Source organism: Lynx rufus, unplaced genomic scaffold (assembly GCF_022079265.1).
Source record: "Lynx rufus isolate CCGP_SWC_20201006 ecotype Redwood Valley unplaced genomic scaffold, mLynRuf1.p SCAF_18, whole genome shotgun sequence".
Taxonomy (NCBI): domain Eukaryota; kingdom Metazoa; phylum Chordata; class Mammalia; order Carnivora; family Felidae; genus Lynx; species Lynx rufus.
This window is the reverse complement of record NW_025814832.1, coordinates 32,663,489-32,735,577: the sequence shown is the minus strand read 5'-3', so window position 1 is coordinate 32,735,577 and position 72,089 is coordinate 32,663,489.

Genomic DNA, 72,089 nt, shown 5'->3' with positions numbered 1-72,089 from the left:
GGTACAGTGAAATGGATATCATCTCAATTCCAAAAATGAGAAAGCAGGCATCTCTTCTAAGTATCTCTTCCAAGATCAGAAAGCACAAAATATGTGTAAAGTTATAATAAGTACTTTGAACTCAAGGTTGCTTGAATCAAAAATTAGTGCCCTTTTCATTACATTATACCTACTACCCAGATTAATCCCACAGTTTGACCTGATATCTGGTATTATCAGTAACAGGCGCTGCACATCTATGGTTTAGCACTCTCAGCCTGCCTCATTATTCTAACACAATATCCACGATGAGCCTTTGTCTTGGTGACTATTCCTTACTCTAACCCACCACCATCCTAGTAAGTGCTCCTGTGTCCCTGCCTGCAGTCAGAGTCCTCACTTAATCCCCTGCTCCATTTGACTGAAGACCTGCTTGAACATAACACATCTTTCTAAAATAACCAACTTTCCCTCTACACTTGTGGTTCCTGCAAAACACATGTAAACATCCACCATGACTACCTCTCACCTGACTTTTCCATGGGATTGTTGTATTTCATACACTGCCCCCTCCATCTACACCGTCAATTAGGAAGACTATTTTAATTCTAGAAGCAGATGGAACCTAGAGATGATATTCTATCGGAACTTCTACCAGAATGTCAGATAGAAATTTAGTGGCTTAATCTTCAACTATCAAAACACTTGACGTGAAAACTGATAAAAGTAAAAGGAAAAAAAGACAAGTGCACTATTATGGTTAAATATTTCAATATTCATATTGTAATACTTGGTAGAATATATAGATATAAATTTAGTTGGTTGGCCTATCAGCCAATTTAGTTTATATCTACAGAAAATTACATGCTAAAATCCATAGAGTGCAAACTCTTTACAAGTGCGCATGAACTGTCCACGAAGATAAATCGTATGTTTGACTCTAAAGTAAGTTTCCATAATTAACAAGAATTGAAATCAAACATAACATGGTGGGGTGCGTGGCTGCCTCATTTAAGCATCCAGCTCTTGGATTCAGCTCAGGTCATGATCTTACAGCTTCGTGGGCTCGAGCCCCACATTGGGCTCTGCACTGGCAGCACAGACTCGGCTTGAGATTCCTTCTCTCTCCTCTCTCTCTGCCCTCCCTCCCCGCACTGTCTCCGTCTCTCTCAAAATAAATAAATAAACAAATTTAAAAAAAAAACCCATAACATGTTCCCTGACTACAATGGAATTAAATTTGGAAACAAAAGAAAAACAAGAAATATTTCTGTAATATATCCAAATAGTTCAAAATTAGAGAACACATTTCTAAATAATTCATGAATAAAAAAACAAGGTATAGTAAATACTTCTAATTGAATAAATATGAAAACACAACATGCTAAAATATGTAAGATACAACTACAAAAGTGTAGAATGAAATACATAGTTTTTAGTGTATTAGAAAAAAAAGAAGTTTAAATTCAATAATACAAGTTTCTACCTTAAGAACTGAGAAAGGGAGAGAAGAAGAGCAGGAAGTGAAGGAGTGGAGAAGGAAGAGAGCAAATTAAAACTGTAAGGGGTGCCTGTGGCTCAGTCAGTCAAGCATCTGACTCGTGATTTAGGCTCAGGTCATGATCTCATTGTTTGTGGGTTCAGGTCTTACATCAGGCTCTGCAATGACACTGTGGAGGCTGCTTGGGATTCTCTCTCCCTCTCTCTGCCCCTTCCTCCTTTTTCTCTCTTTCAAAATAAGTAAGTAAACTTTAAAAAAGTTAAAAAACTAAATAAATAAATAAAACCAAAAGTAAAAGAAAAGAAATAATGAAGATGACAGATGAAAACAATAAAACAGAAAATGTGGAAATAATTTTTAAAAAAACAATGAAACCAAGCTAGTTTTTTTTAAAGAATAAAATTGATAAACCTCTTCTTAGACTAATCACTAAAAATTACCAAAACCAAGAATAAAGAGGACATCACTATATAGTTTTGAAATTAAAGGATAATAATAAAATATTATGAATAATCATATGAACAAACTTGAAAACTTAGATGTAATAGAAACTACTTTGAAAAACAAATTTGCCAAAACTGACACAAGAAGAAATAGACCATCTAAACTGCCCCCATCAACTAAGTAAACTAAATTTGCAATTAAATATCTTCCCCAAAAGAAATTTCCTCACCCATACGGCTGTACTAATGACTTCTATCAAACATTTAAGAAATAAAATTAATTCCATGGAAATATTTCAGAAATAAAATAAACAGCACCTTCAATGCATTATATAAAGCAGGTATTGCCCTGCTAACAAAACCATAAACTGCAAGATCGATACTCTTCAAAACACAGAAGCAAAAGTTCCAAAGAAAATTTCAACAAGTCAAATTCCATCAGGTGCATCATCATCAAATAGGTTTTATTCTAACAATGTAAATTTGGTTTAACTTTTAAAAATCAATTGATGTAATTCACAATGTTACAATAAAAGAGAAAAAAAATTATGGTCATCTCAGTAGATGCATAAAATAAATTTGGCAAAATTAAACACTCATTCATGATAAACATTTGGAGTATATTAGAAATAAATGAAAACTTCCTCAACTTCTAAAAACTTCTAGATATGTTTATAAACATATCTACCAAAATCTGCATCTAATATCAAGCTTAATAATGAAAGACTGCAAACTTTCTAGCTAAAATGAGAAACAATTCAAAGGTATTAAAACCACTTCTACTCAACACTGTATTGGAATTCCTGGCCAATGCAATAAGACAAGGGAAAATAAAGCACATAGAGTGGAAAGGAAGAAGTAGCACTACCTTCTTTCATGGCATGATCATTTACATAGAACTTCCAAAGAAAAGCTATAGCAAAACTATGAGAACTTGATAAGTGAACTTACCAGGGTCACAATGTATAACGTTAATGTAATGGATTTCTACACACTTTCAGAGATCAACTGAATAATATAAAAAAAAAAACTGGATGTTTTATATAGCAATTTTTCACATATTTCAAATGGTCAAAAAATGAGATATGGAAGAATTTATTTGGGGAAGATTCAAGAGATCTAGATAAATACAGATTAGGAGAGACACACTTTTGCTATTAAGGGCATTTCAGCCTACACCACTTGAAAATCTAACAAAATATACATTATACTCTAACAGAGAAGTTGAAAATGAGATATAATGACAGTCCCATGTTACTACCAATTAGGAAAGGTAATATCATTTTCAGGTTATTGAAATTGAATTCCAGCATGTGAGACATTAACTGCCAATCAGGAGAGAGATGCCATATACATTAAGAAGTTCTGGAGAAAAGAATAATAATATGAGCTTTGAATCAGTTATGCTAAGGGATCTAACATCATTTCAGCACCTGTAATTTGTCATTATTATTAAGCCATGAAATGAAAAGGTGAGCCAAATGGTATGTGCTTTCCAGTGGTAAGTTTATGTTGGAATGAGATACTGGGCCACCAGAGCCGCTAAAATATTTTTTAATGAATTCATAAAGAAAATCCAGACACTTAAAAATAACAAGGTCTACAACAGTGCATTTCAACAGAGTTTGCTAAAGGGGAATCAATATTTTTCCTTGAGACGACTTCCTCTGATTCTCTCTTGTAAATACAGACATTGGAAAGTGAAGAGATTATTAGTTTCATTTCTTAAACATTAATGAGTCAATGGCAGATGTTTCAAATTTAAAGCTTAGGTTTGTGATAGAGCTGCTTCTCAAACAGACTTTACCTCATATGCTCTAGGGAATGTAGCAGCAAGAATTGTTTGTCATATGTTCTCTAGGTAAACAGAAGGACAAACATTTACAGAAACTTTAACACCAAGCTAAAAATTATCACAGCTCTGAAAAAATTAATAAAATCACATAAAATTATTACAACTCCAAATTTTGATTTTCCATTAAACTTCATGTAACAATGGTTAATGATTCTTCTGAGAAATGCTAGGTAACACAACTACTAATATTAATAATAATAATAACAGTTGATATTTAACTTTTATTTAGTATTTACTATTTACCACATGCTATGATGCAATACATCTAATTTCCATAACAACTTCATGAAGAACTCATGAAGAATGTATGATTACTACCCATCTGTGAGGTAAAATAATCAAAGTATAGAATTTAAAATGTTACCAAGTTCATTTAGCTAGTAAATGGTACCACTGAGTTTCATAAACAAGTTTGTCAGGGTTGAGATTTGCGAATATGCTGTCATACTCTGAAGACTAGGCTTTTAAACACTATAATGTTCTGTATCACAGGGGGGAAAGTAAAAATATCTAGAAACACTAAACATTCTGTAGTTCTTCTCCACCTCCAAAGGCTTTCTGAACAAGGTAAAAATAGAAAAAAGGCACTGTGGCAATTTGGAATTAACAAGAAGTAAGCCTCTACTCTTAGAAATTAGCATCTGCTGTACAAAAGCCAAATACTAAGACATACTCAAGTTTACAATTCTATTGGAATAGTCACATAGAAAGTAATTAGAATTGATCAAATCCTATTCAAGTCTATCTGAAAAGGATTTCTAGATATAAAGCTCAGAGGTTCATATTTACACACACACACACACACACACACACACACACACACACACAGAAAGAGACAAAGACAGAGACAGAGACAGAGAGAGATCACCATTTTGTACAATTCCTATGAGTTAGTGTGCCATAACTTCAAATAACCAACACTTTCCAGGGCACCTGGGTGGCTCAGTCAGTTAAACATATGACTTTGGCTCAGGTCATGATTTCACAGTTTGTGAGTTCGAGCCCCGCTTCGGGCCCTGTGCTGACAGCTCAGATTCTGGAGACTGCTTCGGATTCTGTGTCCCCCTGTCTCTGCCCACCCCCGCCCCCCACTCATGCACTCTCTCTCTCTCTCTCTCTCTCTCAAAAATAAATAAATGAAAAAAAAAAAAAGAAAGAAAGAAATAACCAACACTTTCTACATTACAGGATTCCAGACAAGGGAAAAAAGTCCTAAAATAATAGACTTAGAGAAGTGTAAACCAAATAGCTTCTAAATACATTTTGCAGTAGGTAAGGTGACTGTCATAAGGGAAAACAGTACTGGGTGAGTATGTGGAAAGAAAGCTGGTTAATGGCTAACTGCCTTAAAGGCTAATTATTCATGTAGAATTACAGAGACAAAGCTGAAAGGATCCCTAAGGATGTCTGAATCCCTCCCTCCTAGCCCAACAGTACCAGGGAGCCTTAATCCAAACAATTCTAGATAAATGGGTCTCTTCTTTGTTTTAAGGAAATCTCCAGGGTCTCAGATTTCAAAATTGCCCTCACTACACATTCCACGTCTTTTCCCTAACTTTCATAAATCTCTCTTTTTATTAAGTAAATCCAACTTTCCCATATGAGTACTGGGTTTGGAGGAGAAATATTATACAAGCCTTCTCTATTTCCACAAAGTTCCAACATAACCATAGGAAAATACTTGTAATCTTGCTGTATCTAGGGGTTGCTGTGTCAAGGGGTTTCTTGCCCACCATCTTTACCTACACATATCAACTCTCAAACCAAAACACTCACAGACTCACAGACCCACAGACACATACAGAGACCTTCCTTGATGAACTTTCACCCTAAAATATATTCTGGATTCACTTCACTCAAAATCAATCCTACTCTGTTTCCATAGTGTGCTATTTGGAATACAGAGCATGTTTTTCATATTCATGTGTGGGATTTATTAAATATACAGATTCCAAGGTTGCTTTCCAGGCCTATTGAGCCAGAACCTGCCAGACAATATACAGTTGCGTGCAGACATAAGTCTACAGGGCTGTGAAAATCAACAGGCCTATTCTTATATAGTTGGAGTATTGAGACAATTACATCTATGCATAATCTTTTACCGAACTGCAAGGTATTGATCATATTGATTCAGTTTCTGGATACCACTAGAACAATTGCATACAGTCCAAGGAAAGCATTCTAAGGTCATTTTTTGTTTCTTGCTCTGAATGTTCACCTTAATTTATTGTTAGATTTATCTGATTAGCTGAGAGTGATTTAAAAAATTCCAAATCCCCAGCACCCGGGTGGCTGAGTCGGTTAAGTGTCCGACTTCGGCTCAGGTCACGATCTCACGGTTCATGGGTTCGAGCCCCACATCGGGCTCTGTGCTGACAGCTCGGAGCCTGGAGCCTGCTTTGGATTCTATGTCTCCCTCTCCCTTGGCCCCTCCCCCGCTCATGCTCTATCTCTCTCTTTCTCTCAAAAATAAACATAAAAAATAAAAAAAATAAAAAAAATTCCAAAGGCTAGCTGGACTCTCTAGTTCTTCTGCCTTCTTCCACTAAAATATCTTCTAGCTGTGAATCTTCAATTGGTGAACTGGTGCCCTAAATAGAATGGTATTTTCCAGGATATATTTGGCACATTTTTTTCCAGGACACTTAATTACTGAATAATTTGGAGAAAAAAAGTAAAATGATTTAACTAGAAACTACGTGGAAGTATTTCATATATGTGAAAACAATTTTTAGACATTACACAATAAGCACCAGGGCAGTGTACCCTGGGAGAAAGGAGACAAACAGGTGAACTGTTAACTTACTGTGATAATGATTTCACAACATGTGTGCCAGGTCATTCTGCTGTACATCTTACACTTACACAGTGCTGTATGTTATGCATATCTCATAAAACTGGAAAAAATAATAAAATGAGAATAAAACAAAAACAAGATGAAATGTATGACTGCCCAAATGTACTGCCAAGAAAGAGTTTCAAGGCCCAGGGAGAGGAAACCCATATTCTGAGTGGAGGAGACAGAGTTGAAAATTAGATGCAAACACAGGTAGACTTCACAAGGCAGAGTACCAGTAAGAGGTCTGGAGATCTTCAGAGGATTTCAGTTGAGTCTTCAGCAGTATACTGATGGAAAGAAAATACTTTTGAAGAAACTATGTGAGCCATGAAAAGAACTATCAGCAAGGAGCAGGAGGAATTATTCATTATTCTCAGAGTTCACACAAAACAAAACAAAACAAAAAAAAGGAACTCATAGATCCACCAGCCAGGGTGAAGGATCCTCAAAACAGATGGAGCCTCAGGTAGAATAATTCGAAGTACTTCCTCAGCAATAAGGATAACTCAGTCCTATACAAAATGCTGATCTCTGGTCTTTCCTAACCAAAATTGAAACCAAGCCCCCCCTCCAAAATCAAACTGATTCCAAGTAACGTAACTGTGGGCAGAACAAAGTTCAAAAACCTTTACAAGATTACAAAAAGATCTAGCACCCTAAAATGTAAAATTCAGAATCTACATTTTAAAAAAAAATCCAGATGTGCAAAGGAACGGGTGAATATGACCCATTGTGAGACTTGGTAATCCCACAGATGATAAAACTCATAATCAAATAATTTAAAATACCTATTGTAAGCATATTATGCTACTAAAATCAACAATTTAGATGAAGTGGACAAACTCCTCAAAGAACAAACTATTGAAGTTTATTCAGGAAGCTTTAAATGATAAAAGAAACACTCAGAACACTAGAACCAGGAAACTTCCTAAATCTGAGAAAAGGAATACACAAAAATTCTAGAGTTTATATCATACATGATGGTGAAAGATGGAATGATTTCCTCCCATGATTAGTAATAAAGCATTGATGTCTGAGCTTACCATTTGTTTAACATATTACTGGAGGTTCTGGGTAGTGCAATAAAGCAAAGAAATAATAAGCATACGGACTGGAAATATGATGTAAAAAAGTGAATTGAGTTTGCAGAATACAAGGTCAATTGAAAGAAATAAATTATGTTTGTACACTAGTAATGAGCAATCAGAAATTAAAATTGAAAAGAAATACCATTTTATAGTAGCATCACAAAACTGAAATAATTAGGGATAAATCTGACAAAATATTTCTAATACATTGAAAGCTATAAAACATTAGTGAGAAAAAAATTAAATAAGCTAAATAAATGGAGACCATACCAAGTTCATAGGTGGGAAAAATGAGTATTTTTACCCCAATCAAAATCCAAGCAGGGTTTTTGCGTGCATCAAACTTGACAACCTGGTTCTAAAACTTATGTGGAAAAGCAGAAGGCCTTGAAAATAGCCCCTCCATTGAAAAAGAAGAACTAAGTAGGACAATATACACTTCCTGATTTCAAAATTAATAACAAACCAACAGGAATCAAAACTGTCTGGTACTGGCATAAAGATTAACATATACATCAAAATAACAGAACAGAGTCTTTAGAGATAAAGCCATGCATAGGTTGTCAATCAGTTTTCAACAAAGTAACCAGACAATTCGACGGGGGGAAAAGGTCATCTTTTTAATACATTTTGCCAGAACAATTGGACAGCCATAAACAAAACCATGAACCTTGATGCTTCTCTCACACTACAAATAAAACTTAAGTCAAAGCAGATCACAGACTTAAATGAAAGAGGTAAAGTTATAAAACTGTTAGAAGAAATATAGGGGAAAATCTTAATGAGTGGGTTTGGTTTAAATACCTTCAATAGGACAGAAAAAAGCACAAAGTCTAAATATCTTTTGAAAAAGTTAAATTGGACTTCATCAAAATTGAAAATGTTTATACTCTAAAAGATACGATTATAAAAATGGAAGAGCAAGCCACAGACTGATAGAAAACATTTGCAAAATACTTATCTGACAAAGAACTAGTGTCTAGAATGTATAAAGAACTTATAGCGCACTAATAAAAAAACAGACAACCCCCGCACACACACACAAATGTCCAAAGTCTGAACCAACACCTCACTAAAGAAGATATACAGATGGTAAATGAGCATTTGGAAAATGCGATTTAAACACAAATTAAACCAAAATGAGATGCCACCGTATACTGAGAATAGTTAAAATTAAAAAGACTAGTTATGTAAAGTATTCGTTAGAATGTGGAACAAATGGGACTCCTTTATATTGCTTTGCAAATGTAAACTTGCACAACCACTTTGGAAAATGGTTTGACAGTTTCTTAAAAATTTAAAGATATACCTATAATGTGACCAAGCATTTCCACAGCAAAGTATTTGTGCAAGAGAAAAGAAAGCATATGTCCACACATTAATCTGTACATTAATATTCACAAGAGATTTGTAATAGCCAAAAATTGAAAAGAACCCAAATGTCTATGAAGAACTGAATGGATAAACAAATTGTAGTATAACCATACAATGGAATACTACTCTTAAATTTAAAAATAAAGATAACACTCAACAAATTAGATGAAATTCAAAACAGGTATTGTGAGTGAAAGAAGACAAAAAAAAAACAAAAAAAAAAAAAAACAAAACAACCAGCACATACATAAACAGCATTTATATAAACATACGTTTGTGATCAGTTATATAAAACTGTAAAATTTGAATGAACGTACAGTGACAGAAAGCAGATGAGTTGAAGGGGTGAGTGGATAGAGATTGAGTAAAAGGGGCATAAAGTAAACTTGGGGGTTATATTAATTATCATGACCGTGGTAATGGTTTCACAGGTGTACAGATATGTCAAAACTTGCCAAAATGTACAGATTAAATATATGCAGTTTATTTCAGCAATAAAGGTGTTAAAAACAATTTAACTGGAATGTCACATATATTATTTACATACTAAATTAGACAAAGATGGTGTTGGTGACAATTCTGCCTTATTTGTGTATCTTTTCCCCCCACTGGAATCAGAGTGCTTGTTCTTGTGACCAACCATCTTCCCTTATAATAAATGTCAGTATATTCCAAATTATGTAACTCACTATGCAGCAGGAACAAGAAGAAAGTATTCAATAGACACTAAAGGCAAAAAAAAAAAAAAGTCTACAGCATTTTAATCTGACCATGTAGACAGAAAGAGGGACAACACATATATCTGAGCCTGGGTTTCTGCTAGAATGGTGAAGATAAGCATTGAAATAGGGATTTGAGAGGAGCCAAATCTAAAAGAAAGTTGGTACTGCATTTGAAACATGTCAAGTTTTCAGAGTCAGCACAACTTGTCTCAACATAGTTGGAAATGTGACACTGTAGTAAGGCAGCAATCCCATTCCTGACATACAATGGTCATTTTGTTGAGAGTAGTGCTCACCAACAGAACTTTGTGTGATGATAGAAATGTTCTGTATCGACATTGCCCAGTGGAGTCATGACCAGCATGTGTCTGTTGAATACTTGAAATATGGCTGGTTAACATAAAAATTAACTTTATTTAATTCAAATTAGTTTAAATTTAAATAGCCACATGTGGTTACCATATTGGACTTCTCAGGTTTGGAGATTACCATTCAACATCCCAATCAAGAAACTTCAGATAAACCTATCTCCTTCATTTCTTATTTTTCATTCACTTGTTTACTGAAAAAAGTGACTACCTACTCTCTTTTGTCTATTGTACTCTGACCATTTAGCACAAGTAAGTTTCTTGCCTTTGGAAAGTTTATGTTTCAGTGAGTCCCATTAATTACCAAATCCCAGTTAGATTCTCAACTGAAATTTCATTCACCTTGATCCACCTCTTCTCTACTTTCAATACAGCTTCAAGATCATCCAAAAGGGTAAAATAATCCAAACATTTTGTTTTAGTTTCTGTTGTTGCTGTTTGCTTTTGGTACTGTGAAAAGTAAGGAAAAGTTGCTTGGTTACTGGTTTCTCAACTACAAGTTATGAAATGTTCAATGTTTTTATATTTTTCTCTATTGCCAAAGGTCTGCTGACCATAAATACAGGTTGAAATACACAGCAAACTTTGACTGAGGCATCTTATTGTTCATGCTGATGTATGTCTATATACTGTTTAACTATGTCTATATGTGTGTCTATGTATTGCCATAATCTATGGAAATACAAGTATTTTTATCCAGGTTTTTAAAAAAATCACCTTGTAAAAAGAGAAAAACAAATGTGAAGTAGCCCAAATATTTAAATACTCGGTGAAACTGTCCATTACATCTGAAGTTCTAAGCAATAACATGTATATTTTTTCCAGGCAAAACACACAACATAGCTATTGAATTTTTTCAGTAAAAATTTTCTTTAATTTAATAACAAAGCCATGGTAATCAGACTGAAACTTTTAATTAGCAAAGCACAATTTCAAAGTCAGGAGGAAGAAAACAAAAAGAAATTTGTCAAAGATTTTTATCTTAGGATCACAAATCCATTCAGGGCTGTAAATTTGTCAAAGAAACCCACTGAATGATCCTAAGGGAAACCAACTACATTTATGGAGGAAATGCCAACCCCATACAAGTGTCAAAAGGATAGGAAATCAACGTCTATGAAGTCTTTAGACTGTCAAAAAGACACACTTTCGGCTATTTTGGCTCTGACTCTTTGGGACACCCAAAGGAATTGTTAGAGCCTTGGAACAGCAAGCTTCATTACCATAGATGCAATAAAGCTTATTTTCTGCAGACTTCTTGGTTATCACTATTTAAAAGTGGTGAAATGCTGATATCCCCAATACTCTCATGAAAGAGTAACTAAATCTGATTTTTGAGTCTAAAATTGCTAACTTCCTAGCAGAGCCAACAAAAATGACATGAATGACTTTATTTTTATGCTTGTAATGAAAGGTAACTTGTTACATCAGAAAGCTTATTATAGTTTAAAGAAATGAAAAATAAAAGATACTTCTGACCTCACATCATTGCAACAGCATCAAAATAATTTATCCTGATAGGTCACAAATTTTAAGATATCACAATGTTCTGCAGCATGAATTAGCTTCCCATATGGCTACAGATACACTACATTTACCAGCATGTGTCCATGCCTTTGTAACATAAAAAACAAAGTAAGGAAGAGCACCAGGCATATGGAAGAAATATGGGAACTTCAGGAAATACTGAGAAGGAAGGGCTCACGATGCCTATCTGCACACATCAAACCCCAGATTCAGTCTACACAGACAGGGACTAAAGTTACTTTATCATCATCTATCCCAAATCCTGCACACAAAAAGAAGGCATTAAGTAATCAGCATTCCCAGTCTCCAAAGGATTCTTTTCCTCTATCACCAGGGTGCATTAATTTCCATCATGAACAAATGGTGCTTTGAAAAACAGAACATCAAATTTGTTTACTATTTTCATTAGTGTGGTTTTCTTGGTAACTAATATGAGGGCAGAAGAGGTAGTTATTTAGGCCTCAGAGCCCGTGAATAAGGCAGCTGGTAACAAAATGTAGCTCTTTACAGATAATCTGTTGCTGTTATTCCTATAAAAATAGTTTCTCTCAATAGCAGCTTTTGATAAACATTTGGTCATGTTTCCCAATATTGCCTCAATATAAGTATCTCCTGGAATGATTTTTAAATACAGATCACAAAATCCTCCCCCCTAAAGATTCTAACCAGTGAGGAGGGTCTTGGAATCTGAATTTTTAACACTGTGTGTTTGAGAAACACTGCCCTATGTGTATCATCCTGCTGTAAACAACTATCAGCAAGTAAAGATTGGGACCAAATGACAGAAATGGAGTCTGAGCAAGTTCGCTCAATCCTCATTACAGCTAGTTCCTCTCAGCTTCTTTACAACTCCCATACCACATTGTTCATTCGGCTGTTTACAAAAGAAAGAAAGAGAAAGCAGAGACACTTGCATCATGACCTGCTAAAGCGGTCTTTCCCATTTAGAATTGGATTCCACACTTTCGACAGTGTCAGAAATAGCTTGCTCACCTTCTAAACACTCTAAAATGTTTGCATGCCGTAAGTTTACTGAGGAGTTCTTGGGATCACTGCCCACTCCTATGGGCAAATGGACACACTGAACAGACATGCATTGCAAAAAAAAAAAAAAGTATTAGCTGGGCTCAGAGAGAGCTCTGAAGCCAGGAAGTCCCTTCAGGGTTGTTCCAAAGTAAAGCAAGATGGCCAGCCCTTTATACCACTGCCCTATTGATGTTTTATTAGATGTGGGCTGCCCTTGGGCTATGACATTGGGCAAGGCAATTATCTTCTTCTGACCCCAACTTTCTGGGAGAACTCAGCCAGGGTCCAGCAGCAATCAACATCAGCTGGGGAGATTAGTAGGTCCTGAAGGTCCTGAAGGCGGTACACACCACACCACCCACTGCAAAGACTGGCTATTGATTCCAATTTTGCTCACCTTCATTCATGTCTGGTTGCCCCATGTTTCAACAAGAAAACAAATAGGCTGGGGCCCATGATCACCTCTGAGAAACCCAAGAAGCTCTAAACACTTTAAGACCGGTGATTTAGCAAAGAGTTTATACACATTTTCAATGCACAATAAGGGCAGAGTGAGAGAGTCAACATATTTTAGCACTAAGATGTCAGGTTTCATTAGAGTTAGTTGTTCCAGGAAAGCAAAGGGAAATAAAACACAGAGTAACACTAACAAAGAGTCACATTACCAGCCTTTTAAATACATTGACCATACCTTGGTAGTTTATACTGAAAAAAAGGAAATGTACATTTTTACACATTTCAGTGAATCAACATTCTTATCCACTAAGGCCCTTCATCAATCATTTAGTGGTTAGACAACCCCACATACAAGGAGTGCATCCGAGCTCACTCCTGGAGTTATTATAAATTTCAGGTGTTGTGTGCCAGCCCTTCACAGTGAAGACTTTCACAGGGTTCTCAGCAACATGCAACACCAATCCACTCCTAAATGTTCTGGTTCTCAAATTTTCAACTGGGGATAATCACACTTAAGTCAAGTGTCAACAAAGGTTGTATTTAACCATGAAAAGCCATACAGTGCAATCTATGCATCAGCATTGCCTATGAGACCCAGTGTTCTCCAGGGCTAGGTTTTCTGCTATCTCTTCTAAAGTATAAGACCATTAGAAGTGAACTGACAATTGTGGGTGGGGAATAGCATAAAGTCTCCCACACTTGCACGTTCAACTTGAGCACAGGCAACACTATGAACTCTGAACATGATCCATCATTGTTGTGGTGAATGGTAAGTGTTTGATGAGCAAGAAAGTCCTAGAACCAAATCTAAGTCAACATGCCCCCAGAGAATACAAAGGTCACCTGACCTTGCTGCTCACTGACTCATAGTAATCACTGATAAAATTCTAGGGTCTTAAATTGCCACCTTCTCTTTATTCTATCTGGGAAGTGGGAGGGAGGGGGTACTGCCTCACAGTCAGTCTTCTGTCATCCATGTAGGATTTGCTCACCAGTAAAATGTGTTCTTCACATTCCCTTTTTCCTCTACGCTAACAAATGTGTTTCTGATGACTAGCCTTTTCACTGACTAGTCTTTCTTGATCTGGCCATTATGGAAGGATAAAAGAAGAAAAGATGTGGCCCTGTTCACTGCCCTAGAACTTCATTGTCTTTACTACTCCTACAATGACACGAGTCACATGAGGTGTGACCAACTCTAATGGCTGCAATAAATAGGATTTATAATTTAGGTTAATTCCTCCTGCTATCCTATAAAAAATATTTTTTCTATACTATAAGCGAGATACAACCAAGAAGTCACAAATTTTACAGGGGTATAGCCCTACTTCCCAAACTTGCATACCTATTCACAGGGCCTGAGCATTTCTGTGAAAAAAAATTATTTCTAAAGTCTGTGGTAGGGCTCTGCGACCACCTTTCAAAAGTTTCAGCCCCTTATGCACATAAGCTGGTTTTCTCCCACAATCCACCCCCCAACATATCCTTAAAACCATTTGTACCCAAGTTAAGCTATTTGGCTGGAACAGAAACCAAGAGTAATTTTTGAATTGGTATCATGGAGAAAGGTCAAACAGAGAAGGGAAAAGATGTGTTGGCCTTTGTTTTTTTAAGGTCTTGAAAGCAGTTGAAGTATTCAGGGGAATCTGACATTCCAAATCTAGTGTAGCAATCTATAAGTGCATAGGAACTGCAGGCCAAATCCCTTCAAAATCATCCCATGATAGTGAATTTCAGATGCACTTTCTTATTATTTCTAAGAAGTGTGAGCTGAAGCATCCATATACATGAATGAGCACATGTCTACAAATACATCTTACAAGCAAGCATGTAAAGAAAAAAATGTGGGTTTTTTTACTTCATAATTTAAAAGGCATTTTCACAATGGACTTAGGACTTCACTATTTTATGTGTATTTATCAAGCCACAGCTCTATCTCTCCACTTACTTTCAGAAAAAAAAAAAAAAAACAACCATCAAGTTGCTGTATTTGTGTTATCTTCACCACTTCATATTTTGTTCTTTTTCTCAATCAACTGTAATCAAACTTATATTGATATCACTCCACTAAAATAGTTCTTTGTGTGGTCAAGAGTAAGTTTCATGTTGCCAAACCCAGTGGCCAACTCTCTGTCTTCATTTTACTCTACCACTCAAAATGATTTGGTAGAGTGGAACCGTCTCACTTTTGACTTCCATGACAACTGTATTTCTATTTCATCTGTATTCTCCTTTACTTATTCCTCTCCTTTACTTACTCCTCTTCCTTCTCAACCCAAATTTGTCTTCAGTTGTTTTATTTTTTCTGTACATTCTCTCAAATGAGATGATTTTACACTGTCCTGTGTCTTAAATACCATCTATAAGCTATGACTTCCACACCCATATTCCCAGGACTGAGCTATATGTCCTTTGTAATTAGCATCAATACCTGGACATGCCATATGCATTCAGTAAGTTTCTTACATTATTAACCTGGCCCCAAATTATGATCTTTGCCCTCCAAATATGGTCTTTCCCCAATCAATCCCATCAGTAGTGCTTCATTAGTGCATCAATAGTGCACCACCACCCAATCTGATTAAGTCAAAGATCTGCACATTAACTGCCATTCCTCTCTTACTCTCTTACCAATGAGCCATGTTTCCTTAAATTCCTTAAACTGCACCACCACAAAAACCTCCAACTTACTTCCCATTGACAGTCTTTTCTCCACAAAAAGCCAACCTTATATTTGAAGAACATGAATCAGATCAGGTCACTCCCTTTCTGAAGGTGCTCCAAAATCTTCCATACTATGCAGAATAATACCCAAATGCACTATGCTAGTCACTAAGGCCATGAACGACCAATCTCATTTCTTTTCATTCTTCTCCTGCCTTTCCATTGCAGCTGACATGGGTGTTTTGTGGCTTTCTCAAACAGGCCAATGTGTTTGTTCCTGCCTCAAGTCTTTGGAGCTTTCTGTACATTCTGTTTGGAACATTCTTCCTAGGTCTTCACATGACTGTTTCCCTCAATAAATCAAGTCTGGGCTCAAATGGCACTTTGTCAGACAGCATTCCTTCCTTGATCACCTCGCCTAAATAGGCAATAACTACCCATCACCTTACTCCACTTTATTATCAGAGCACTTAGAGTATCTGAAATTACCTTCTTTATTTTTCATTAGTCTTCTTAAGGCAAGGTCCCTGTGTGTAACATTTAATCCCACAACACAGATCAATGCCTGGCATAGAATAGACACTCAATAAATATTTGTTGAGTGAAAGGATTGGTCCCTTTCCCTCATTTCTCCTTTTAAATTGTGTCCTTTCACTGGTAACAAGAATCGGGCCTTTATTTAGCCATTTTCCTTTGAAAATCTCTATTCCAAGTTACATAAAGATCTAACAGAACCTTTGAAATTATCCCTTGGTTGGGCTTATTATTGGATAAGCCACTTCGTCTAACAAGCCTTGGGGAGAGTCATGTTGCTTTCTTCTAATCACAGAGCTATGCTATGATTCATTATGGTGGGCAACATATAGGTACTATAATAAATAGTTAGTTATTTAGAGACAAAATAGTCTCAAGAATCACTTTCTCTAGAATCCATCCATGCTAACTTAACCACATCCTCTCTACTGAATACGTTCTTTATGTTTAGTATTTTACTGTTCAATTAAAACAAAATTACTATGAACTTAGCCCCCTCTACCATCTTATATATAATTCTAAAATCCAATTTCATTCCAAAATCTAATTTTATTTCTGAAATACTAAAATTATTTCGTAAGTTTGTAACAAACTTGTTGGTTGACAAAATATGGCCTACATGGGTATAAAGTGATTAACAGCTTATGCATTTTACTTAATATGAATATTCATGTTTCCCAATAGAATTATTGATTTGTTTGATTATAGTCAAAGACCCCTCTGAGTGTGTGATGCTAATATTCAGGAAATGCACCATACTATCTTTGTAAAAATTAAAAACTTCTATTTCAGCTCTCAGACTATGATCAGCCCAGTTTTCTTCCAAACAGGCAGTGACAGGGGCCTCTTGTGTCTCTCCCCTCCCCCCATCCATCCCTCTCCATTCTCTTTCTTTGTGGGCATCTTCCTCCTACTCTCTCAGCGTGTCTGTGGTCTGGAACTCCATCCCTCCAGTACCTTCTTCCTGCCCATGAAGACAAACCCCACAGGCTTTTAGTTTCAAGGTTTTGCTACTGATCACTCTGATAGTAACAGGTAAGGCTTGTATAGCTTGCCCTATGTGGCAGGCATGGCACTAAGAGCTTTTTATATGCATTAATTCATTCAATCTTTGGAATAACACTAAGCTAGGTCTTAGTACTGTCATCAATTTGCAAATCAGAAAACTGAGGCCTTGAGACACTAAGTAAATTGCTCAAGGTTACACAGACAGCAAATCGCCTGATTCCAGACCAAGTTATTTTTAAAATTATTATTAATACATGGTCAAAGTAGGGGCACCTGGGTGGCTTAGTCGATTAAACGTCCAACTTCAGCTCAGGTCATGATCTCACAGTTCCGTGGGTTCAAGCCCTGTGTTGGGCTCTATGCTGACAGCTCAGAGCCTAGAACCTGCTTCGGATTCTGTGTCTTCCTCTCTTTCTGTTCCTCTTCTGCTCATGCTCTGTCTCTCTCTCAAAAATGAATACACATTAAGAATTTAAAAAAAAAATACATGGTCAAAGTAAAGTATTATATATTTTCATAAAATAAAATAAAATAAAATAAAATAAAATAAAATAAAATAAAATAAAATTTTTTATTTCAAATGGGGAATGTCTTTTGTTGGTGCTATCAGTTCTGAAGGGGTGAACAGAGCATCATCTCATGATTTGAGTTGTCCCTGATGCCAAGGTAAAATACTCTGGTTTCTCATCATCCATTCTTAACAATCCTTGATTTCAACATACCTCTTCACTGAACAGTATAGAAAAATTCCTAGCTAAGCTCTGGCTCAATAACTTAATTATTAACAACCAATAAACATTATTTTCATTGCTTCACTTTCAGATTGTGTTTCCTGAGGCCCGACAATGCTAGGTTTTGCTTATTTGTTAGCCTAGTAAATCCCACAAACAACTGTTTAGCAGCGTTTTTTCCTCATTCACAAAGGTCCTAAACCAAGCATCAGCTACATTGTTCATGTTTTTGAGACACACAACTCAGAGAGCATGGAGCCAGGCTTTGACTTGGTTTTAGGAGGCACTCACCCAACATAGGCTGACTAAGTGATCACAAGTGTACCAGTCCTGCTCTTCCGGAAGCTTAACTGTAGTATTATTTTTCAAATGAATAACATTTTCACATGGTCCAAATTCAAATAATCCAGTTTCACTCCAAAATCAAATTTCATTTCTGAAATACTAAATTATATTGTAAATTTGTGACAAACTCATTAGTTGTTAAAACCTATCCTAATGTGGGTATGTTATTCATAGCTTTACCTTTTTCACTTAATGTGAACACTCATGTGCTTAGCTGCAAAATTACTGAAGTGCTGGATTATGGGTACAGTCTAACTCAACTGTTTTCCTCCCAGGCAGTCCCTATGCATCTACTTCCCTTACCCAAAGGTAGTGATTACCATTTTTCTTCTGGGGTTTTCTTTGTAGGTATAAAAGCAAATATGAATAAGTATTTTTTATTTAAATTTGAATTAGTTAACATACAGTGCAATATTGGTTTCAGGAGTAGAACTCAGTGATTCATCACTTACATATAACACCCAGTGCTCATCATAACAAGTGCCTTCCCTAATACCCATTACCCATCTAGCCCATCCCCCCACCCACCTCCTGCCATCAACCCTCAGTTTGTTTTCTATCATTAAGAGTTTCTCAGGGTTTATTTCCTTCTCTTTTCTACCCATCCTGCCTTCCCATATGTTCATCTGTTTTGTTTCTTAAATTCCACCTATGAGTGAAATCATATGGTATTTGTTTTTCTCTGATTGACTTATTTCCCTTAGCATAATACATTCTAGCTTCATCCATGTCATTCCAAGTGGCAAGATTTCATTCTTTTTGTTGGGTAATTGAAAAAGAATTTTTATACAAATGGAGTATACTAGAAATACTACACACACACACACACACCCCTGTAGCTTTTTCACTTACTGTATCATAAATATCATTTTATACCAATTAGAATGGCCTGCCTAACTCAGTAGTATTTTTTATTTGGATGCTTCATAATTTCTTTAGCTAGTCCCGTAATTATAGCTATTTCAATTATTTCCAACATTTTGCCATTATATATTATATGCCGGTATCCATATGTCCAGGCATATCTGTCAAATAACTACTTACAAAAGAAAAACAACCTAATAAAACATAGGAAGGATATTAACTGATAATGCACATAAAGGAAAATAAAAATATCTGTTTTCTTATTGACTTATAGAAGACATAAATGGTATTAGGGAAATTAAACCTTTGACTCTGACATGCCTTACAAATCTATCTCCTCAATTTATTACTTGACTTTTGACTTTGTTTATAGTATTTTTATAAGAATTTGTTAAAACTTTATGTAACCAGAGGTGCCTGTCTGGCTCAGTTGGTAGAGTCTGTGACCTTCGATCCTGGGGTTGTGAGTTCAAACCCCACATTGGGCATCGAGCCTACTCAAAAAATAACAAATAAAGGCCTAACTTTGTACTGCTAGGGTTGGCAAGCTTTAAGAAAAAGAAAGTATGTAACCAAATTGTTGACTTTTTATACTTTCAAATTGTATGGAATTTATATGACATTTGGAAAGACTTTTCATTCTAAGATGACTGATCTAACATATGCAGATATATACCTCTTTACATTAGGATTTTTACCTCTCTGCATATATTTTGGGGTAAGTCTGGTGTGATCCATGGCCCACCCTCCATGGTATTCCTGATACCATTTATTGAATGATCCTTTCCCCCCCCAGTTTTCTTTTCATTACACAGAGTACCTTTTGCGTACAGATGGTAACCAGTGAACAAAGTTCTATTTATTTTCTTTTTGTACTGACTAACCCACAGTACAATTTCTATTAAGGCTGGAAATTTTTCTGCTCTGCTTTGGGTCTGAGGATTCATATTAGGTTGCATGACAGTATAAGAGGGGCAAGGGCTTCCATCACCCCTCACAAGGCCAGGAGAGGTTGTGTCCTTGCTCATTTGCATTTAAGACAACTTGACATTTGAGCACAGGCCAGGTGGTTTTCTTTCCTCCACTCCCTTGTACCTATTTTGGAATCTCATGTGTCAGAAAACAGCTGAAGTAGTAAATAAATAAAAATAAATTTTGTTAGGAAGTTATTCTTCCTTTTCACTGCAGATTTTTTTTTTAATATTTGACTATCAGGCCTCTATATTAGAATTAATAGTCGTATTATATACATACGTCTTATTTTATAAAACCAGTTGTGTTTAAATCTTTCCCCAGACATTTTGAATTGTCTAATTAAAACTTTCAAGTTGATGAATTCTAACAGGAATGTACTCATTCATCTAATAAAATCCTTGAGTATTTTCTGTGTGCAGTTTATTCTTCTAAGGGCTGTGAAAGACTCACAGATGAAGGAAGCAAGTTTTTGTTCCACAACAGTTCTTCCTGGCAGAATTTAGACAGATTAGACCATAGAAGAACACTTACATTGCAGGGACAGGAGATACCTAAAACACATGGGAGAACATGATAAACGTTACTATAAAACTCAAGAAATATCTCTGGCATGTAGAAGGGAGAAGGTAATTCCAAGTGGTAGAAATAAAGTGTCATGGAAACAGTGACAATGGACCCATCCTTAAAATCTATATACAGTTTTAAAGTCACATAAAGTGTGACTTCACTTAAGAAAAAAAAAAAAAAAAAAAAAAAGCACATGTGATGGTCAATTTTACACGTCAACTTGGCCCAGGGTTAAGAGATGCCCAGATAGCTAGTAAAAGGCTATTTCAGGGAGTGTCTCGGAGGGTTTTCTGGAAGAGACTAGCATTTGATTCAGTAGACTGAATAAAGAAGATCCATCTCAGCACAGTAGGTGGGCAGCATCCAATTCACTGAGGACCTGACTAGAAGAGGTGTAGGAGGGGTGAATTCTCTTTTTGAGCTCTCAGATATCAGAATTTCTGGTTTGGGGGCCTTCAGAGTTTCTGGTTTGGGGGCCTTCAGACTCTGAGACCAATATGAGCAGCTTTTGGTCCTCATTTCTTTGGACTTGCATTGAATTACATCTCAGGCTTCCCTGGTTCTCCAGCTTGCAGATAGCAGGCTGTGGGATTTCTTGGCCTCCATAACCACATGAGATGTGAGCCAATTCCCATAATTAATAACTAAATAAATACCCCCCCACACACACACACATACTAATATAGCATAGAAACAAGGTGATTATTCTGGCAGCAAAATATCAGGTTCTAGGCACTGAAACCAGAAAAGAGAAAGAATTCCTCCATATCCCCCATTCCATCAGCCTCAAAACGGTCAATTTTAACTTCCTATTTTTCCTTATACCACTCTTCTACTCCATCACCAGGTTATTGCCTTAGCTCAGGGCCTGAATCTGTCTCACTCTTAGATGACTGACGTATCTGGGTTCTACCCAAGAGCTCTTGGTTCTATCCCTTGCTCTTCACAACGTGTTAAGACTCTAGAGAAAACTCTACAGGGTAAAGTCCATTAATATGATGACCACTGTTCTTCATAGTCTGTCTTTATTCTACTTCTCCATATTCATCTAACAAACAACTCTTTTTGTACAGCCTGAGTTTCAGACATTACAGGGTACTTAACATTCTCTAATTTCACTACGTAATACAACATCTTCATGTTCATACTTCTCTCTACCTGCAAATTTAATTCTTAACTCTTATGTCCATCTAACACACTTATATTCATCTTTCAAAATCAGTTCAAGTTTGTGCTCTCTGTGCAACATTTTACCAAACCAACCAGAATGAATAACCACTTCCAGCGTGCTACCATCCTGCCTTGTTCTGAATCTAACCATGCCTTTCCTTGTAGTACTGTGTTGTAGTATGTATTTATCTTTGTGCCTCATGATCCAGTCCTAAAAATGGGACATAGTAGCTTATGACTATATTATTTCAGTGATCTCTGGATTATCTATCCTCTATGGCCTGTTAAGCAGAAGGAGAGACACTGCTTTATGGTGGGGTGGGATGCAACACATTTTTAGGTAATTATAAGTCTGCTATATAACCACTTGTAATATGGGGACTTATTAGTAAAAGTGCAGTGAATACCAAGAACAGAGAGAAAACTTCATCATTAAAATGTGGGAAAAGAGCAGTGATTATGAAAATAGGAGCATGCTCTGAGATGCTGACATCAGTTTTCTTAGTGATATTTGTGGAAGGCTGGTTCTAAGTACATGAACCCCAGGTATAGTCCTATTTGGCTTTTAATGATTTGGAAAAAGGAAAAAAAAAAAAAAAACAATGTCACTTTCTTTATCACCATTTGTAAACATGGAAACATCAAGATGGTTCACTTGAGGGCACCTGGGTGGCTCAGTTGGCTGAGCATCCAGGTCTTGATTTTGGCTCAGGTCATGATCTCACAGTTCGTGGGATGGAGCCCCACATTGGTCTGTGTGCTGACAGCGCGGAGCCTGCTTGGGATTCTCTCTCTCCCTCTCTCTGCCCCTCCCCTGCTTGCACTCTTTCTCTCTCTCAAAATAAATAAACATTAACAATTTTTTAAAAATATGGTTCACTTGAAACAAGGAGATTATGTAAGATGAGACGATGTGACAGGTTCTTAATGTATTTCTCTTGTGAAAGGCCATCCTACGGTTTTTGGCCTGACAGTTTTTATCAAATGTCTACATATTAAAGCAATTATATACAATAAAAGACCTGAGAGTTATAAATCTTACTGTGAAGATTTTTCTTTTTTATCCATCTCAGCTTTTCAATGACTTAGTTAAGATATTATTTAACCATTATATTTGAAACATCAATTTTGTAATGGAATTACAAAAGGTAGCTTGAAAGACAGTAGGATTAACATCACATAACACATACCATTTTCAGGAATACTTCACAGTGGCTCAAAAGTTATTTCAAGTGATGTGTATTTTTCTGCCAAGTATTCATTGTCTCCTTCTTTCTTGCTAACACATCCTGATTTTAGTCTGGATGGCAAGTGCCCAAAGTCAGGCATTTTGGCCTAAGCCAGCTCTTTAATGTTATTCCTAATTTACTACTTCCCTTGCAGCTGGGGTGGCCACGTGACCCAGCATGCTCAAAGAAATATAAGGGGGCCATTGGAAAGGGACTTATGGAAAAGCTCATGATGAACTAATAAATGGAGCTGACCAACTTGCCCTCTTTCCCTTCACCTGTATCTTCAGAAGCAATGTTACGACCAAGAGGCAAAATGAAGGATGTTTAATACAGTGGAGCAAAAAGAAAGACCATGTGCGGGTTCTTAGTGATTTGGTGAATCCATGGATCAGCCCCACTTTCTTGCTATATGATAAGAACAGAGCCACCCTTGGTAGGGTTTACTGTTATTTGCAGCCAAGCACATTCTCACAGACAGTGTACTGGGCAGTTGAGAAGAAAGTCTTTCATAAGAGCCTTTGCTTTATGCTGACCCTTCAGAACTTTTGTGGAGGATAATCTATAAATAAGGGCTTACTGATGTTTATTTCTTTTTAAGTTTTATTTATTTATTTTTATTTGAGAGAGAGACAGAGTAGGGGAGAGGGGAAGAGGGGGAGGGAGGGAGGGAGGGAGAGAGAGAGAGAGAGAGAGAGAGAGAGAGAGAGGATCTTAAGCAGGCTCCACACTCAGCATGGAGCCCAACGCAGGGATCAATCCCATGACCCTGGGATCATGACCTGAGCAGAAATCAAGAGTCAGACAGTAGAGGTGCCTGGGTGGCTTCGTCAGTTAAGTCTCCGACTTTGGCTCAGGTCATGATATCACAGTTTGTGAGTTCTAGCCCCACGTCAGGCTCTCTGCTCTCGGCACAGGGGTTTCAAATCTTCTGCCTGCCTCCTCCCCTGCTCACATTCTCTTGTTCTCAAAAGTAAACAAATAAAACATTAAAAAAAAAAACAAAAAAAAAAAAAGGAGTCGGACACTCAACCTACTGAGCCACCCAGGTGCCCCAAAGGCTTACTGATTTTTAAACACAGATTATGAAGAATGTCCCCTACATATATGGCAAGACATCATACACTAAAGAAATGAGAGTGGTTATTCATGATAAACTCAAAACAGTGACAAAAAAATTTTCCTTCAATTATCTCTGTAAATTCTAAAAATTCCCAGAACCCTAAAATTACGCAGGTTGGTCTTAAGGTCCCACGTCTTTGCTTAGAAACACTAAAATCTATCTCTTCAACATAAAAATAGCAATGCCTGTCCATGTTTAACCTATATAGTTTATAGAGGTAATCTCAAGAAGAGAAGGTTTTGTTTCTCATTAGGAAAGTTGAGCTGTTGGCCAGTGAATGTGTTTGGCTAGCCAGGCTTCTAACCCATGAATTGAAGGCAATTAGTTTTCAAGCTTCAAACTTTTCCTTGCTCTATAGGCTTTGCCTTCGAGTTATTTTCATCTTAAATAGAGTTTTCAAGCCCTGAACAGATATTTTGATACCTTGATAATTTGTGGTCTTGCTAAAGACTAACTTTTTGCACAGTCTCCTTGATTTGTTATTTCAAACTTCCAATTATTTCACACCTTCCTTTGAGGCTTTTTGTAATTGAGCTATATTTTCCCAATTGAAATCAGAACCAGCCCAACTCCTGCCTTACTCAAGATTTAGGCCTCCTTTAAAAGATTAAACTTCTACAATGTTTTTAAATAGATGTTGTTTTTTTTAATCTTCCTAATTTCATTTTGTGGAACAAACTAGGACCTTAAAAATAATGAGAAAATATTTTCTTACTCAGTCCCCAAGCCCCATTTTTACTTACATGAAGTTCCCATAAATAAATACTTTGCACAATATTTATACTTTTGAAATATTTAGTGGCCATAGTAATAATTATCTATGAACCACCAAATTTTACAATTTGTGATTATTTCATCCTTTCCCCAAGTAGAAAAAGTCATGTTACTGCCACGCAGCATATGACCAAACAGACATTCAAAACCAAATTAGTCTAAACCCAGATACCACTTTCTCATTAGAGAGAAAATCAGAAGGAAAAGTTTAGTTGTTCTTACAAGACCAGAGTAACTAAATATCATTCCAAGAATAAAAGGTCTTGTTTCAGTCCCTTGTAGACTAAGTGTTTTGAGTTATTGGAACTTGATGGGTGTGATTTGCCATTATTTTCCATTTCCTGAAAAACTAAAAAAAAAAAAAAAAAAAATTAAATCACAGCTCATATGTTCCATGGCCTTTCCCTAAACTGTGAGGTATTTAAACTGCCTTCTAAAAACATACCTTAATTTTCATGTATGCATCTCTCCATTCATGTGGATGTTTGCAAGTGTAACTGTTTCTATATATGTCTGCTGAGTCATGTTTCCAGAATTAAAAGCTACTTGGTTTTAATCAGTGATTTCACAAGAGTTATCAACCACAATCAAGAAACAGTCCACTAAAGACAATCCAAAAACAGGTTCATATCCTAAAAGAAACAGTCTCATAAAAGAGTTATTACATTGTATCTTATTTAAGAATTCTCCATCCATTTTTATCACCCTTCATGTCTTCTTGTCCAAGAAATATTTTAGGGGTCTTAGCCTACTAGTATACTGTCTAAAAGGCAAACGCCAACAGTTTCAACAAAATAAAAGATCAAATGACCTCTGGCCATTCAAAATATATGTCACAAATTTTCAAACACTTTTGGTAGAATTTCATCTTCACTTAATGCCTCACTGTTCTTATTAAGAGGTAAATGTCCAAACACCTTTGTTTTAACATGTTTTTTGTTTTATATAACACATGGAAGGTTAATAACATTTAGAAAGAGGATAATTTCAAGAGAAGTTTGCATTGAAAAAAGTGAGGGTTATACTCTAAAGTAGGAAAAAACATAGGGGTGCCTGGGGGGCTGTCTGTTAAGCATGTGACTTCGGCTCAGGTGCCGATCTCACAGTTCATGGGGCTAAGCCCCATGGCAGGCTCTGGACTGACAGCTCAGAGCCTGCTTCAGATCCTCTGTCCCCCTCTCTCTCCGCCCCTCCCCAGCTCATGTGCACTCTCTCTCTTTCAAAAATAAACATTAAAAAAAATAAAATAAAATAGAAAAAATACAGAAAAACTAAATAATTATTGAAAAAAAAATTAAACAAATAACCAAATAAAAACATTAAAGTTTAAGACCTTTTAAAGTAGTAAAAACAAACCTATATCCTCAATAGTCATCATTTTTAAATAACATTTCAGAAATTTGGACCAACAAGAAAATATTGTATTTTTTCTATTTGTGGTATTAAGAAAATAGGGAAAAGGCTAAATAAAAAGGATGATTCTTCCCTGGCTAGTGACTATCATAGGTCAATTTTGTCCAACAGAAATGAATGCCAATCAGAAATGTATGCCACATATATATTTTAAATTCTGTACTCACCTCATTAAACACAGTAAAAAAGGGGCTCCTGGGCGGCTCCGTCGGCTAAGCGTCCGACTTCGGCTCATGTCATGATCTCACAGTTTGTGGTTTCGAGCCCCACATCGGGCTCTGAGCTGACAGCTCAGAGCCTAGAGCCTGCTTCAGATTCCGTGTCTCCCTCTCTCTCTGCCCTTCCCCAGCTCATGCTCTGTCTCTCTCCCTCTCCCAAAAATAAACATTAAAAAAATAGTAAAAAAATAAATAGGCAAAGTTAATTTCAATAAGACATTTTATTTAACCTAATATATCCCAAATTTGATAATTTCAACAGTCAGTATAAAAACAATTAATATATTTTACAGTATCTTTATGTATATTAAGTCTCCAAAACCTGGTATATATTTTATCCTTACATCTCTTAAAAGAGCTAGCCGCATTTTAAGTGCTCAAAAGCTGTCTATGTGGCAAGTAGCTACCGTATTGAACAGGACAGTTCTAGGTGATAGGAATAAAGTAGCGAACAATAAAGATAAAGTCCCTGTTTTGGTGGAGTTTACCTTCTACTTCAATGGAGATACAGAAAAGTACAAAAACAACAAACAGGAAAAAATCACATGATTTTAAATTCCCTGCAGAAAGTAAAAAGGTTGATGAGCTAGAAAATGCTGAGGGGTGGGAGTGCTCTACAGATGTGACATTTAACCTGGGACTTGACTGAGTGGGAAGCAGGCAGTCTTGATGAAAAGCATGCTGGGCAGAACAGAGAGTTTTTACAACAAATTTAGGCAGACATAAGCTTGCATGCTTAAGCAACAACAACAACAAAAGATTAGACCCTAAAGGGTAGAAACGGAGACATGTGTAAGACATGGCAGAGGGGCAAGGCAGAGCCGGATCATATAGGATTCAGGAGACCAGAATAAAGAGCTCAGGAGTGGCCAAGAGAGGAGGGACCCTGGAAGCACTATAAGCGTTCAGTTCAAACCCTGCAGGGCTATGCCCTGTAAGTGAGGGCAACAGGAAATAGTCTTCACAAAACCTGCAACAAAGCCTCAAATAGTTTCAGTACCTAATTGGATAAAGGTGATCTTCCTAGATCAATTTTACTGCTATTAGAAAATCAAATCCACTTTGAAGGAATTAATCTGGAGCTTCTATACTTTTAATGTAAAATGTCCAGAATTTAATCCCAAATCACCAAGAATGCCAATAAATAAGACCAAATGACCACAGTTAAGGAGAGACAAATATATATATTTGCATATATAATTTTCTTTTTGGTGAACCAGATTTTTGAGTTGTCAAGATTTCTCCTTTATAACTGATGAGTAATGTTCAAAAAAAAATAGACAGTAAGATGAAGAATTCACTGGAGAACTGAAATGCATAAAAAATGAACCAAATTTTCCTATAATTGTAGAGGGGGAAAAAGGCAACAACAAATATATAATTGAATAGATGGGTTCAAAAGTTGATGAGATAGAACAGAATTACAGATTAGTAAAATGGAAAACAGATCAGTCAAAAAAAAAAAAGGCCAGATCAAAGAACAGAAAGAAAAAGAAAATTACAAATATACATATAAAAGATTATATGTATATATATACACACACACACACACACACACACACACACACACACATATATATATATAAATTTATATGTATACACACAAAAAAAACATGGGGAATAGGAAAAATTATCTAAAATGAATGTTACTGGAGTCCTAGAAGGGGAGGAGAGAGAAATAGGAATTGGGTGCGGTTTTTATCTACTTAATGCTTCTTTCCATATTCTCATGTTTTTATCACTTTGAAGAAAATAAATATAGATCATTACCTCACATCATATATAAAAATGAATCCCAGATGGATTAATGAATTTAATGTAAAAAATAAAATCACAAACTAACCAGAATAAAAGGAACAGGCAAATATTTATCTTGCCTTTCTAATCACAAATGCAAAATCTGAAACCATTAAGTAGAGACTGTTATATTTGTCTACCATATGAACTTTTGCTTATGAAAAACACCATAACCAAAGTTCAAAGGCTAAAGACCAGATGAGAAAACAGTTGAACCAGGTGTATGATGGAAATACATGCAATAATTAAAATCATATTTCACAAGAATATTTAATGACATGGAAAGTGCCCATAATTTGTATTTATATTTAAAATAGTTTATTGACTTTCTCTCCCAGTGAATATAGAGTAACAAGGGCTGGATTTAGTCTGTCACAAAAAGCAAAAAGAAAATCAGACAAAACACGTGAAGAAAAGACTTTGAAATACTGGACAAGTGGCATCATAGTACTATAATCCTTGAGAGATTGGGAATAAGCACAGTGAGTTCAGAAATGTCTCGGTTGACTGCTTGAAGCCAGTTTCCCAACTGCGTCAGGTAGAGGGAACTCAAAGACAGCCATGATCTCACTGATGGAGAGGACAGAAGTCAAGGTGGCCAAGAAAGGGAGAAGAGAGGGGCACAAGAAGAGCACTGGAGGGGTCCCCTCAGGGTTTTGACTGTTTACTAATCTGTGCACATATGCCACAGAGCTTCCAAAGACATGGAGAAGAAATACTGGGACGGAGGAGACACAATAATTCCCAGAGTCCACACATGGTATATATAGTGCACATTCCCACCAGCCAGAGTAGGAGAGACCTCATAATACATGAGCTAAAACAGTTGTTACAAAGACATTCTATTTGTTCAAGAATATAGAAAAAAACATGATTGTTAGCAGAAAACAAACGTGAAATATAAAAAGAACCCAAAAGGAACTTCTAGAGATGAAAAATACATCAAAAACATTTTCAACCCCGTTTCTAATGGCATTCTTCAATAAAGGGAACAAGGGCTCCTTGCAGAAACGGCTGCTTCTATGACTGAAGCAGGAGATACGCAAGACAAGCCTGCATCCCGTAGTGCCAGAAAGTAAGGAAGCAGAAAGGAAAACAACAACATTGATGGGAACATATGAAAGGGACACAGGAGCCAACTGCAGGAGCTCCCAATGCCTAAAGCAGGAATAATATGAGCAACAAAATTAACTAGTAATGATTATAACACAAAGAATAAGATGAATATCCTTGAGTCCACACTGATATAAATAAACAACTGAATGAATAAATAAATGGCATAGGAGGAACAGACAAATCTTCCACATGCACAACACTTCCAAGTAATTTATATGGATATTCTCCCTCAAGAGAGGGAGCATAACGTCTCGATGTTCAAGCATGGGCTGCACATGGTGACATGATTCTTAAACAATATAGTACGGAAGGAGTGCCTAGCTGACTCAGTCACGACAGTGAGCAACTCTGGAGCTTGGGGTTATGAGTCCAAGCCCCACTCTGGCTATAGAAGTTACTTAAAAATAAAATCTTTAGGGGCTCGTGGGTGACTCAGTCAGTTAAGCACTCAACTCTTGATTTTGGCTCAGGTCATGATCTCACGGTTCATGACTTTGAGCCCTGCATCCAGCTCCACACTAACTGTGGGGCCTGCTTGGGACTCTCTCTCGCTCCCTCTCTCTGCCCCTTCCCTGTGTGTGCATGCGCTCGCTCAATCTCTCTCTCTCTCAACATAAATAAACCTTAAATTAAATAAATGGGTGAAATATTTTAAAAAATACAGTATGGAAAAGGGGGAAAAAGGCCAATTTTACAGTAAAGAAACCTGACAAATACTATCTCAGTAAGGTGGTCAAGGTTCAACATGAATAGTGATAAAGCATGTTATAGGATGCAGTCTTTTTTTTTTTTTTTTAAGTTTATTTTTGAGAGAGAGAGAGAGGGAGAGAGAGAGAGAGAGAGAGGGAGACAGAGGATCTGAAACAGGCTCTGAGATGATGGTGCAGCTGTCAGTGTGCTCACTTTGAGCGGGGCTCAAACTCACAAACCATGAGATCATGACCTAAGCTGAAGTCAAATGCTCAACCAACTGAGCCACCCAGGAACCCCTATAGGATGTATTCTAGATATGATATGACAAAAAAAAAAAAATGACACTTTTTCTCTGCGGACTTCTTCCCAAAAACCCATAACCCCCAGTGTAATCATGAGAAAAACCTCAGAGAAATTCCAATAGAGGGGAATCACAGAAAATAACTGACCAGTACTACTTAAAATCATCAAGATCATCAAAAACAAGCAAAATCTGAGAAACTGTCATAGTCAAGAGGAGCCTAAGGGTACAGGACAAATAAATGTAATGTGGTATCTCAGATGGTATCCCAGAACAGAAGAAAGACATTACTTAAGAAGTGGAAAAAACTCAAGTAAAGTTAATAAGAATGTGTCAGTATTGGTTCATTATTTGTAACAAATGTACCATATAAATATATATGTTAGTAACAGGCAAAACCAGATTCGGGGTATATGGGAACTTTCTGTACTATCTGCACAAATTTTTTTGTGTATCTAAAATTACTCTAATAAAAGCTAAGTCTATTTTAAAAATACATTGTATTAGGAGGCACCTGGGTGGCTCAGTCAGTTGAACAGCTGAATGTATGACTCTTGATTTGGGCTCAGGTCATGATCCCAGGGTCATGGGTTCGAGCCCCATATAAGACTCCGTTCTGGGTGTGAAGCCTGTTTGGGATTCTCTCTTTCTCCCTCTGCCCCCTCCCCTACTTGCATGCTCTCTCTCTCTAATATAAAATAATAAAATAAAATAAAATAAAGTAAAATAAAATAATATTAAAAAATATACTGAATAGGATTAACAGCACATTAAACACTAAAGATGAAGAACGCGAACTTCACATCATTCCCTCCAAAAAAATCAAAATCAGAGGGGAAAAAAAGAGAGAAATGGTATCACATATGCGGACCCATAACCCCAGGCAGGTGAAAGGGTAGCAAAAAGGAGAGAGGAAAAAAATATTTGAAGGAATAATGGTTAATTTTTTTCCAAATTTGATGAAAACTCTAAACACACAAATCCAAAAAAACTCAACAAACCCAGGTGACCATACAGTGGTACTTCATAATCAAATTGCTAAAAATCAGTGATAAGGAAAAATTCTCAAAATAATGTAGGGTAAAAACACATTATATGCAGAGGAACACAGACAAGAATTACCTTTTAATTCAAATTGCACACATATTTTTTGGCCCAAAACTAAGCATGCCAGGAGATAAATAATGGGAAAACCCTCTTTAAAATACTGAAAGTTAAAAAAAAAAAAAACAAAAACCCAACATAGAATTCTATATCCAGTGAATACAACTCTCATGAACAAAGGTGATAAAACAGCAATTACAATAAAAAATGAAATACTTAGGCATATAGCTAATAAAATATAACTGATGAGAAACAAGAGAACATCTAAACGAATAAAGAATTATTCCATGATGTATAGACTGAGTGCAATCTCAATCAAAATCCCAGTAGTTCCTTTTATGGAATTTGATAAGCCTACTCTAAAATTTACAAGGAAATGCAAAGAATGCCCAATAGCCAAAGCAGTTTGAAAAAGAAGAAAAATAATGGATAATTTGCATTCCTTGATTATATTTACTATAGGGTTACAGTAATCAAGACAATGTGGTATTGGCATAAAGACAGAAATACAGAGTGACGGAATACATGGACAATCAAGATATACATCCATTCCATAAGTAAAGAGCCAAGTGATTTTTTATATAACAATCACTGAGATATAATTCACATACCACACAATACACAAATATAAAGCGTACAATTCAATGGTATTTACTGTATGCACACAATCGTGTAATAATCACCGCAATCAATTTCAAACATTTTCATCACTGACAAAAGAAAACACCCTATTCATTACAAATCATTACCCATTTGCCCCCAACTTCCCAAGTCCTATGCAACAACTAATCCACTTCCTATTTATGGATTTGCCTATTCTGAACATTTCATAAAAATGAAATCATATAATATGTGGCCTTTTGTAAATATCTTCTTGCTTTTAGTATAATATTTTCAAGCTTTATCCATGTTGCAATTAAGTGTATTAGTCTGGGTTCTCTAGGGAAACAGAACCATTAAGAGATACAGGAATCTAGATCTATATGTAGTTCGAGAGCTAGATTTATGTATGTATGTCTATATCTTGTTTTGTTTCTCTCTACATATTAAGAGACCTACTACAAGGAACTGGCTTTCATAGTGATGGAGGCTGAGAAGTCTAAGATTTGTAGTTAGCAAGCTGGAGACTCAAGAGAGCCAATGGTCTAGGACCAGCCTGGGTCTGAGAGCCTACGAAACAGAAAAGTCAATATTATAAGTTCCAGTCCAAGTCCAAGTCTGAGGGTAGGAGAAGACTGATGTCCTAACTCAAGAGCAGGCCGAGAAAAAGAATTTCTTCTTACTCAGCTTTTAATTCCATTCAAGCCTTCACTGGATTGGATGAAGCCCACTCACATTTGGAAGGGCAATATGCATTACTCATCTACCAATTCAAATATTAATTGTATCCAGAAACACCCTCATAGCCAGCCATACCCGGAAATAATGTTTAACCAAATATCTGAGTCTTTATTTGAAACATAAAATTAAAGATCACAAGTCCACTCCTTGTCAACCCGACACCTATACATATCTCCTTAAATCATATTAAATCTCCAAATAGACAAGAAGAAGGTCACAATTCCTCCTTATATGATACAACTATCCTGTGTACAACTGAAACACACTAACACCTTCCACAGAAGAGGAAAAGTCCTTGAGTGATGCTTACTCTTCTCCCTGAAATCTGTAACTTAAATACTACGATATAAAATAAATTAATACCTAAATACTATGATCTAAAATAAATATACTTTATGTTATATAATAAGGGTATAATGGAGGGAAGTAAACAAATATATGATACATACTTCGCAAATATATTCATAACTAAATAAGGAGGAATATGGATTACTCACAACAATTGCAGTTCTCATTTCTGTAATTGATCACATAGTTATTGCTGGTATTTACAGCTAAAGTTTTCAACCAGCCATTCTGAATTTCCTTTGCCTTCAGTAAAGCTTCTGCCAGTTTTGTTTGTTTCATGATTCTTTACATGTGGGATGACCTAAACCTTCAATTCCTGAATGGATTAGGCTGTTGGATTTTTCCATTGACCTTAATCACAGGGCGTGGTAATACTGAAACACCTTAAGGGGTCCCCTGTATTCCAGACATACTTTTCCTCACTTCCATTATGGAGCAGTAGTCCAATTTCTCCTTGGCAGCCAGGATCAATCATCCCAACCACCACAGTAACTACCTTTTTGTCTGTTGACTTAGTGGCATGAGGAGCCCAAAGTGGCTGAGCACCAGTCTTGTCTTCCAGTTCAATTGAATCATTGTTGTGTCTCCTGGTTGAAGCATTTCTCCCTTTGGAAGAAATGACCTCTAGGCCAACAGAGCATAAGGTCATGAGAACAGGAAGCAAGAATTATCCTAGTGGGTAACTAGGGTTAAAAGTGAGTGATGCCCACTCCCATTTCCAACCCTTGATTCCTGGACCCATGAATTCTGGTTAGGAAAGAAACATCACCATATATTGGATGCTGATTTAGAGCTTATACAGCTTTCTGGAAAACCCTGTCCCCATCCTGCAAAGTACTGCCACCTAGTTTGCACTGTAACTGAGTCTTCAAAAGGTCATTCCACTATCTTTTGAAGCCAGCTCCTTCAACATGGTGGAAACATGGTAAGACCAATGAATTCCATAAGCATAAGTACATTGCCACACTTCTTTTGCTGTTAAGTATGTTCCTGAATTGAAGCAAGATTGTGAGAAATACGATGATGATTGATAAGTCATTCTGTAAATCCACCAAAGGCAGCTTTGGCAGAAACATTGGAAGCAAGAAAAGCAAATGCATATTCAGAGTGTCTACTCCAGTAAGAACAAAATGCTGCCTCTTCCATGACAGAAACAGTCCAACATATATCAACCTGCCACCAGGTAGCTTGTTGATCACCCTTGGTGATATTGCCATAACAGGGGTTAAGTATTAGTCTCTGCTGCTAGCAGCCTGGGCACTCAGGGGTGGCCATGACTAGGTTGGCCTTAATGAGTAGCAGTCCATGTTGCTGAGCCTATGCTCCAACCTTGCCACCATGGCCACTTAGTTCCTAAATCCACTAGGCAATGACAGGGGTGCCTGAAGAAAGAGGCTGATTGGTATCTACAGGAGAAGCCATCCTATACACTTGATTATTAACCTTTGGTGAGCATTCACATGGAATACAGATATCTTCCTATTTTTTGCTCATTCAGAGAGATTTATTCACATATCTCTTCTCCAAATTTCATTGTTGCCAGTTTTCCACTCATACTCCTTCCAAGCCTCTAACAATCCAGCCAAACCATTAGTTACAACCCATGAATCAGATTATAATTGTATGTCTGGCCATTTCTCCTTCAAAGCAAAGTGAATAACCAGGATCACTTCTCAAAGTTCTGCCTTCACTAGGGGTGTCCCAGAAAGCACTGCCACTCTGCAATTTAGGGTGGTACCTGTATATCATGCACAACTATGTATAAACCAGGCTTGGTTCTTCTCTTCCTCTGTCATCTGACCATAGCTTTATTCCTTAAGAGGCGAGAAAAAGAAGAGTAAACCAAAAGGTAGCAGAAGGAGGAAATAATAAAAAGTAGGGTGGAGATTAATGAAATAAATAATAGAAAACAATAAAAAGAATCACAAAACCAAAAATCAGTTCTTTGAAAAGATCAATAAAATTAATTGAGCAAGAAAAACAGAGAGAAGACACAAGTAACTAAAATCAGAAATGAGAGTGGAGGGGCGCCTGGGTGGCGCAGTCGGTTAAGCGTCCGACTTCAGCCAGGTCACGATCTCGCGGCCCGTGAGTTCGAGCCCCGCGTCGGGCTCTGGGCTGATGGCTCAGAGCCTGGAGCCTGTTTCCGATTCTGTGTCTCCCTCTCTCTCTGCCCCTCCCCTGTTCATGCTCTGTCTCTCTCTGTCCCCCCAAAAATAAATAAACGTTGAAAAAAAAAAATTTAAAAAAAAAAAAAAAAGAAATGAGAGTGGAGACATCACTACCAACATTACAGAAATAAAAAGAGTTATAACAGAATACTATGGAAAATTGTGTGCCAACAAATTATTTAGATGAAAGAGAAAAATTTCCAGAGACATGCCAATTACCAATAAGGACTCAAGAAGAAATTAACAAATGTGAACAGATCTATAACAAGAGATTGAAACAGTAATCAAAAACCTGACTACAAAGAAAAGATGGATTCTCTGGTAAATTCTAGCAAACATCTGAAGAAGAATTAACGCCCATTCTCCTCAAAATCTTCCACTCAGTGAAGTAGGATGGGAAAGTTCTTAACTCATACTAAGGCCAGCATTACACTGAAACCAAAGCCAGACAAAGAAAGCACCAGAAAAGAAAACTAAAGACCAATAACCTATGATTATCAATGTAGAAATCCTAAACAAAACACTAGCAATCTAAACCTAAAACTGTACTGAAGGGATTATACACCATTACTAAGTGGGGTTTATCTCAGAAATACAAGGGTAGTTGAACATGAAAAAATCAATATATCACACTGATGGAAGGGATTACACAAACCATATGATCATCTCAACTGATGCAGAAAAACCATCTGACAAAATCCAACAGCATTTCGTAATAAAAACACTCACAAAAATAGCAATATAAGGGAAATTCCTCAACATGATAAAGGATATTTATGAGAAACTATAGGTAACATCATACTTAATGGTGAGACTGAAAGCTTTCCCCATAAGATCAGGAACAAGGCAAGGATTCCTGCTTTCAATACTGCTTTGCAACCGTGTCCTGGAAGTTCTAGCCAGAGCAATTAGGCAAGGGGGGGGGGAAGTATTCAAATTGGAAAGAAGTGAAACTATCTCTACTCACAGATGACATGATCCTATATAGAGAAAATCCCATAGAATACATTAAAAAGGGAAAATATCATATCTAACAAATAAATTCAGCAAAGTTGCAGGACACAAAATCAACACACAAAACTCAATTGCTTTTATATGCCAATAATGAACAATCCAAAAAGGAAATTAAGGAAACAGGTAAGTTGCAAGAATAAACTATTGGGACTACATCAAAATAAAAAGTTTCCGCACAGCAAAGAAAGCCATCAATGAAAGAAAAAGACAACCTACTGACTGGGAGAAAATGTTTGCATACAATATACTTAATAAGGGATTCATATCCAAAATATATAAAAGACTTATACAACTCAATATCAAAAAGAAAACCCCAAATAATCCAATTTTAAAATGGGCAGAGGATGTGAATAGACAGTTTTCCCAAGAAGATACACAGAAGACTAACAGACACATGAAAAGATGCTCAACATCACCAATCTTGCAAATTAGGGAAATGCATATCAAAACCACAATGAGATATCGCCTTATACCTATCAGAATGGACAGAATCAAAAAGACAGTAAAATAACAAGTGTTGGCAAGGATGTGGAGAAAAAGGAAGCCTCATGCACTCTTGGTGGGAATGCAAATTAGTGCAGCCACTGTGGAAAACAGTATGGAGGTTCCTCAAAAAATTAAAAATAGAAATACCCTATGATCCAATAATTCTACCACTGGGTATTTACCCAAAGAAAACAAAAACACTAATTTTAAAAGATATATGGCATCCTTATGTTTATTACAACATTATTAACAATAGCCAGTATGTGGAAGTAGCCAAAGTCTATCAGTTAATAAATAAAGAAGATGTGGTGTATATATACATGGGCGCATGCGCGCGCGCGCGCGCGCACACACACACACACACACACACACAATGGAACAGAACACAGCCATAAAAAAGAATGAGCTCTTCCCATTTGTGACAACATGGATGGACCTAGCAGGTATTATGGTAAGTGAAGTAAGTCAGAGAAAGCCAACCATAGGATTTCACTTCTATGTGGAATCTAAAAGACAAAACAAACGAACAAACAAACAAAAGCAGAAACAGATCCATAAATACAGAGAACTGCCAGAGGAGAGAGTGGGGGGGGGGGGGGATGGGCAAAATAGGTGAAGGGGAGTGGGAGATACAAGCTTCTGGTTATGGAATGAGTAAGTCACAGGGATAAATGGTACAGCATAGGGAACACAGTCAATGGAATTGTAATAATGTTGCAAGGTGACAGATGATAGCTATACTTTTGGTGAGCACAGCATAATATATAGAGTTGTTGAATCATTATGTTGTATAAGTGAAACTAATGTAACATCACATATCAGCTATATTCAAAATAAGGAGGAAGAGGAAGGAGGAGGGGGAGAAAGAGGGAGGAGGACGGGGAGAAAACAGATCAGTTATTCCAAGAAGCCAGGGATAGTGGCGTGAACTAATTTTAAATGAATGTGAGAAATATTTTGGGATGATGAAAACATTCTATTATCATGATGATGGTGGTTATAAGAGTGTACAGTTGACAAAACTCAATGAACTGTACATTTAAAAACTGATAAATTTTACTGTATGTAATTATACAACAAAAAGCCAATAAAAAGATTTAAAAACAAGACCGTCTTTTAAAGTATTTGAATGCAGGGTCACCTGGGTGGCTCAGTCGGTCAGGCATCCGACTTTAGCTCAGGTCATGATCTCGTGGTCTGTGAGTCTGAGCCCCATGTCGGGCTCTGTGCCTGGAGCCTGCTTCAGACTCTGTGTCTCCCTCTCTCTCTGCCTCTTTCCCTCTCTCTCTCTCTCTCTCTTTCAAAAAATAAACATGAAAAATTTTTTTAAATAAAAATAAAATATTTGAATGCATAGAGAAATGTATGGAATGTTGAATAACAAAGTATAATATCCATGAGGTGGATGGTAACTGACTGTTTTTTTATATGTTTCTTTTTACTTTGAATTTTTTACAATATATATCCATTAGTTTTATAATCAGGAAAAAAAGCTATTTAAAACATATGTTAGGGCGTGATACACTTTAGATTTACTTCCATTTAAGAATTGTAAAGTGTTGGCTCCTGCCATGTGAAACAGATCAACTTCTGACTGTGACGAACAAAGGGAGGTGTTAGAATATGCTGAGCTGACATCAAGTACTTAATTCCCATTTTCACATTATATCTCATAAAAGTCTGTGTACTAGAACTCCATTTTTATATGGATACAAATGAAAAGACTCCAGAAACCTAGATTATAGCTAAACATTCAAAGGCTATTTACCAATAAAATTGTCTGGGTATGTTTAAGCAGAAATCTGGAAAGCTGTTTGGTTATCACAGGACCATCTAAACTTTAAATCAAATCAAACAGTAACAAGATAGTTTTAATGAACCCAGTAAACAAACTTCACAGGATGGAAACAGGGAGAAGCAAAAGTTGGCGTGGATGTTAGTGATCAAACCCCATGTTGTCCTTGATCTCATAAAGAAAACCCTACTGGCAGAAAGACCCCCTGGCAGAAGAGGAGAAGGCATCCTGATGGGTATTCTTGAGAACACACTAAATGTTCGTGCTCACCAGAGACGACAGTTGAAAGGACACAGTTACCAAACTAGACTAACTCATACAGATTTGGCATCAAATCCTGAAATTCTGGCATCTGTAGTCTAGTTTTGGCAAGGTAATAGGTAAAAATACAAGGAACTGATTACGCCTACACATCCTGGCTGAAGGATGAAGAGACACAGAGTCAAGAAGCTCATAGAGGGGCGCCTGGGTGGCGCAGTCGGTTGAGCATCCGACTTCAGCCAGGTCACGATCTCGCGGTCCGTGAGTTCGAGCCCCGCGTCAGGCTCTGGGCTGATGGCTCAGAGCCTGGAGCCTGTTTCCGATTCTGTGTCTCCCTCTCTCTCTGCCCCTCCCCCGTTCATGCTCTGTCTCTCTCTGTCCCACAAATAAATAAACGTTGAAAAAAAAAATTAAAAAAAAAAAAAAGAAGCTCATAGATAAATCTGTAGAGTATTAATCCATAATGCGTGGTTAAAGCAAATGCATTCTAATTCCACCATACTGGACAATGATGTTCTTTAGAAAACTTCCCTAACTACTGAGGTAAAAAAAATAGCTTCCATGTATAGCATGCATACTATGTAACAAGCATTCTGTATACAGTATCTTTAATCTAAATTAAATACCCAAGTTTACCTGCGAGTTTGTGACGGCTGAACAACTGGCAGAACTCTATACAGTAACTAAATACTAGAGCAAGGCTTAGATCTCAGGTGTGTTTCAGTAAAAACTCCAGGCACTTTCCAGTCTGGAAAGCTTATTCCCGGTACACTAAGCTGAGAAAACGAAGTCTGACTCTAGAAAGAAGAAAGTAGAGAGCACAGAGTGCCTATGACCTTTGCACGTACCACATTAAACGTACTGACTCTAATTTGTTCTTTAGAAAAACTCAGACTTCGTGGGGTGCCTGGGTGGCTCAGTTGATTGAGCGTCCGACTTCGGCTCAGGTCATGATCTCACAGTCTGTGGGTTCGAGCCCTGCATCGGGCTCTGTGCTGACAGCTTAGAACCTGGAGCCTGCTTTGGATTCTGTGTCTCCCTCTTTCTCTGCCCCTGCCCCGCTCATACTCTGTCTCTCTCAAAAATAAATATTAAAAAAAATTAAAAAAAAAAAGAAAATAAAAACTCAGACTTCCTTTTCATGTAGATACAATGTTAATATCTAAATTCACATTCAACAAAGATCTTCCCTCCATAAATTTACAGTGTGCAGTTTTTCCTATGTCCCAGGTCAGGTGAAAGATAAACATGAGTCTTAGTTATTGTAAACTCATTGTCTTTCAATTATACCAAAGAGAAAGGAAAAAAAAATTGTTTCATCTAGCTCATTTTTCATCTACCCATGAAACAGGAATAAGGACAGCTGCTTCACAGACAGGATGGTAGAAATTCAGTTACAAAAAAATTTTAAAGTGCTTACCAGGAGACTGGCATGTAATAGGTACTCAGGTCATGGGAGTTATTATTAATGTCACTTTTAGCCCTTGGTGGTGCCATCAACGTGAAAGTCCTTTAACAAGTTAATATGGAATAAACCACCAAAGTAACAATCAGATGAACCTGGTACAGTGGACCTGAGGCTCCTGCTATTCCTACCCGCCACCCCCCAATGTCATATTTCATCTCACTGGCAGGCAATTCTTTGAGTTACATCACTAGGTGTTAGCTTCAACACAATACTTTGTGCACCCAACTTTCGAGCTCTCTTCCCTTTCCTTCTGCCTTTCCTAGCTTGAACTGTACCTCCCCAAGTAGGTTACACTTCAACTTACGAGAAAGAACAGCCTCAAATAACTCATGCACTAATTAATCATTTTTAAATGTTTATTTATTTATGAGAGAGAAAGAGAGAGAGAAAACAAGCAGGGGAGGGGCAGAGAGGGAAACACAGAATCCAAAGCAGGCTCCAGGCTCTTAGTTGTCAGCACAGAGCCCGATGCAGGGCTCGAACCCATGAACTGCGACATCATGACCTGAGCGAAGTCGGACGCTCAACCAACTGAGCCACCCAGGAGCCCCATAACTAATCATTTTAATTAATTTTTTTGTGTGCATTTGTAAAAGATGATGTGGATGTACAGACATTCCTGCCTGCACTGACCCTCCCTGTACACTCAGAACATTAGAACAGTCAAAAGTAATTTGGGACACTTCTTAAGGGGGTGGGGGTGGGGGGGGGAAGAGAGAGAGAGAGAGAGAGCGCCAGAAGCAGTTGCCTTGTTATCCTGAACATAGTTTTTCAAATCCAATGTGTGCTACATTAGACCTTTCACTTTGAGTTTTTACTGGCAATGGTACTAGAACAACCTTCTGAATAGCAACTACTGCTGAATTTTAAAATCTTCCTGGTCCTGCCCTGAGCCAAATTTTAGAGGTACATCAAGTTTGGTTCACTAATATTCAAAAACCTTATCTTTTTTACTATAAATTAATTTTACTACTACCAAACATCTTATGAGTACCATAAGGAGATAAGATTTATTCCAGTCTATACCACTAAGAAAAAAGAAAGGACACAGGTTAAGTCTAAATTTCTAAAGAAAGATTTACCAACCTTATCAACCTCAGCCAAATTTGATGTCATTTCAAATGATGTCCCTTTTCTCTGGAGGGACTCTTGGTTGCTAAGTGGAATGAACTGTATAATTTTTAAAGGTTTTATAATGTAATATCCTCAATAAATCAGTTGAGCATGCTTAATAGTATCTCACAGAAGAAAACTCTTTATTATTTTACTCAAGTTTTCTACTAGACTTATCTATCCTGGAGCCATTAGTCTCTGCAAAGTAACTACAGATTTTTAGTCTCCGCAAACACACATCCTCTTGATTTACCACTGAGATTTCAGCATAGGAATGTTTCACATACAAGAATTTCTTCAGTCTCATCAACTGGCACACAGGAATTGCACATTCCAAGGAAGAAGGCGATATTTATTTTTTCAAACCCTATTCCAGCCAACTACCATAAACTTGGTTATTCTGAAGTCTCCTTGTTTCACTTTTATTTGGAGTCTGCCAACAGGTGACTGGATACTAGAGCACATTTGCGTACTCCTTGGGGATCCTTCTAATAGGACTATAACTTGGAACCAGGATTCCAAGTGGAAAACCCTCAGTCCAGAATCAGCAGCCCCTTCAAGTGCCTCTTCCCACATTCACACCAGGAGGTGGTGTTCCAAGGTGGTCTCAGCATTGCATTGGCCAGCTTATTATTAGATCAGCAGGAAGCTTATTAAAAGGAAAGAAAACTCAATGAGCATCAGGTATTCTGCATCGGGAAAACTAAAATTGTAATGCCATGTCGCCTAAGGTCATTTGATCCTTTGAGATTTAAATAAAATTGGCTTGAGCCCCTATTCCACATCCTGTGGGACATGCCTAGCTTTCCCCAAGATTTTTGCAAAATACCAGTCTCATGTTTTCATGGTCACATCTAGCTTCAAATTCTTTTTCTTGCTGGACTTTTGATCTCAGTTCGTTTTGCTTGTATCTCATCTCCTAGGGGCATTTTCCTTCCTCTGTTCTAGACATGGAACTCAGCTCTTTTCTTTTCTCCCCCTCAAAAAAACATGGCATTTCTACAGTAAGTAGATTTTCATGAAAGTTCTGGATGTGAGGGAGGTTATGGCACATAATTAAAAAAGGTAGTGGATATAGATCATCCTTATTTTTTTTAATTAAAGTATAAAGTATAAATTAAATTTAAAGTATAAGTATTAATTAAAGTATACATTAAATTTAATTAAAGTATAATAAAATAATATTTTATTAGTTCCAGGTGTACAACATAGTGTTTCTGTAATTATACACATTAAGAAATGCTCACCATGATAAATGTAGTCACCATCTGTCACCATACAAAGTTATTACAATATTATTGACTAAGTTCCCTATGCTGTACTTTTATCCCTATGACTTCTGTATTTTATTACCGGAAGTTTGTACCTCTTACTCCCCTTCACCTATTTTGCCGGCCCCTGACGCCCTCTTCTCTGGCAACCACCAGTTTGTTCTCTATAGCTATGAGTCTGTCACCCTTTTGTTGTTGTCACTGTTGTTGCTTGTTCCTGTAAGTCTCTCAGACACCCTGACCTTTGGAATCTTTCACTGGTCACATTTCTTCTTTGGCTCCTTTCCAACCCTTAACTCTTCTCCATCATCTCTGTTCTCTTCTATCTTTATACTCATGTTTATTTTTATGCAAGTTTATTTTGTCTTGGTTCATTCAGGCTGCTGTAGTCTAAGCTGCCCTAGACTGGGTGGCTTAAACAATATTTATTTGTCACAATTCTGGAGGCTAGTAAATCAAGGTGTCAGCACATCTGGTGCCTGATGAAAGCCCACTTTCTGGGTCATAGATGGCCATCCTTTCACTGCATCCTAATATGGTGGAAAGGGAAAGAGAGTTCCCTGGTGTCACTTTTTTAAGGGCACTAATCTCTTTCATGAGGGTTGTGCATTCATGGCCTGATCACCTCCCAAAGTCCCCACCAATCCTACTAATATCAATTAGGGGCTAGGATTTCAACATATGAATTTGGGGAGGACACAAATGTTTTACTCTCTGAACACATGATATTTCCATGCCCTCACTTTCCACATTATAGCTACTTTCCTAAAGAAAAAAAAATGGCCTCCACTTAAGGCCATTTGTTACAACTATTAAAATACTAATTCAAGTTTTGATATTCTGCTACATAACAATAAAAAGAATAAAAAGGCCACTTGCAGTATTCAACTGTTGGGTCCTTCAAAACAAAACTGTTTCTCTTATGGTTGTATCTTCTTCCAACAATGCCATTCCCCATCAATTTCCCTCAAACTCTATAAACTAGAAATACTAGTGTTCTACAAGCATGTTTTTGTTTGCTTTTATCTTGACAAGCCCCAGAGTTTCTGTTCTTCATTTGAATAGTTTTAGAGAGGGCACGCCCTCCTTTGCCTCAGGACAGGCGATTCCCTATAGCCACAGAGCTGGCTCGATTCAACCATTTATCTACAGTGATTTGAGCACCTGACCAATGACCCTGAAATTTTTTTTTCAAACACAAATCTCTGGATTTTGGATGGTGATAATCTGCCCATATCTCCAGACACACGTATCTCTGGATTCAGTCTTATAATAATCTACCTAATAAGAGCTATAAATGATTTAGGGGTTTGCCAAAAGCATCTCTTGTTCACCCAAAGCTGACCCATTTGACACTGCTGCCAGCACTAACCTAACCCCTGACATCCCATGACATCCTCCCTTCACTCCATTTTCTAGCCCAGGTCTGGACTATCCTTCCATTTGCCAGCCATTTGCCCTTTACTGTGCCTCGTTTTGCCTATACCTTACTTTTTAAAAAATTTTTTAATGTTTATTTATTTTTGAGAGAGAGAGCAAGAGAGAGAGAGAGAGCGAGAGCGAGAGAGAGAGAGAGAGAGAGAGAGAATCTAAAGCAGGCTTCAGGCTCTGAGTTGTCAGCACAGAGCCCAAAGTGGGGCTCAAACTCACAAACCATGAGACCATGACCTGAGCCAAAGTGGGACGCTTAACCGACTGAGCCACCCAGGCTCTCCTTGCCTATATCTTCCTTTTAAACAGATGTCACAAACCCAAATGTCTGCTGAGACCACATAGATGACATAAAGGAGGAAGGCTGGGTGAGTGGAGACATGAACCAGAAGAAAGAATTCCCCACCTGGAATGAATTCCACTGCTCAGCTCCAGCTGACTGCTGCTCTATGAGGCACTGGACCCAGGAATGCCATAGCATCTATCCCTGGGATGTTTTACTCCGTTTTACTTGAAATCACCATTTTCTTATTTGAAAATGAATATTTTTAAAAACTGTATTAGCAAAACAAAATATGTTTCTGGACCTAATGTAGCCCAAAGACAGCCAACTTGAGACGGCTGGCTCAGACTCATGAATCCTAAGTCCCGAGAGCATGTTTCCTGGCAGTACGGGCCGCGCCTGCTGCCCTGTTTAATAATCTTGTCATCTGCAGGCTCACCTCCTAGTGCTAGCAGGATTCAGTTCTGGTCCTCCCAGCCACGCCCTCTCAAATCCATCCAAATTTGCTCTAAGTAGCTCTTCCAACCTTTCAGGACTGCTCCTAATTTGCTTCTTTAATTAAACCCCTGGTTTTAGCTTTAAGAGGGACTCTCCCTAACGTCTAGATCTGATTTTTCTCTGAGGAAGTCATTTGCTCCCTTTCTGAGTTTTGCCTGCTGTCATCTGTTCCATGTCTTTGGGCCACAGTTATCGTTGTTATCATTCCTAATACAGTCACAACTAAAATATTCCTTTCTCCTGGTCCCATTTTTAAAAGCAATTACAGGAAATGTTTTTGTTTTCGGATATCTCCTTAGTCTTTCCTTTGTGATCTTACTTTTGCACAAAGTAAAATTCCTGTTTCTTCCTTCATTTTTGAAAATTCATTCTCCTACTAATCCTTTTCTTACTGTATGACACAAATCAATTTTGAAATTGATTTTATTCCTTCCAAAGTAATAATAAAAAAAATCTGATCCCCTGGAGAGAGTCCTATTGTTCAATACTTTTTAAAAATCCCCTTTTAGGGCACTTGTACCCCAATGTTTATAGCAGCACTCTCAACAATAGCCAAATTGTGGAAAGAGCCTAAATGTCCATCAACTGATGAATGGATAAAGAAATTGTGGTTTATATACACAATGGAGTACTACATGGCAATGAGAAAGAACGAAATATGGCCCTTTATAAGCAACGTGGATGGAACTGGAGAGTGTGATGCTAAGTGAAATCAGCCATACAGAGAAAGACAGATACCATATGTTTTCACTCTTATGTGGATCCTGAGAAACTTAACAGGAACCCATGGGGGAGGGGAAGGAAAAAAAAAAAAAGAGGTTAGAGTGGGAGAGAGCCAAAGCATAAGAGACTGTTAAAAACTGAGAACAAACTGAGGGTTGATGGGGGGTGGGAGGGAGGAGAGGGTGGGTGATGGGTATTGAGGAGGGTACCTTTTGGGATGAGCACTGGGTGTTGTATGGAAACCGATTTGACAATAAATTTCATATATTAAATAAATAAATAAATAAATAAATAAATAAATAAATAAATAAATAAATAAAAATAAATAAAAATAAAAATCCCCTTTTAACTTCAGGGCTTATAGTAATCACATTGAGATGTTTCTATACTTCAAGCCAAGATGATGACAGAGCCTCTATTATAAGGGCCTCCAGGTCCTTATCCTTCCTTTACCCTTATGAGGGGCATCCTGGAAATCCACAACCAGGACCGAGGCACTCATGATTAAATAATCCAAAGAGAATTAGAAACCCACAGTATGTAGAAGAGGTAACTTCAGAAGTCTTCAGATGAGACAATAAAGCCAGCAGTTATCCTTCCATCATGTTTTCCTTGATGTGAGGTGAAGTTAAAAATAAGACACAAAGGAACAGAATTAGGAATACCTGATTTATCAATACCAACTGTTGACAGGACAAACATTCATAGAGCAAAATGCCAAGCACACCTGCTCTGCATCCCATCTGGAATCCAGATCTAATTCAGCTCAGCTCTAATAGTCTAATTCCCAGAATCAATGCTTAAAATGCTGTTATGACCATAATATTAGCTCCAGCAGCACATGAGTCACGGATGGCCATGGTGGCTTCCCCAGGATCTGCGTCTCTCAAGTTGTACTTCTGCCCCTAAATGCCTTTGAACTTCTACCCTAGGGATCTCCCTGTGCTAAGCATAATACGTTGGAGATTTGGAAAAATCTAAGACTTCTCTCTGTGTTTATCTGACAGAGAAAATAGTTGCAATGGTGGCTAGCCCAAATAAGATTTAAAAACTAGGTTTATTCAGAGTTTTCTGACAAAGAATAGACTGGAGTAGCAGGACTGACCTGATTTATACCTCTGCCTTCATTTGCAGGAAGAGAAATTGGAAGACAGGACACTCCATGCCAAGAGAAGCAACTTCCCTGGCCTGCTGATCACATTAGAGCAGACAGAAGAAAAAGAGTGGTATGTTTTCAAAGACAGGGACCATCTCATGCACCATTTTTTTTTTAACTGCCTGTAGCTCTTAGTCCAACAGTAAGGATGCCATAGAAACAGAAAAATGATCTTTAAGCTGAGAAAATGTAGATATAATTCTTATAAACTCTATATTGCAACTTCCAGAAATTTTGCTTCCATAGTTTCTAATGCACTTTCATAGCAAGGCCATGAGGTAGAGAGGTATTATTTACTTTATACCCATCATCTCTTCTGGGGACAGAAAAGAACAAGTTCGTTCTTATAAGTCCAAGAACTAGACTTCTTCACATTCAATTTGCTCTCACAAAAATCTGTGCAGTGAATTGGATTAAAAGTGAATTCCCATAAAGCTTATGCTATTCTCTTTTTTTCCATTAGACTATTGCCTCATTTTACCTCAAAGGTCTCTTTAAAATCGTGCATAAATCATGTCTCTGATATTATGCAAGGGAGAAGTTATCATAAAGATCCCAGGTATTGCCTCATACAGAAAACAACCACCATTTAAACTCGATGTCACCACAGAACACACATGTCTTTACTAGCAACAGGACAGGAGAGTGTTGTTAGGAATCTTTTGAGTTGAAATCCAATTAAAACATAAAGCTTTAAATTGGCCTGCTCTTCCAACATAACCTTCTGAATCATAGAGAGACCTTCTTTCCTCCAATATCAACTCCTGGAGTCCCACAATCAAGCTAGAAGTTGCAGGTGCATCGAAGCAAAGATGATTTTATGGTGACAAAATTAAATAGAAAATAGACATTTTTTTTTCCTTCTTTCATTTTTTGAGGGGTGGAGGCACTTCAGCCTTGGCTTCCAGAGTCTATAAAGAACTGAAACCTTGATTATATATAAAAGAGTTGGGTGACTTTGAGCAGGGCAGTTTTCTTCCATATGTGTTGGTGCATCTCATCTACAAAATGATGGGCTTAGACTCAGTCATGTCTAAGAGATGCTTCTGATCAACATGCAGGACATGGTAGTTACCAATCAGTGCTGTAAAAGCACCAAGGGAAAGTCTTCCAGGCAGACTCATCAAGGAAGGCTGCATAGAAGACAAGAGCATTGGTGGTCGACCACTGAGAATGAGAAGACTTGAAACAATGGAAAAACATTCCAGACAAGGGACAAGATGAGTCAAAGCTGGGAAAAGGAAACACACTGCACTTTCCTAGAACTGCAGAGTCCTGCATGCCTGGTTGTTGCAAAAACACTTTTTGATAGGTCCATTCTCTTTTATACACACACACACACACACACACACACACACACATATATACACACACACATATATACACACATATATAATTATATATATGTGTATACACACATATATATTATATGTGTATACACATATATACATATATGTATATGTATACATATGTGTATACATATACATATATGTATATACATATATATGTGTATATATACATATACATATATATGTATGTATATGTGTATATACATATACGTATATATATTATATATGTATATATATGTGTGTATATACATATATATAATTATATATGTGTGTATATACGTGTGTGTGTATATATATATACACATATACATATATATACATATATACACACATATATATAATTAATTATATATGTGTATATGTGTGTGTGTATATATATATATAAAATTTGATAGGTCCATTCTCATATATATATATATATATATATATATATACACACACACACACACACACACACACACACATACATACACATATATATATAACTAATTATATATATATGTGTGTGTGTGTGTATATATATATATAAAATTAAAGCAGGTAATCATCAATTTATTTTTTTGTTATAGCTTTCTTTAGATATAATTCATATACCATACAATTCACCTATTTAAAATACTCACCTCAATGTTTTTTAGTATATTAACAGATATATTCAACCAATCAATTTTAGAATACATTCAGCAACCCACACCCTTTCGCTATCACCCTCAAAATTTCATCATCCCCTTCCCCAGCCCTAAGCAACTACTAATCTACTTTCTGACTTCACAGATTTGCTTATACTGCACATTTCACATAAACGAGACCATACGACCTGGATTGTAAGTGGCTTCTTTCACTTAGTATAAGATTTTCAAAATTCATCTAGTTGTGTCACGTACTGGTACTTCATTCCTTTTAAAGAAATATAGTATTCCATTGTAGGATATACAATTTTCTATTGTATGGAAATACATTTTGCTTACTCATTCATCAGCTGATGGGCATGTTTGTTGTTTCCACCTTTTGGCTATTATGAATAATGTGAATAATATTCATGTACCATTTTTTCTGTGTGAACGTGTGTTTCCATTTCTCTTGGGTATATACCTATGGGTGGAATTTCTGGATCATGTGGTAATTCTATACTTAACTGTCAGACTATTTTCCAAAGCAGCTGCACCATTTTACATACATTCCTACCAGCAGAGGATAAGAGTTCCAATCTCTCTACATCCTCACCCATACTTATTATTATCTGTCTCATGTTTATGGCAATCCCAGTGACAGCGAAGTGTTTTTAAGAGTTCTTTATATATTCTAAGTATAAGTACTTTATCAGATATGTATATGATTTGCTCCCAATCAGGAGGAAGTCAAATTATTACCACTGCCACATTTTAAAGAACAGAAAAAAAAGTCTTCCAGTACAAGATTATAAATACCGTTGTATTATTTTCTGCAAAACACATTTGAGTTTCTATATAGTGATCATCAAATATTTTAAACTCTGCTCTTTTCTAACTCTCATTAAAGTCACCCCCAATGTCAGTTGATAAGAAAATAAATAGGCAAAGACATGTATATAGATGCCTCTACAGAGAGGAACGAACTTCTGATTACCCCAGTAAGACTACTGCAGCTTTTACAAATCATGTTTTACAAATTCACATACTAGAATTACATTTCAAAATAAGCCTTAGAAGACATCTGGCCACATGTTGTAACCATTAAAATGATGTTCTATGCTACAGAAAATGTGTTAAAGTATACCCTCTCCATGAAGTATGACTAGATAGTTCAAATCTCCTCTGATTGACCAATTAGTTGCTTCCAAAGAATGACTACCACAAATCCTGAAGATATGTAAACACTGGCTCATTAGAGCAAGCCATATCCTTGTTAGGCTGTGGTCTCTGTTATATGATGAAAGGTAAAATGTAATTCACTGGTCACTTTGCTATGAACATTAAAAGATTTCATTTCTGAGAATGAAAAGGTGTTCTTAGATCACAGAACTCAGAAAACATAACTTTTTCTGTGCTCAAAGTTGAACAGAAGTGCCTCACTGCTCCTGTGCACTTTATCTTCTGCTGTGACAATTCTAGCTGGATGCCCACTCAGGTATTACCTCAAAACTCCCCTTCCCGGAGCAATGGAAGCTGAGTGCATCTGAAATCCTAAATTCTACTCCACTGGGCTAAGCCACAGGCCCTGCATGGAAAGACCTGGGAAACATTAGCTTGCTTCTGGTCTGGCCATAATGAAAATAAATGAGGGCTTCAATTTAAAGTCGTTACTAAAAATTTGTTCTTTCCTCCATCCTAATTCTGAGACCCACTTGCAGCTAATTAGAACGGTTCCCAGCGTGATCGCCCAGCACACTGCTAGTGTAAACACCAACCATCTGAGTTTCATTACAATAAAGAAATCAAATAAACAGTGGACCAGAAAACAGTAGTTTGGGCATGGCTCATTACAGCACAATGCAGTTAACATTCCTCACTCAGGAAGGGAAAGAAGGCATCAGCATCGGGCACTGACGCTGATGCCCCGTGCTTTCCATTCTTATTAACGACATTATGGGGGCTGGGGATTACTTCTTACCATTAAATTTTTCTGGAGAAAGAAGAGGGAGTTGTTGGGGTTTTTTTAAATGAAAAAGAAAAACAGTTCTCTCTGAACCTTATTGTAAACAAAGAGAAAGGGTAATTATTTGCTTTGGACTACTCACTGCTTCTCCAGTTCCTCATAGGATATATTGTTTACAATTTAAATAAGGAAAAAGAAAAAGAAAGGGGAAATACGGTGTCCATTAATCTGCTGAGGGTTTTTATTATTTATCCTAGGTATAAACAAATTTCTGCCAACATAGGCTGGGCATGACTACATGATTCCTAATATTCCCTCCAAAAATAATAAGTAAACATATAAATAAGTCAACGAATGACTCGTGTATTTAGATATTTCAGTCATCTCATTCCCACCAACTACTATTTGGAATATTCACATAAATAGGTAATTGTTATCAGGGTTCATCTACATTATTTAGCATGACCTTGGAACTAATAAACAGAAAAAAAAATAGTATTTCTGTCTCTAAAATGTAACCCTTCTCTTAAGTAACTGTAAAACTCCTAAAACATGAATTGAATTTTGTTCACAAACTCAACAAAGGAATGAATCCTTTGGTTAATAATCCAGTGTTAATAATTTGACTTCTTCCTGATTGGGAGCAAATCATATATGAATACTTTGATTATATCATATTCTGTGAATAAAATATGAACCACCTCTAGTACCTCCTACCATACAACTTGTATGTCTGGAACTATGGTACACAACTCACATCTGGCCCTGGATCAGGTCACAGTTTCACTATACACGATAGAACTTAGCCCCTAATGATAATGCAGCTTCAATGAAGCTAGTGCAGAAACACTCTTTAGACTTAGAGTCTAGGTTTAGTTGTGCAAATATCACATGGCTGGTATTCACAATTTTTTTTCATTAAAATTGTTACAGCAAATTATGATACTTGTGGGAATGTATTCAGTCAGAAAGTTCCAGATGCTTTGGGCTAAGATTAAAATACCTCTAAAATAGCCTCTTTTATGTTTCCACTTGGACTACTCTAAAAAACTGTTGCATAAAAGGACCCAAACCAAGATCCCAAACCACATGAATCAATAATTGAAGAAAAGTCACACACACACACACACACACACACACACACACACACACACAAAAGCAAATAGTATTGAAGCAAATCATGTCAGGACAAAAGTTCAGTCAATGGAGCTAAGAGCTAAAATACATACTCTGACCTTGAGATACATTTTAACCTGTGGAAGGAAACAATCACTCATCTCTCAGGGAAAAAAAAAAAAAAAAAAGAAAGAATAAAAAAACAGGGAGGCGTTTGTCTACAGCAGTTGCTTAGTAAGGAACTTCAAGAAAAAAGTATGCCTTCATATGCCTTCATAGTAATAACTTAAAGTATTGTTTTGGAATTAATTGTCTGTCAATCATCTACATGTTGAAAGAAAATTAAAGTCAAGGAAAATAAAAGTAAATGTCCAGAGAAACTAAAACTGAGCACATCAAATTTTAAAATCTGAAAGCACTGTCGTTTCACGTTTTTTGGTAATTTTCTTAACCTGCCTCACCTCAGAACAATCGACTTAGGTCATTCATCTGCTAGATGCCACATTTATTCACTGAGTTTTCAAGTGGAATTTGTAGACTCTTACATCCTTGTGTGTAAAACGAGAGAGTGAGATGGGATCACTGGGAGAGGTTGTCCAGCTCTTGGAGTTGAGAGCCGAGCCCTCACCAATAGGCAAAGCACACGCCAGGCTCTGAACGGCAGCCGTGGTCCTTTCCCTGGTCAAGATAGGCTGTGGCAGCACCAGAACTGACCACCTGCTTAAAAAGCCATGGGGTTTCAGGACTGCAATGTTCAGCGGGGTTGAATGGGAGACTACTGCTCTTTGAGAAGTTCCCTCTGCATATACATTCTCTGAAGACGGGAATAATGCTGAAAAATAGTCCAATCATTTCATGAGTACCAAAAGGATGACAATCATAATCCCCTTAAATTTTTTTGCATTACATAGTATTTTTCCTTTCAGAGCACTTTTATTATTATTTTCCCACAACAGGATAACATAGTCCAAATGTAGCTCACGGAATTGTGACAGAACATTACACCAAGCAAATGGGAATGGACTGCTTAGCCTGCTTTGCCATGCCTTGTCCCAAAGGCCTACAGTGTGAGTGAGGCTTTTAAATATATTATTTTATGTCATCTTTGCAACCATGCTGTGGTTTCCACAACTCACACATGATGCCACTGAGAAAATAGGGACATGGATTGACTTGTGTGGTTTCTCAAGGCTCAGAAATGGAGGAGGTGGGATTTGAAGCCAGGGTTAGCCTTACTCTAAAATCCACAATTCTTCTTCTACCTCAGGTGTATTTACTTTATTTCTGTGTATGAATCATAAACTTTGCCATAAATGAGATTTTAGAAATAAATACACTTAATGCATGTTAGAATATAAATATACTTAAAGAAAACTGTGTGATGAAAAGAACATACAGTTCTGAGGTACAGTGACCCTCTCATCAGGGCATGAATTAAAGCATGCATTTCTAGCAAATGAAAGAGAAAAGCCATTATGTTTCACCTCAGATAACTAGACCACTGAACTCTACTGGTAGAAACTCACTTTTTTTAAATCTCAGATTGCTTTTCTTCCTCCACGTGGTATATTCATGGAATGAGGATCCCAGCAAGGAGAGGTGACACCAGAAACCAAAACAGTCTAAAGAAAGCATTACCTAACATAAAACTTTTATAGGGAAAACAAAGGGAATGAAGAACTGATTCCCAGATTATTCTCTGTTTGGGAGTATTCATACTGTCTTTCAGTCACTGGGGAAAACTGAAAAGGAGATAACACATAATGATAAAATGTACGTGGAAACGAAAAGAAAGACTTTTTTTTTTTTTTTCATTTGTGTTCTGCCACAAAGCAGCTGCCTGAGCTTTGGTATCATAAAACGCTTACACCTTCTGCCATTTTACATCCGTGACATTAAGAGTTTGAGGTCAGATGTCCCTCCTATCTCTGATATTCTATTAGACTGTGAACAATAAAAAAGAACCTCAGTGTTGTCCATCTTGGTTTTAATGTAGCAGCAGGCAAACTCTTCTGTCTTCTCAAATCACATGTGCCCCTGAAACTCAATTTAACTGTCCAAAGTCCACTCAAGGCAGGAAAGCAACAGATGCTATCAGACGCTTACTACACCAAGTTTAGAAGACTATGTATGTATGCACACATGTGTTCAGGTGTGTGTGTGTGTGTGTGTGTGTGTGTGTGTGTGTGTGTGTGTCAAGGAAAGGTCATAAATTTGACCTTTGGGAAGCAGCAAAGGTTCCATCCACAGAGCCTGCTGTGACAGCATCTGGAAATTCCTCACTTGGGTCAGTGGGGAGATACTCTGTTTACTTTGCTTTCGTTTTATACCCATGTGGAGTTCAGCATATCAATAATATATTTCAATCTCATAATGAAAGCCTCTAATGATTTACTTTTCAAACCTCCCAGGCCCATCTAGCCACAGGAAAACCCATTCCTTCTGTTACAAGCTGAAAGGATGACAGTCAAAACACAGACAGAAGAAAAAGCGCTGGATGGAAGCTGACATCGTCCCTACTGCTCACCCACAGTAGCCATAGCTGAGCTTTCAACGTCTGGAGACAACATGGGGAAGGCTGCTAACTTCCTGTAGTAACTTTTTCTACAAGTGACATGTGTCGAAAAACAGGGAGTTCTTACATGACTGGCAGTATCCACAGAAAAATTTTCTGCAAAACTGAATATGGCAATAATTAATTCTGGAACAGTGCATTACTACCTAAAAAACGCATACACATTTTCGTGTATTTCATATTTACCTGTGTAGATCGTGCCAAAAGTTCCTTTAATACTATACCGTTGTTAGAAAACCTCTGAATTCACATGGAGTATGTCACATCCATGTCACATGGATGTCTTTCCAGCTCATCACAACTTTGCAGGAACAGCAGTCAATCAATCAGTCATCAAGATAATTGTCAGGTATTGACAGTACTCATCCCTCCAGGTGTCCAAGCCAAAACTTAGAGGAGCATCTTTGTCTCATTCTCTCCATTCACCCCCTGGGTCTAGTCACTTTCCACATCTGTCCACTCTCCCACCTCAAATTTACCAAATCAGCTCATGTCCCTCTCCCACACAGCCACTGTGATCCCCAGAACACTATCTGTAGCATAGATATTCCCTATGCTCCTACACACTCTCCTACATACCTTTTGTTCCCCACAGTTGAGACAAAGTAATCATAGTTAAATGTAATCTGAATATGTTACTGGTATGCTCGAACCCTTCTTTGTTCACATCAATACCTCAATAAATATCACGATTTTAATGGAGTAGTCAGAGTTCCTGCAAAGGTGACTGTGTACAGAACAAAACATCAGTAATATCTTCACCTACATTTCAAATTAAATAGGGCAGGCAAAATGAGGCAAAGAAAGGAAAGAAACATTCATTAGCATGCATTATGTACCTGCTGCTTCATATACGCGATTTTATTTGCCATGGGAATCTTTCAGTGTAGGTCTAATTACTCTCATCTTACAGATGAGGCAACTGAGGTACAGAGAGACTAAATTTCTTGCTTTCACAGAGTTACACAAGTAACAAATGTCAGGGCCAGGATATCTGACTAGTTCCAGTATTTTTTTTACTCTGTGCTCACCCCATGTAGGAGAGCCCTCATGCCTTCTTCTGATGAACTTCTTCACAAGGAGACTTAGCTCCTCATTCTGTTAGTACCTTCCTGATCTCAGGATGTCTCTCCTGCATTCAAAAAGGAAAAGGACTTGGAAGCAGTCATCTCCTGCCTCCACGTGTTCATCTCCACCAAGTCACCACCCATTCATCACTCAAACCTCTGCAGTACAACTCCACCCCATTCCTCACATGATTCCTACTAAAGTCACCAATGACTCCCATGTCACAGAATCAGATGATCCTTTTCAGACTTCCTCTGTCATGTCTCAAAAGCAAATTATACCTTCACTGCTTTCTTTATATAAAACATTATCTCTCCCCAGAACCTCCTGATTTTCCTGCTTCCATCCTGATATCCATTTCTCAATTTTCTTATGGGCTCACCCTCTTCACTACAGCTTTTAATTCCTGGGAATTTCAGTCTGTTATGTCCTCCCTTTCCTCTCTCCGTAAGAGATTTAATATACTGTTGCACAATCCTAAGAATCTAAGAACCATTCTTAACATATCCCTTTTCCTCATATCCCTCCATATCCATTTCACTACATGGATCTTGCAGACATTTGAACTCCTAAACATCTTCATAATCCACCGACTTATTTCAATGTCTATCAATTGTGCGGTATCTTGTTATTGGGGAGGGAGGAAGCATTGAAAAGAATAATAGGTTTTTTTTATTATTTTAATTTACATCCTAATTAATTAGTATATAGTGCAACAATGATTTCAGGAGTAGATTCCTTAGTGCCCCTTACCCATTTAGCCCATCCCCCCCTCCACACCCCTCCCGTAACCCTCTGTTTGTTCTCCATATTTATGAGTCTCTTATGTTTTGTCCCCCTGCCTCTTTTTATATTATTTTTGCTTCCCTTCCCTTGTGTTTATCTGTTCTGTGTCTTAAAGTTCTCATATGAGTGAAGTCATATGATAGTTGTCTTTCTCTAATTTCGCTTAGCATAATACCCTCCAGTTCCATCCAAGTAGTTGCCAATGGCAAGATTTCATTCTTTTTGATTGCCGAGTAATACTCCATTGTATATATACGCCACATCTTCTTTAATCATTCATCCCTCGAGGGACATGTGGGCTCTTTCTGTTCTTTGGCTATTGTTGATAGTGCTGCTATAAACATGGGGGTGCATGTGTCCCTTCCAAACAGCACACCTGTATCCCGTGGATAAATGCCTAGTAGTGCAATTGCTGGGTCGTAGGGTAGTTCTATTTTTAGTTTTTTGAGGAACCTCCATACTGTTTTCCAGAGTGGCTGCACCAGCTTGCATTCCCAAAATAATAGTTTTATATATTCCTTTGGCCCCTAGAGAGGAGAAACGCTAGATCTGGACCAGATATGTGGTGTTCCTAGACCAGTGGCTTTAAAATATTTCTCAACATATTCCTCTTAATGAAGTTCCTCCTCCAACATATGACTAAACAACTGTCATATACAGTTCCCTGAACTATCTCTTGAATCTCTGAGCACAGTACAGAAACAAAGTAACATAGACAATAGCCTAATGTCCAGTGCTGTAACTGCCTTCAGCATTGCTATTCTCCCATCACACGCTCCAGTTTTCCCAAAGGCAAAAGAAAACTGGAACAGGGTCTCCTAAAGAATCCTGGACTCGGATCATCCCTATCACAGATCAGCCTGTTCACAGAGCAGAGGTTCCACACACAGAGGAGCAAGCCAGGAAGACTGAAGGCTACCCCACCTGCCAGTGCAGGAGTTTCACTCGCAAACAAGTGGGCCCTTCTCCCCAACTCCAAAGCAGGCAAGCAAAGACTCTGCCAAGGGGGCTCATGGGGGGGTAGGCAGTCCGTAAAAACAGAGAGTTCTGTAACTCTTCCTAAGGGGATTGACCTTATATGGAACAAACTATGCAGAAGTTCATGCCTGAGGACTGTGTAAACCAATAGAGATGTTAGTGGTGAGCCATAAAGAGAACACTAATAGATTAATATTAACAGCAAGTGAACAAAAGACCACTAGAAGTTTAACACAGAGGAAACGACAGTTCAGCATATTCCTCCTAGAGTGAGAGCAAAACTCAAACAGTGGCCACACATAACGGGGAAAAGATGGTTGAATGTAATTGGATCAGACCATGGAGCAATTTAAGCTTGTTGTTGAAAACAACAGAACAATCAGCTAGCAATTAGTGGAAGCTAACATCTGGGTGTGATATCAATAGAGGCAAACGGCCAGAAGTTTAATGGGGAGGTCAGGCAAAGGGATGGACAAAGAGAGGCTGGGTAAAACAATAATCATCCCTGTTGGTCAGGGAGATTTCCACTTGCCCAAAGCTGCGCTCTCTGAGGAGTGACATCAGAGGTAGCTCGCTGTGGAGGAAACAGGCTTTCCTGAAGGAATCTACTAATAATTATAACCAGGTATAGTTGGGTTTATAACATATACACAAGCACACTATGTGGGACACTAACAGGACAAAAAAGGAGAGAAGTTTATAGAGGAATAGAGCTAAATAAAAGAAAGTTTTGATATCTCACTGGAATTTAATGATTATAAATGTGAAGTAAACTCAGATAAGTTGAGAAATATATTTAAGCCTTAGAGGAACCACAAAGAAAATACATTTTTAAAATAGTTTAGGGGTGCCTGGGTGGCTGAGTCAGTTAAGCGACCGACTTCAGCTCAGGTCATGATCTCACAGTTCATGGGTTCGAGCCCCACGTCGGGCTCTGGGCTGACAGTTCTGAGCCTAGAGCCTACTTTGGATTCTGTGTCTCCCTCTCTCTCTGCTCCTCCCCCACTCATGCTCTGTCTCTCTCTGTCTCTCTCTCTCTCTCTCTCTCTCTCTCTCAAAAATAAACAAACATTTAAAAAAACTTTTTAATAAATAGTTTAGAAATTATTAAAGGAATGTAAAAATTTAGTAGAAAATAACTTATTGCAAAAGAAGGCAATAAAGAGGAACAGAGAAACAAAAATTTCTTGAGACATAACAGAAAACAAAAAGCAAAATAATAGAAGTGAATCCAACATATCTTTGATATCATTAAATGTAAATAGATTCAATAATCCAACCAAGACAAAGATGATCATATTAGAAAAAAACAACACAATTCAACTATATGCTGTTTATAGAAGATACACTTTAGATTCAGAGAGAAAAATATAAGAATGGGGGGAGGTATACCACACAACCATCAACCATAAGAGAGCTGAAGTGATAAACTAATATATTTATTAGTGTAATATCAGGCACAATTTAATATAAAAGTAAAAATATTTCTCAATATATAAAGGGTCATTTTATAATGAAAGATCAATCTATCAGGAAGGTATAACAATTACAAACATATGCACCTAGCAACAGAGCCTCAAAGTGCATGAAGTAAAAAAAAAAAAAAAAAAAAAAAAAAGATACAATTGAAGGGGAAAAAGATAGTTCAACAATAATAATTGGAGACTTCAATATCTGTTCAAATAGTGGACAGAAGAACTAGGCAGAAGATCAACAATTATAGGAAAACTGAACCACATAAAGCAAATAGATCTAGACTTAATAGGACACTTCACTCAACAACAGCAGAACACACATTCTTTTCAGGTGCATATGGAATATTCTCCAATATATACCATATATTAAGTCATTAATCAAAACTCAATAAATTTAAAAGAAAAAAAATCATACAAAATATGTTTTCTGACTACACAGAATTAAATTAGAAATAACAGATAAAAATTTGGGAAATTCACAAATATGCAGAAATTAAACAATAAACTAACAAATAATCAGTGGCTCAAAGAAGTCATAAGAGAAATTAGAAAATTCCTTGATATGAATGAGAAAAAAGATATACAATATACTATAACTTACAGGATGAATTTAAAGCAGTGTTTAGGGCACACCTGGGTGGCTCAGTCGTTCGAGCATCCAACTCTTGATCTCGGCTCAGGTCATGATCTCAGGGTCGTGGGATCGAGCTCAGTGTTAGGTTCCATGTTGAACATGGAGCCTGCTTGAGATATTCATTCTCTCTCTCTCTCTCTCTCTCTCTCTCTCTCTCTCTCCTGTATGCCTTCTCCCCCATTCTTCCCCCCTCTCTCTCCAAAATAAAACACTAAATAAAATAAAGCAGCACTTAGAAGTAAATTTAGTTATAGTGTATACTTACATTAAAAAGAACAATCTCAAATCAGTAAGTGAATCTTCCATTTTAAGCAAGTGAAAAAAGAAGAGCAAATGAAACCCAAGGTAAGCAAAACAAAAGAAATAATAAAAAACAGAACGGGAATAAATGAAATAAAAATAGAAAAAAATTAAGAAAATCAATAAAGCTAAAAGTTAGTCTTTTAAAAAGAGCAACAAGGTTGATAAAACCTTAGCTAGACTAGCCAAGTAAAAAGGAGAGAAGACTCAAAATACTAAAATTATAAAATGTGAACAGAACAAATCTACAACAGATTGGAGATGTGAGAGCAGTTAATGTCCACAGATCCAGGCAGAGAGGGAAATCAGAACAGGTTGAGGACTACATACATGAGGGTGGAGTGCAGAAAAGAGCACTGGCAGTTTGAAAACCAACTTCTGGCAAATCTGCAGGCTCTGGGGCAAAAAACTAAAGCAAAGGATTCAAGCACGGAAACCGACACAGAAATTCCAGTTCCATACCCAGCACCAAAGGAAGGGCAAAGACAGAATCAAATAATCAGAAACAATTGACAAATTCTGAACCAGACAGGTAACAAATGGGACATGATGCTAATACTTCGAATATTAAGCTGGAGTTTCTTTAATCCCTAATGCAAAGGTCAGGACTTATCCCCAAAACCTGTGCAACTGACATTAAGTGGCCTCTGCCATTAGGATAAATCAACTTTGAATGCCGGGAAGTGTATCATGCTGGACTTGTGACCACTGTTTCTCTCTAGTTCCTACTTCTTTTTAAGGGAGTCACTTCTGGGCAGTGAAGTAAAGGGCAGAAATACACATGGATAAATAATTCTTGCAAGCAAAAATCATATATATTCCAAACTACACACATAATTTAATCTTCCTCAGGACTAAAGGATCTCTCATTGTCTCAATTTCAAACACCTAAGTTTTCTTTAGATCTAAGGAAGAGTAAAGAATTTAAGAGGTTATAGTTTGAGATGTAAAATTTTTATCCAGAACGCCACATTACATTCCGTGTGTAGGTCAATGATTCTCAAACAAGGCTGGATCCCAGATTTGTCAGGAAGTTTGTTTTGGTTTTAATACAGACTCCTACCTCCTAATGAAAGCAAGAATTTTTGGAGTTCTTTCTATGTACCAGGCAAGTATAAGTGTTATTTCTATGCTACAGATGGGAAAATTTAGGCCGGGAAACGAAATAACTCCACACTTACGGAGCTAGTAATGGAAGAGCTGGAATCCACACCAAGGCAGTCTGGCTCCAGACCTGGGCATCACACTGGCATATCCATCAATATTTCAGGGAAGGAGCCCAGAATGTTGTAAGTTTTTAAAAGTCCTAGAGGATACTCCTGCTCCTCTGGACTTGGGAGCCACTGTTCTGGCACATTTCTGTTTGAAAGTGCACTTACAAATAGATTGCGGTTCTTCTAACATCTGTGCTAATATTGTATTAAGTGTTAGGCATTTAGGGAAAAGGCTGTTTTAATTTGTTTTAGAAAGCTTCTACATAGCTTAATAAGCATATTCCTCTAATAATATAAAAGATATCAATGTGCCAGAAATATATATCACTTCAATAATGATAAAGAATATTAATAGTACTGGTTGAGTGCTTTATATTTATTATCTCTAATTCTTACAACACTGCTACCATTATAAAGATGACAAAATTGAGGCTGTGGAACGGTCCAAGGTACAAAGCCCAGATTAGAACTCTCCTACATTGATTACAAAGTTCTTATTCCCATTTAGCGTATAGGTATCCTCTTCATACAATGAGTATGAAGCAGCATCTTAGAAATCTGTACCTGTGCCCATTTTAACTTATCTCCTCTTTTGGATTATGGTGGTTCCTGTTATGCCTAAAGCCCATCCAAGTCCTATTGGGGGACTATCATTTTCTTTTGAGTTCTACAGTTTCTGGAAAAGAGAAGTGAAAATAATTCTGTTCCTTATAAGGTTGCTGTGGTAGTAAAGAGAGGATTAACACAATCGGACTCTGGAAGAAAACCAAAAGAGATTAGTAGGATGTCAAGTCAAGGAGCTAAAGAGAATGGTGGCAATGTCATATGATAAACTACTGATATAGCTTCTTATGTTTTAAACTCTCAGCATGCATTACTCTGGCAAACAAAAATAAAGGAAGAAACTGCCCTGAGTTAATAATTGTGTGACCCCCCTGGGGTCATATACTTGAGGAGACTCAAGTAAATAGAAATATATGCACATTTAAGTGTAAAAGCCAGCTGGTTACACTCCAGATGTATAGTCCCAGCTCAGTCACTGACACGTTAGCTGTCCTTAGGCAACTTATTTGGCTTCTCTGCATCTCAGACTCTCTAGTTATAGATCATTAATTAAATTAGAAGTCACAAATCATTAATTAAATTAGAAGTCACAGGGGCGCCTGGGTGGCGCAGTCGGTTAAGTGTCCGACTTCAGCCAGGTCACGATCTCGCGGTCCGTGAGTTCGAGCCCCGCGTCGGGCTCTGGGCTGATGGCTCAGAGCCTGGAGCCTGTTTCCGATTCTGTGTCTCCCTCTCTCTCTGCCCCTCCCCCGTTCATGCTCTGTCTCTCTCTGTCCCAAAAATAAACGTTGAAAAAAAAAATTAAAAAAAAAAATTAGAAGTCACAAATGAAAAGAAAAAGTATGCCAAGTTTCTAAGAACCCTAAATCCCAGAAAATCAGGTAAGTCAAGTGATGTGAGAGAATTATCTAAGTTTGCAGAAGCCCAGAAAGCTCCAGAAGCCATGTTGGGCTTCCATTTAGAAAATAAAAATAAAGATAAAAATAAAAATTATATCAATTATATATAATACCTATTATATCATATAATATATACATATATGTTAGATATCATCAAGGAAAGAATAAAATATTTACAAGATTCTTCTCTTGAATATCACACAACTAGAACTCTTAGAACTTGAAGTGGCAGTATGAATTGGTACAACCTCTTTGGAATACTGTTTACTTTTATCCATGAAGCTAAACATGTGCATAGCATATGGTCCGTGTATATGTTCTGGCAATGTTCTATTCCTTGATCTGGGTGCTATTTACATGGCTGTGCTCACCTTAAAAATCTATTAAAGTTATAACTTAAATGTTGAGCATGTTTCTGTATATTTGTTATACTTCCTAAAACTTTTTTTTTTTTTTAAATCATCACCAGTCCCCAGCAATTTCCCGACAATAACTACCCTTCTGCACTCCCTTCTGCACTGTGTTTGCTGATAGGAGTTTGTTGCCTCCATCCCTAATTCTGAACTAGTTGGGAAACAGTTGTTGGTCATTTAAAACATTTAAGGGTGGTTAAGATCACTTATAAGTCAAGCAATCTTATTTTTGCCACTCATAATATTCCACTCTATCTTGTCGCAATCAATCAAGGCAAAGGCTCTTCCCCTAGGCAATTTTGCTGTAGGCAGTTCTGCTCCTAACTCTTAGCAACATTTGACAAAGGTAATCCTATATGCCCATCTCATGTCCCTGAACACAGTGAAGAATTTATAAATAGGCACATGCCCAAAGTTAGACCAGTCAAAGCCAGCAAAACTTCCAAAGCCTTTGTTTGATCTCTCAGAAACTTCCTTCCTCAATAGACTTACATGAGGGAAAATAAAGCTTCAGAGTGAGAAAGCACTGTCAAAAATAGGAAGTGAAGACTTCAGTCAACACCACATACAGTTAAGTGTTGAATTTAATCATGGGTGAAGCTAGACCTTTGGTAGACCTTCCTAATTATGAAAGACAACAAACTACCTTTTGTCTCAAGACCATTTGTCATAGATTTTCTGTCTCTTAAAACCAAGAGAGTCTAACCTAACATAGATTTCCCTTCGAAGATCTCCATAAATAACCGTGTTTATTTTAGGATGTGTCTCCTTCTGACAGCTATTTCCACCTACTGTATCAGAAAAAGCTTAAGGAGGTTGAGAAGTAAGATGGAATTCTCAGGAGCTTTGTCTCTGATTTTCTCTTCCAAGCTCAAGAAGAACAATAAATGTCCAGGTGACCACACAATCCGCCTGGCACATGTCCTCTTGTCCTCTGAGAGGACCCTTTTCTAAAGTCCTTGCATCCCTTCCCTTGGCCATTACCAGAGACTAATACAGAAACAGAGCAATGCAAGACTGCCCTTACCTGCCAAATGGCAGGCCCTGAGTTTCGTGATCCAGAGGGTGTGCGTGGTGGTAGGAGAGAGAATCCATCTGGCTGCTGATGGCACGTAAGGCAGGCTAGTGGAGCACGGACCCACACGTAAGAAAGGAAAAATACCTTTAACAAATCTCAGATTCAGAAATGTATACTAAGCATCTCTTCCTTAGAGCTTAGAAGCCAGCCCAAGCCTTCTTAAGTTTTCCTTAAGTTTGGAAACTTTATCACTGGCAGAGGCAGTAAATAAATTCTCTGAGATGCTGCCATTAAGGAGTTAAGAAACACCCCGGCTTTTTTTTCTTTCTCTTTGGTATTAAGATAATAAAAGGCACACATTTTAAAACTAATTTACCCTCTAAAAAATTAAAGCATTTTTACCACTGTTTGCTTTTCTAGTTTCTTTAATTTGGGTAATTGCTTAGTCAACTTTCAAAAATATATATTCTGTCTTAAAAAAACAGCCAAATATGACGGATCACCTTCATTTTCATTTCAGATTTGGCATGCTGGACCCAGATTGTGTATTCTTTCCATGGCGCCACACCAGCGTCGGATACTTAATTAATTTCCTTTCGTTTGTGCAGGCTTGCACTTAAAGGGACAGTGTCCCATTTTGATGGCTTGCTTTTGGCTGAAGTTCAAAAGTATCACTTCTTAAATCTTTTTTTTTTTCCCTTCAAAACTTCCCAGAGTGCTATATAGAAAAAATAAAATAAAATAAAAACACCCTGGTGTTTTTCTCCACCCTAACCCTCTCTTTACCACCACTTCTTTTACTCGTATTTATTCTTTATTTAAACCAATCTTTCCTTAAAAAGAAAAAAAAAGAAAAAAGACAGAGACAGAGAAGGAAGCAATGAAAGAAAGCACACGATACATGCTCTCTCTCTTATTCCCCCCACTCCTCCCTCACCTTTGTTTTCAAAGCTGGCGGTGGGGCTGCTCTTGATGATGTCAACTGGTCAGAATCTTTGGGAATGATCAAAGACTTTTTGAACATTAAGATAATATCTTCTCACCACAAAGGAAGACCTGCAACCTTCTCATCATATATTTCACACCATCTTTAGGGTAAAACAAAATGTTCTTAAAGACAAGCGATAGGTAGATGCATCTGGGAGTACGTATGGAGTTTGACTTGAGAGGAAATGAGGGGGTTGAGCATAATAGAAAGAAACAGGTAACACCAGAGAACATGCATGCATTATGTGAGTTCTTTTCCTACTGGAAAACCCTTGATCATTCAGCATACCAAGTTACTCTACAACAGAATTTCCTGGTTCATCTCTACCATATATATGGTATTCAGTATATTATATACAGCAATTTTATATGCTATGTCCTGATCCAAAAGAACCTATTTTTAACAATGGATTGTTGCACAGTGATTTCTTTTTCCCTGCCTAAACCCAGCTCTCTGTGCAAAGAAGGGAGGTGGGGATGAGATATTAATCCCCAGCTTGCAGACACTAAATACAAAGCATTTTCTATGGAGAATTTAGCTTTAGCCTAGTTCTGAACCTCATTTTTCTATTCCATTGTCTCTATGGCTCAATATTGGCTGATTTGGAAAATTTCTCTCTCTCCCTCCCTCTCTCTCTCTCATCTGTTTCCCCTGTGGTAAAAAATACATGGCACAAAATTTACCATTTTATTCATTTTTAAGTTCACACTTCAGTGGCATTAACTACATTCACATTATTGTACAACCTTCACCACCATCTCTCTCCAGAACTTTTTTCATCTTCCCAAACTGCCCAAACTTTCAACTTCCCAAACTTCCCAAACTTCCCAGACTAATGGAGTAAGTCTCCATTAAACACTTACTCCTCATTCCCTTCTCCTCTAGCCCCTGGCACCCACCAATCTACTTTCTGTCTCCATGAATTTGACTACTTTCTCTTGGTACCTCATATAACTAGAATCATAAAGCATTTGTCCTTATATTACCTGCTTATTTCACTTAGCATAAGGTCCTCAAGGTTCATCCATGTTGCCGCATGTGTCGGAATTTCCTCCCTTTTTAGAAAGAATATTCCATTGTACGTATAAACCACATTTTGTTTATTCATTTATCCATGGATGCACACTTGGGTTTCTTCCACCTTTTGGCTATTGTGAATAACACGACGAACATGGGTGGACAAATATCTGTTCGAGTCCCTGCTATCAACTCCTTTGGATACATACCTAGCAGAAGAACGGCTAGATCAAATGGTAATTCTAGCTTTACTTTTTTGAGAAACTGCCATACTGTTTCCCGAAGCAGCCACACCACTTTACACCCACAGCAGCAATTCACAAGAATTTCTATTTCCCCACATCCTCCTCAACATTTATTATTTTCTGGACCACTGCTCTGCTGCCCAGTAGCTTGCTAGCTTCCCAGCAACTTCATCTTTTATTGTGCTTGAGAGCCTTTCCCCAACATTAACCAGATAGGACATCTCAGCTGATTCTTCTTTCTCAAGTTTTAAGAACTGGAAGGTAGATACAGAAAACAGGGAACCTTGTGAATCCAAACTCCCGGTTACTAACACTGAAACAACCTTCCGTGGTCTAAAAGTAGAAGTTCAGCTTTTATAGACTTGGTGAAAATAATTCTTAACCATAATCCAGCTGTCAGTGGGCAGGAATCTACTCTAAAAATCATTTCTACAGTGAAAAGAAGTGATCAAACTTGGAAGGAATGTTACAGGCAAGCAGTTCCTTGTTGGTGGCCATAAAACAGCAGGCCCTAGTACCACCTTCTCACTCATCTTTATGGCCACAGGTCCTGGACAGTGGGGAACCCACACTTGATATTTCATGTTACCCCTTGGTAGTGGCTTTACTGTCTACTCTATAGAACATACATACATTTAACACAACAAACAATGTGCTTTGGGTATTTTGCTGTATTTTTCTTATATTGTTAACAAAAACCAAATTACATGTATGTTTTATCCATACAATAGAGAGAACCACAGCTATTGTAGCAGTACCCTCCTTCCAAAAGTGGATGATAAAAAGCAAACTCCAATTTGCTTCCTCTTATACAGATGCCACTGAATCTTTGAGATCTTCAGACTTCCCTATTTCTTGCTCTACTTGTAGGGTCCTGTAGGAGCCACACTTTCCACAACTGTTCTCCTCATCCTGCTGTGATACTGACTTGTTTTTTGAATGTTTACTTACTTTTGAGAGAGAGAGAGAGAGAGAGAGAGAGAGGGAGAAAGAGTATGTGAGTGGGGGAGGAGCACAGAGAGAGAGGGAGACAGAATCCGAAGCAGGCTCTAGGCTCTAAGCTGTCAGCACAAGGCCTGACACAAGGCTTGAACTCACAAACCACGAGATTGTGACCTGAACCAAAGTCAGACACTTAACTTATTGAGCTACCCAGGCAACCCTATGATACTGACTTACAGTATCCAGTTTTTGCCTCCAATCCAGTACAGAGTTGTCTATGGTGAATTTTTCCTACCCATCTAAAAATGTATCAAAGTGACCTAGTGTACATACTCAAGGAAAAGAAAAAGCAAAGTGTTAGGGAAGGAAAGCCCTTTAAACTACGTCCTTCACAATTTAATGATGACCAACAGCAATAAGAATACCTGTGACTGGTGAAAGGGAACTAAGACGGTCTTCTGGTAGAGGGAAACTGATTGATATGTTGGCTGATAAAATTAGGAGGTATCCCCATGCACTGCACCTTAAAGAGGCATGTCAAATTAACACATCTAGCAACAGGTGAGGCCCACTCATCCTGCCAGCCCAATGGCCAAGTCACAAAGGATTGGAAATACTCAAGAGGGGCAAATTTTCTCCGTGGCTAAAAGCATCCACACAAGACAACCCACAACATACTAAGAGGGATGGTGCCAGTCATCCTCCAACTAGTTCACCACATTCCTGCCTTCAGTTTATTGTCAACAGCAAAAGATTTTTCCAACGAGAATATGAGCAGATGTTACTCTTTCTTAAGCACCTATTATTATACAATGAATGTTATTTTACTGAATGAAATATTTTACTGCCCGCTCTATACACACCATATAATTTAATCTGCCTATCACCTACTGGAAGCAAGTATCATCCTCCCCATTTTACAAGTGAAGAAACTGAGTCGGAAAGGTTATATAACTGGTCCAAAAGTAGAGGAAATGTTGGAACTTTTAGCCATTAAACATGCAGATGTGAAAACAATGCCCCAAACTTCCACTAAACAAAATTCATGTAAACCTGGAGAAAATGATGTGTGAGCAGTACCCTGAATAACATAACATTCCAGCCCAGGAGTTGGCAAATTACAGCCCATGGACCAAATCCAGTTCACCATCTGTTTTTGTATGCCCCACAAACTAAGAATATTTTTTATATTGTTAAATGGTTGAAAGAAAAACCAAAAGAAGACTATTTCACAACACATAAAAATTAAATGAAATTCAAATTTTTGTATCCATAAATAAAGTTTTATTGGAACACAGCCATGCTTATTCATTTGCATGGTATCTTATGGCTGCATTTACACTTTAGTGGAAGAGTTGAGTACTTGCGAAAGAGAGACCTTATAGCTTGCAAAGCCTGAAATACCTACTATTTGCTTTTTTTACAGAAGAATTTTGCCGACCCCTGTCCTAGCCAACAGCCTCCTTTTCAAGGAAACATCTCATGCAATAAAGCCTGGACTATCACACTGACCAGAGCGTAAGTCGGTGTTCCCCAAATGTTCATTAAAGGTGTAACACCAGCAGATGTACCCCGAATACATGAATCTGTGACTGTGCTAAGATAAATTTGACATCAATTATTCACTTTCCATAAGGATTCACTATAAGATGTGATTTCTCAGCGATTTTCATTAGAGTACTTCAGACAGGATTTGATTTACCAAGCCTGATTTCATTCACTCTTTCATGAAATACACATTAGGTAAAATAGGGTACACCTGTTTTCCAACCTCAGTCCAATACAAATCTATCTTGAATGTCATCCAAGGGAGGTTAATTTTCAAAGGACCAGAGGGACCTCATTATAACCACTGCTACTTCTGCCCCAGACACCCCACAGCAAAAACTTCCATGAGCAGCTTTCCACCCAGGTCCCAGCATACTCAGGCAGAGTGAAGTTAGAAAATCAGGAATTGGCTTCAGCCAGCTCTGAAAACAATGAGGTTCTGGGGAAAAGTATCAGCAGAGGAAATAAAATTGTCAGTGGGCCTTTTTACAGAAATAAAAGGATATGAGGTGGGTGAGACAATATAGAGGATAAAATTTAAGATACTCAAAATATCCCATTTCAAGGCCAGAGGAGACCTAAGACTGTTTTAGGGACACTTCAAGTATTCCTTTTGCTTAACACATGGAACTTGATGATAAGTATTCATTCTAGAACACTGAGCAAAGAAAAGTTTACCCATTAACTAATACAAATACAAAATAAATCCATGGACTCGTGGGCCAAGATTGGCATATAAGATTAGTCCCTAGAGGGTTTTTTTTTTTTTAATGTTTTTATTTATTTTTGAGAGAGAGACACAGAATGCAAGCAGGGGAGGGGCAGAGACAGAGGGAGACACAGAATCTGAAGCAGGCTTCAGGCTCTGAGCCATCAGCGCAGAGCCCAATATGGATGGGGCTTGAACTCACAAACTATGAGATCATGGCCTAAGCCGAAGTTGGACGCTTAACCAACTGAGCCACCAAGGTGCCCCAGTCCCTAGAGCATTCTTAAATGAGAATAAGTTGCTTTGGGAAAATAAAATGCATCAGATTTTCAAATGGGTTCCTGGTTGAGTTTCGTTATTATGACTCAGGAGACGTCCTCAATATATTTTTTGTATGTTAGAATTTCCTTGACCACCCTATTTAAAATTACAGTTTCTCCTAGTCATTCTTACTCCCTCTCTTGCCTTATTTTTCTCCCTAGCACCCATCACCATCTGACAACCTATATGTTGTAGTTATCCATTTGCTTATAATCTATCTCCTCCTTCTAGAATGTGAGCTCCATAACAGCAAGAATATTTTCTGTTTTGTCTATTGAATTCTCAGCCCAGTGTCTGACCCGCTATATGTACTCAAAAAGTATTCCTGAAGAAATAAAATAATTTAAAGGGGGGTTCTTATCAAAATGCCAGAATGAATCCCCTTGATTTTGTGAAGTACCTGATGGAATGCTCACTTTCTCTCAGATGGTAGGAATGCTAAGATGATCTCTAGATCTTTGAATCATTAAAGACTAATTTACTTTCTCTCTGGCTACAATGTTTGCTTGCTTTATGCTACCAGCCAGAACCAAACAAATGACCAATGTTCAAAAAGTCAAGCACCTGACACTTCATAGGGACTTGACACATGCATGTGACTATCTGAATTACTGAATGAATAAATAAATGAATGAAACAGATGATAAGCAAATGAACTGGCATGCATTGATTGGTAACTGATGATCAGCAAGAAGGTTCATTCTGCAAATTTAAATATTTAGTTTCCTTGATATTACTCCTTCCAGGTTCTCCTTGACCCCTTCTGATCTTTCCTTTGGTATCCTTTCTATAAAGATTATATTCCTTTCCCTTTCCTTTAAATGAGGACATACTCTGTGGTTGCAAAATATGCTAGTATTTCACATGTTTTTCCACATCAAGTAACACTTAAAAGATGATGACATTTTTACAGCATATGGACAGGGGAATGAGAAAGATGCTTGTGGTTCAAGGTTTCTGGGCCTGAGATTCTGATGGCCCCAGCCCTGCTCCGTGATTCCAGGACACCCAGCAGCAGCCCCAAAGTTAAATGAATCAACATGTTTGTATATATATATGAGACCTATCCAAGGCACACCACAAATACTGTGTCACAGCAACTGGGAAGCTATGTTCTCATCTTTTTCTACATCTCTCTGGTCAATCCTATTCACTCACATTTTTAATCATCACCTAGAGACCAGTAACTCCCATATGTAACCTTCTTCTCCTAATATCCACCTCTTTCTTAACTCCCAGAATCCAGAATCACACAGACCACCAATGATTGGATACATTGTCAGAGTGTTCCACACCTGACTACATTCTCTATTTAAAGCACACTTCCTACCAGATTTCTCTCTCCTAGTGGCAATTAAGCCTGCAATCCAAACTAGAAACCTGGGAGTCATCTTTAGTCATTTCTCATCCTCCATATCCAACAATCTCCAGGACAGCCAAGCCATCCTCACTCTACATCAGCTGCCTCTCCTTTACTTCAACAAGCCCATGTTATCTTTCACCTGAACTATGCAAGTCTCCTAATGTGTCTTAGCTCTCCTCAACTATCCCTTCCAATCTGCTGATGGGCAGGATGGGCTGTCCTGGCTCATGAGACTTGTGCTCTTCTCTTCCCAACTCTGGTTCAGTGGCTTCAAATTAGTAGCTTAAAATCTACCATGGTGGGAGTATTTACATCATGGAAATTGGCAAATGCTATCATCAAGACTTTTTTTTTTTAATTTTTTTTTAATGTTTATTTTTGAGAGACAGAGACACACACACAGAGTATGAGCAAGGGAGGAGCAGAGAGAGGAAGACACAGAATCTGAAGGAAACTCCAGGCTCTGAGCTGTCACCACAGAGCCCAACGCAGAACTCGAACCCAGGAACCATGAGAACATGACCTGAGCCGAAGTCGGACGCTTAACTGACTGAACCACCCAGGCGCCCCAAGATTTTTGTTTTCAAACAGGCAGTTGTTAAACATTTACTGGCATATCATTGCCTAAATGTATCCTCTACAGAGAATCATTTATTGGAAACAAAAATTTAGCCATGCCACACTTTGTTTAAACAGTCTTGTGATTCCTAATTTCTTATAAGATCAATCCAAGTTGTTAAAAGGTCATAGGAAGGCCCTCAAAGAGATCTACTGTCTCCCCCTATAGTCTTACCTGTTAATATCCCCCCTCCTTGACAGATGCCTTTGGC